We start from the raw sequence: 51,132 nt of genomic DNA, 5'->3' as shown, positions 1-51,132 counted from the left end.
CAGCCCCGTTCAGCTTTTCTCTAGCTTTAGGGCTCGTGTGCGCCCACTGTTTCAACAGCGATGCACTCTCTTTCTCTTATGACTTCGGGAAAGGGGGGTACTGTGTGTGGAGGGCTGGGTTGCAGTCGGAGGGCGCCTTTTGTTGGCAGGTGGGCTGGGGAGCAGGCTTGAGGCTGCTTGGCACCCGGTTACAGGGAGGATAGGCTTTGCGAACTCTACACCGAGTCACCTGGGAAGTCCTTCGACCTCCTAGCTTGCCTTTGCTGAGGCTTATTCCAAAGAGTATCTTTTGGGGGATGGTCTGGCACTCCGAAACGACTCCAACCGACCTGGAGACCGAGAACTTATTTCTCAGTCTCTGCTTTCTGAGGCTGCGGTGGGGGATCTTTCATGGTTTCCAGTCTCCCCTCCCCTTCTCCATGAGCTCCTTGTCTGGATTTACCAAGTTCTACCCTTAGCCTGGACCCTTCAACCCTCCCGTGAGTCCCTGGTCCCTCTTGACCTTGCTGCTTACTCTCTGTCCCAACTCTTACAGCCACACCCAAGCACCTCCACTAGCACATCCAGAGGGCCTTCTGAGTCGAGCTTGGGGTCTTCGTAGTCTTCGCTGGTAACACCCCAGGCAGTGCCCCCACCAACGTGGATGTTAACTCTCTCCCCAGCACCCAACATCCCTCTTCTCTGGCCGCCTCCATCTAACCCTCCATTCCCTACTAGGGAGAGGAGGAGCTGGTACTTTGACCCTGAGGTGGGAGGCCAAGGGTCCTGTGCCCCTTTCTAAAGCCTCTTGGGATGGCATTCCAGGCCCTAGGTTTGAAAGGCTGTGTGTGTGTGTGTGTGTGTGTGTGTCTGTGTGTGTGTCAGGCCTCTCCTCTACTTGCCTAAGGCCCCCATGAGGCAGCGGGGGCCTAGTCAGAGTACTGCTCTATCCCAGAAGTCATCGCAAAGGGGGCATCTTTAGGTCAGTTCTGTCTCTAAGAAATAGAAACGAGTGGGCTGTAGTTCCCTGAGAATCTTTTTCCCTTCCTTCCCCCCACCCTCTCCCCGCTTTTTTTGCTTTGACTTAAGGAAGAATTTCTGCAGAAGTTAACTCCATCAGCAGCTTCTGTAATTAAAAGGGACTATTCTAAAGCAGGTTACTCTTTCTAAATGTAAAAGAAGAAAAAAAGGTTAATGAAAGTAAAAGTGGATAACCAAAAACTATAATAAACTCTTGTTTTATCCTAATTAAAGGCACTCACTTGGGAGACAACTTCGGATGATTTTTTGAAGTAACTGGGAGTGAAAGAATTTGAAAGGGTTACTGTTCCTTCCTAGGAGGGGGTTTACAAGGAGCAATCCACATTCAAATTTTTTTCTAACTAGGCAACAATGTTTGAAGTTTTCTAGGTTCTAGGAACAACAACAACAAAAGACCTGAGGTTGAATTGTATATTCCAAGAACATTTTTAACATTTCCCTGAAATATCACCATTACAGAACTAACAAAAAACTTTTAAAGTGGAAATCATTTTTATCAGGAAAGAAAAACTTCAACACTACATCATAACGAATTTTTTTTCTGCATATCAGAAGAGTGAGCAATGATTTCTAAGAATCATTGTTACCACTCTGCTGAATTGCCTTTGCAGGGCATATGTGTGCATTTGTCCTGTGTTGCTGAGAGTCAGAGACTAATTCTGAGCAAAATGACTCAGGGTCGTAATGCAAGAGATTTATGAAAGAAACCCTCCAAATACCCTTCAGTGAGGTTATCTGATAACGCTTCTGGGGTCAAGTTGGCTCAATCATTGGATATGCAATAGATACCCCAAATTTTAAACATTTCATTGTAGGTTTTGTTGTTGTTGTCAAAATAGTTTAAAACGTAGAATGTTTTTAGAAGTGTGATTATAATTTCTCTTTTAGCCAAAAAAGAAAAATCCTCTGCAAGTTTTTGAGAATTAGAGGACTGTAAGTTCAAGCACGCATCTATAAACTTGGAGGGAAAACGTCTCTGCTAAAGGCAGCAGAGTGAACTGATAACTTGAAAAGCATTCCTGGAAACTGATGCAAATACCAAATGCCGCTGTGCTCCCTCCCTGCTGATGTGGCAGGGTTTGAAGCAGGCAGCCGTCAGCATTTGGTGGGAGGCCCTGGACCTAGAAAGAAACAATGAAAGTGGAGAAAACTAAACGAGAATCTGAGAATCTTTCTTTCTTAAAGTGAGAATCAAGTTCTAATTGCAGCTGTTTTTACACATAACTTGGGGGAAAATAGTTGATCCGGTGTTTGTTTTAAAGGAGGAATTTTAGTGGTCAGTTAGATCTCTGTTAAATATTTTTGTGACTCCAAATAAGGAGCAGCTTTTCCTGGGGATGGGGGTGGGACTGGTAGAGCTGCAAGAGCTGACCCAGAACCTGCACTGAGTGCCCTGGTGAGGGCCCTGATGGTTCTAGTGTGGGGAGGAGGAGAGAGGGAGGGAGGAGAAAATGAGTAGAAGGAAAAACAAGTAAGGGAGTGGGGTGGGGTCAAGACTTGAGAGTAGAGGGACAGAAGAAGGGAGGCAGAGGAGACTAAAGATTCCTACAACTTTGGTGCTAGACGGTTAATACCTGGGTCCCTATTCCCAAATTATTTTCTATGAAAAAAGATAATTTCTTTAGCTTCCTATAACCCACTGATTACAAACTGGGCCACATGTTTATATATGGCAAGAAAACGATTGAGAGTCTGGCTAATACAGAAATGCAGAACAGCCTGACGAGGCCCTGATGTCTTAATCTTATATTTCTTACTTTGATCAAAGTTAAACATCGGACTGACATCTCCTTTCAAACATTCATTGAGGATCTACTCTGTGAGAAGCAGCAATACCTTGTTATCTCATTCTAGTTCCAGTTCTAGTTGACTTGATTGTCAAACAACTGCTAAGAAGGTATTTGCTGAGAATTAATGTGGTAGCTGAAGAGTTAAGTGCTGGTTTTTTATTTTGTATTTATTTATTTATTGAAAAGGTCTCACTTTATCACCCAGGCTGGAGTGCAGTAGCACGATCTGGGTTCACTGCAGCCTCGACTTCCTGGATTCATGTGATCCTCTTGCCCCAGCCTCCCTAGTGGATGGGACTACAGGTGCATGCCACCATGCCAGGCTAATTTTTTTGTATTCTTTGTAGAGATGGGGTTTCGCCATGTTGCCCAGGCTGGTCTTAAACTCCAACTGAGCTCAAGTGATTCACCTGCCTCTGCCTCTTAAAGTGCTTGGATTACAGGCGTGAGCCACTGTGCCCAGCAAGGGCTGATTTCTTTCTGTGATATTTGTTTGAAAGGCATAGAGATTCTTGCTCTGGGTCATATCAATTAGGATATTCAGTTCCCATTGATTATTTAAATGAGTCAAGATCTATATATATAGATATATTTTTTGAGACAGTTTTTGCTCTGTTGCTCAGGCTGGAGTGCAATGACACGATCTCAGCTCACTGCAACCTCTGTCTCTTGAGTTCAAGCTATTCTCCTGCCTCAGCCTCCCAAGTAGCTGGGATTACAGGTGTCCACCACCACCCCTGGCTACGTTTTCTATTCTTCAGTAGAGAGGAGGCTTCACCATGTTTGCCAGGCTGGTCTTGAACTCTTTACCTCAGGTGATCCACCCACCTCGGCCTCCCAAAGTGCTAGGATTGCAGGCATCAGCCACCATGCCCGGCTGGTAAGATGTATGTTTACTCAAGCAATATTTAGTGTTATGCCAGGCACTTACTGGGTTGGTGGATATATAATTATGAAACAGAATGCTAAGGTCATTGCCCTCGGGGGCTTATAGTTTGTTGGAGGATAGAGAAGAGTGTGATGAATACTGTAATGGAGGAATAGAATGCTTACATGTTTATGGGAGGATTTAGGATGGACACCTCATCTAGATTCAGATAAGTGGAATCAAGGAGGGCTTCCTGGAGGATGCAACATCCTTGTTCAACCCTTAAATACAAACAGAATTTTAAAAAGATGTGTGAGAGTGGTGTGGGCACAGAGGCATTGAAAAATTTGTCAATCTGAGGAATGGAGCATTTCAGTATGATGGGATTGTGGTGGAAAAGAGGGAGGATAGAGGAAGGAGCTAGAGATGAGATTGATGGTTTTGGGAGAGACCAGATCAAAAAGGACCTTTTAGGCTGTATTCTGGTGTTTGTGTTTTCTCAAGTGTGCTATGGGAGTGTTTAGATTATTTTAAACAGAGAAGGTAGGAAACCAGAGAGTGTTTTGAATAAGATGACTGGGGCTGCTGTGTGGAGAAACGATTGGAAGGGGAGCACAGTAGAGAATGGGAGAACAGTAAGGAGACTGCAGCAGGAATTCTGAGGGGAAATGATGGTGGCCTGAACTAGGATAGAAGTGGTGGAGCTCAAGAGAAGTTGATGAGCTTTAGAAATGTTTCATAAGTAGAAGAAAAGTGCTCTGATGTTTGGTAATGGGGAGAGAGAGAGAGAGGAAGAACTCAAGGGGATGACTCTAGGAGCACTGCCAGTTTCTGGCTTTGGCAACTGGATGGCTGGAGGTGCCGTCCAGTGACTTGGGGAACGTTTGAGGAGGAGATAGCATGGGGTGGGGAGGGGAGGATAAAGAGGCCAGTTCATGTTCAATTTTGGGTGATTGTGGGCCATCTAAGAGGAGATGTCTCATAGATAATTAGATACTTAGGCCTCAAGTCCACAATTTCTATTTGGCCTTGACTTATGGATAAAGGAATCATCAGATGACTGATGTCATGGGAGTGATGAAATCCCCCAGATTATATGTGCTTGTGAAAATAGAAAATAATCAAACATAGGACAAAACTCTGAAGAGCTCCAACATTAAAGAACGAACAGAAGAGGAAAATCATCAAGGCAACTGAGAAGGAGCAGCCACTTTGGATGGGGAAAAGCCGTAATGTCCCCATCACAGAAGGAAAGAAAACAGGCTTTGCAGAGAGGAAAGAATAGTTTTTTAGGGTGCTGGAAAGTTTCATGTTTTTCTGAGAGGTCCAGAAAAGGCGAAAAAGATTACATAAATTAGCACCTCGGAGGTCACTGGTGACCTTGGTAACAGTGGTTTCAGTGGGACAAAATCCAGGTGAGCGGAAGTGGAAGAGGGAAAGGTGAGGTAATAAACACATGTGGTGTGGAATTTTAGCTGTAACAGGAGTCCAGAAGGAGCTGGATAGAGTTTAAGGATGATGTTAGGATTACTATGCAAGAGGATTATGCATGTTTAGAATAAGATCATTTGAAGCAGCTGCTTAATTTTAACACTCACCCCCATTTTAAAGCCTTCCACTAAAATATTCTTTAGGTTTTCTATGTTATGCCCCTCTTCCTTTGCTTTTTAGTATTGAAGCAAGGAACATTTAAGTGTGTATGGATTTTATTTTCCTAACTTGTTAGTGAATCATCAATTTTTCTCATGAGGTTCTTTTACAATGTGTAGACAGAGTCGATTTATCTCATATTTCATGAATCCCAGTTTAATCTCCAGTGCCCCATTTTTCAAGTTTAGAAATATGAAATAGGTAACCACCTCTTTACTTACACATGATTCTGAGTATTCTTTTATACAGATTGTATGGAGATAGTTGTTTTGTGGTATCTTGTTATTGACTATTCCAAGCCCCATAATTCAGAGGGATGTATTTGGGCACACAAATTTCAACTTTCAGTTAAGTCTGCCTTTTTCTTTGAGAAGATGCTGATTACATTTCTGCAGCCAGTTCCAAATCCATCCTTAAGCTGAAAAACACCAGAATGTTGATGCATTCCAAAAGTCCACCTGGTTTATTAGAACTTTGGTTGGCTTGGCTTCCAGACTCATATTTTTCAATTCTTTTCAAGTAGCTGAAAGAAATAAGGAGACATTTACTTCCAGTTGCAAGAAAGAGTCCGGATGTTGATAATTGATTAATTCATCCATGATCTCTCTTTGGTTCATATATTACATATAGAAAAACAATTATAAAGACTTAATTCTGTGTGATACTATATGTGCAATTAATACAGTTTATATTTTATTTTTTAAAACTGGCAAATTAAGTTATTGGTATTACCGTTAAACTTTTTTTTTTTTTTTCTCTGAGATGGAGTCCTGCTCTGTTGCCCAGGCTGTAGTGCAGTGGCATGAACTTGGCTTACTGCAACCTCTGTCCCCAGGGTCCAAGCAATTCTTGTGTCTCAGCCTACTGAGTAGCTGGGATTACAGGCACCCGCCACCATGCCCGGCTATTTTTTTTGTATTTTTAGTAGAGATGGGCTTTTGCCATGTGGGACCAGGCTGGTTTCAAACTCCTTACCTCAAGTGATCCGCCTGCCTCGACCTCCCAAAGTACTGGGATTACATGAGCCACTGTGCCTGGCCCTGATAAACTCTTTAAAATTTGATTCTGACCAGTGGAATTCTTTGTGTGAATAATCTTTCAGTTAGTTAATGTGATGTCATAACTACCTGTTATATAGTATGCTAAGTACTGTGGCGGGAATTTTAAATAAATTATCTCAAAGTGCCAACAATCATTATCTACATCTTAAGGGGTGTGTTTTATTACTTTTTTTTCAATTTTACAAGACAGTTGAGGCTCAGAAAGCTGAAGTGACTTGTCTAAGGCTTCCTAGATATTCTAGAATGGGCCAAGTCCTTTTGCTGTACATTTTCAAAATGCCTTGTACTTCTAATACCTAATATCTACCACAAGACTGGTTGGTTAATTAATCAAAAGTGCTAATTATTCATTGACTAGCTTCACTTGAATGTGAGGTCTTTTATAGCAGACACAATGCCAATTTCATTTACCCTTCTATCACTAGATCCTGGCATAGTGCCTGCTGACTTGTAGATGCTCAACAAATATCTACCCAATAAACAACTGATTTGGCATGACATAGCTGGAAAATAAGGAACATAAATATAAATACTGGTTATTTACTTCACTGATGAGTTACTATTTAACCCATACATTAAAAATTTTCTTTTATTGATATAATGGCAATCAACGCATGAAATGTACTTAACACATAAATGTATTTTAGGCAGTTCACCCAATAGTCACGCCTAATTGTTACCTAATGGCTTATAAACATTTAAGTCAAATTTATGAGGAACAAAATACCATAAGACTAGGAAAAAGCTGATTTTATTAATTATAAAGTCAGGAAATAACTGAGAGTTGGAAGACAATTCAAACATCATCCAAATCATAATCATAATTATAAATGTATGGAAGCAAGATTTGTTTTTCTACCATATTTCTATTGTCTGACAAGTGTCTGGTATACAACAAGTATTCAATAAGTGCTAGTTGCATGAAGTAATTCCTTTTACAAATGAGAAAACATGACTAGAGAGGTTATTTGACTAGTCAGCTTATGGTAGATCTGCAACTAGGGGGCTGGCCTCTTGACTGAAAGCCTCTTGCTCCTTCCTTTAAATTAAAATAAAATCTAGCATTTGTCTGGAATATTTTTTTCAATATTTAACACTCACAACAATCTGAAGAATTTTACAAGGGGAAAATTATTTTACAAGGAGAAAATTGAAGCTCAAAGTTAAAGACTTTCTCCAGATCACTGGTTCTCAAAGCGTGGTCCCTGGATAGTAACATTAGCATCACCTTAGAACTTGCAAGAAACACAAATTCTCATGTTTTATCTCAGACCCACTGAATCAGAAACTCTGGGTGTGGCTTCTCAGCAATCTGTGGGTTAACGAGCCCTCTAGGTGATTCTGATCATGCGGCAGATAGGGAACTACTAGTGTTGAGGAATGTGACTCTTATGGTTAAAGTCGGATTTAGATAAATTACTTTGATAGCCTCATGGAGAATAGATTAAGGCAAGATGGAAACCTGGAAGTCCAGTTACGAAGATAACTTCTTCTCTCTCTTCTCCTTCATTCCAAAAAGCCTCCTTCACATTTTTTTACTCTCTCTTTAATATGTCTGTTGACTTACTACGTTTATTCTATTTTATTTCTAGTTGACCAATAATAATTGTATATATTTATGGGGTACAATGTGATGTTTCAATACATGTATACATTTGGAATAACCAAATCCGACTAATTAACATATTTATCACCTCAAATATTTATTATTTCTTTCTGGTGAGAATATTAACAAATCCTCTTTTTTAAGCTCCTTTGAAGTATACAATACGTTATCATTAACTGTAGTCACCATGCTGTGCAGTAGATCACAAGGACTCATTCCTTCTGTCTAATAGGAACTTTGTACCCATTGCCAACATCTCCCCTTGATGTCTAGGCCCCTTCTTTTCTTGATTCTCCTTGGTACAAAGAGATTGGTAGCTGGACATTCTGGAAGCCTATTAATTATTCTTTATTACAGTATTTGTAGCATGAAAGGAAGAATTTTAATCCTTTTTTTTTTTGCTCATCCTAACTCTCTTTAAAATTATTTAGTTAACATATTTACAGTGAAAAAATGTGTACTGAAGGGTATACATGAACTATTCAAGAAAGCTGACTGTGATTTGAGTAATGGTTAAAACCTGGTGCTAATGAAGTGTGGGCTGTAGCCTCAGTTCCTCTATGGACCAATTAACTTCTCCCAGTTATAGTATCTTGGAATTCACCACTCTGTGGACTTGCGGTGCCATTCCCTTGGTAATTAACAGATCAGGTGAGGCAAAAAAGATGCATACTTTACTGTAAATTCATTACTCCTCCTAGAAAATGCTTCCAGAGGCCCAGGTGATGTTTTGAAACATTTTATTTACACATTGACATCAGAGACATATGCTTCTATTCCCTGTAGTTTCTGTGTCATGTTTTGATACTTGAATAAAAATGACACTTTGGAGCCTTGAAAAATGGACTTTCCTTCTGAAGTACCCAGGAGAGTAGGTAAGAGAATAGATCTTCCTATTCAGAACTTCAGAATGTGCAACATGCTGGACTAAAGCAGTCACATAAGTCATTGTTCATGTCTGTAAGTCCCTACTGGATTTTCTGACAGGGACCTCATTTTACAACTGTGGCCATTTATGCACACTGGCAGACATACTCCTGCCCAGACTTGGAACAGGACCTGTTGTATAGGATAAATTTAAGAAGCTCAGTTCTAGCCTTTTCTAAGCATTGTTTATCGTTTTTCTCTCTGGGGCTCTGTTCTTTTATCTGGGCTTCATATTTCTGAAACCAGACTAAATTGTATGTCCATTCTTATATCATCTATCTCGTTTTCTTGCACTCGAGTTCCTCTTTTGATAATGTGCCTGGTTCCTCTATTATTGGTAAAAATCAATCACTCTATTCACTCCTTGCTTCCTTCATTCATTCCACAAAACTACTACTGTCTGTGTAAGACACAATGTTAGAAATTCGGCCTGATGGGAGGATTGCTTGAGCCCGAGTTTGAGGTCAGACTGGGCAACATAGAAAGACCTTGTCTCTACAAAAAATAAAAACATAAAAATTAGGCATAGTGGTGTGTGCCTGTGGTCTGAGCTACTCAGGTGGCTGATGTGGGAGGGTCAGTTGAGACAGGAGGTCAGGCTGCAGTGAGCTGAGATTGTGCCACTGCACTCCAGCCTAGGTGACAGAGCAAGATCTTGTCTCAAGAAAAGAAAAAAGGGAGAGAGAAAATAAAGAAAGAAAAAAAATTGGGCCTGAGCTCTGATCTTGGCAACCAGCCATTTATTACCCCTTCCTTACACTCTGGAGGCTGGAGTTCTGCTCCTAAACTTCAGTGCCATGTCTGTATATTCATGTCAGTTACTGTTGCAGACCTAACTGCCCGGATCTCCAATAGTGCTTCCCCAGGACTCTACAGTCCTACACTTGTTGCAGCACCTGCATTCCTTCGTGCAGGACCGCTCTGATGGCCATTCTGGCTTATTGCCTCCATGCTGTCTCTGCTTCTGACTTCCGTCTATTGTCTGCAGCTGAGTGCATTTCTGCTCTGCCTGCTCCCAATCTTCACTTTGCTCTCAGAATCTCCATCTGAGAGAATAGGATAGGTTTTGCCAATTCCTCCTGCCACGTCTTGTTTTGAATTATATGTTCAACAAATAATGATTAAGTTCTTATTATGTGCCCAGTGTAGATGTGGGAATAGAAAAAGGAATAAGATAGAAATTCCAGTCTCAGGACACTGTTACAGATAGAGTAGATTCTCCCTAATTGTGAGGATAACAAGCTTTTGCAGTTTGAGGTACTTAAGATTTTAGGGGGACAATACAGTTATAGAAGGATTAAATGCAAACTTGCATGAATCTTCTTTGTATTATCTCTAAAATAGAACCATCAGAACAGCATGCTAAACAAAGAATATCGGTAACATTTTTTACATCTTAAATTACTAATAGTGGTTATGGTACAACTGCTTTCCATTTATCATCTTTTGCTCAGTTGAAATTTCTCAAGGCCTTTCTCCTCTGCCATTTCAATAAAATGTCCATAAATTTGCTTTGCTTTGCCAAAATAATATACATATGAAAGATCTTTCCCCCTGAATTTGGTTCTCCATCCAAATGTGCAATGCCTTTCTGATTTCATGATTTGGAATTGTTGACTTCTGCATCCTCAATCCCAGAGATAACTCCCCAAAGTACATGCCATCAGGCCCCTCTTACACAAATACTACTTCCCTTCTTCTTTGCAACTGTGGGAGTTCCATTTTAAGGTCTTGGTTGATGTCTCCTCAGATTCCCTAATTTCCTAAAGCCTCAAGGCAAAAACCTCTGTTACTGTCATGCCATCTGACTTCCTTTACTTTTTATTCCCATCACCCAATTTCCTCTTTTTCTAATTATCCCCAAAAGGAGTAACTCATAATTCTTATATACTGGAACTAAAATTCTTGTGGTTGAGAAAAAGTAAATAAAACTAAACTGCATATACTGAAATACCTTGTTTATTAAAATTTGATGTAAGGGCAATTCATGTATGGGTAGAGGTTACTATAACTTACCTGAGAAAATAATGCATTAGCTCTTTAAAACAAAGATATTTTTCTTTAATGCAGTGAACAAGGTATTAACAAGGTCTAAGGGAGTTAAAAAGTAACTTGTTCTGCTTGGGGAAGTTGAGGAGGCTTCCAGGAGAAGGGAACATTGGAAGTGAATCCTGGAGAAATTCACCAAAACAGAAAGGAAAGGAAAGCCCTTCCTAGGAAAGATGATACAATATTTGTAGTGGGAGGTGACATTTATCATAATTTGTACTTACATAATTAATGTTATCATAATCTCCCTCTAGAACAGTGATTCTCAATCCAAGGTGATTTTGTCTCCCAGGGGATGTTTGGCAGTGTCTGGAGACATTTTTGACTGTCATTAACTGGGGACAGGGGTGTATGCTACTAGCATTTAGTGGATAGAGGCCAGGGGTGCTGCTAAACATTCTATTGTACATGGGACAGAGCCATAACAAAGATTTACTCACCTCAAATGTCAATATTGCCACTGCTCTATAAGGTAAGTCCCACAAGGGCCGGAATCTTGCCTGTCTTATTCACTACTGTGTCATAAAAACTAGCATGGTTACAGTCAGTGTTGGTACTCATTCAACATTTGCTAAGTGAAGAGAGGCATGAAAGAGAAGTTGTGTTTGAGAAAGAGCAATACGTATGTTGGTACTTGGGGTATAATTAACAGTGCAGGCCAATGGATGGCGAGGGCCTAACCTAAAGCTGAAGCTGTGAAGACAGACAGAAGGAGAGAGATATTTATGACCTAGAATTCAAAGGACTCGGTGATCAATTAAATATGGAAAGTGGAGGTGAGAGCTGGCTTGGGCTACTAAGTGGGTGTTGGTATCATTATTTGGGATGAGGAAGACAGGAGGAGAAGCAAGATTTGTATATGTGCATGTATGTGTACTTGCCTTTGAATATTTATTAAAACCTTAGTTTGTATTGCTAGCAAGACTTTTTATGTAACCATTACCCAGGTATAGAAGATATCAAGATATATAATTCCAGTTTTCAAGAAGCTGACATGTGAATCATTTCTCATTCATTCAGCAACTATGTATTGAATCCTAGGCAGTGAGGATAGAAGGATGCTTTAGATGACAATTGCCTTCAAGTTGCTAATAATTTAGTGGGCAAGTGTGAGAGATAAATAATGTGAAAAAGATTAGTGATAGAAGTATTTTCATGGGAAAACAGAAGTAAGGCTTCTAGCTTTGCCTGAGAATATTAAGATGGATCACCAAGAACAGAAGATCAATCTTGATGGGTGAGAATTTGTTGGGTTGGCACTCCAGGAAGTAAAGAGGAATATGCAAAATCATGGCATCATGGTTCAATCAGATGGTTCACTCATTCATTTATTAAACATGTATTTTATGTCTACTATGTCTCAGTCACTGTGATGGGATTTGGGAACCCAAGGCAAGAGGATTCCTGCAGAAAAGACAGGCATTAAAGAAGTCTACAGACTAAACTGTGATGAAACATCTTATGGGAAATATGTAGGGTGCTATGTGAATACATAGCAGGGGTCCTGATCTAGTTATGGGACATAGAGAAGGACTCTGAGGAAATGACAAACTCAGAACTACAACGGTGTCATAGCTCGGACTGCTGTAACTAAATAGACTGGTTGGCTTAAACAACGTTTATTTCTCACAGCAATGAAGGCTAGGAAGTCCAAGATCAGGGTGCCAGCAAACTTAGTTGCCCGTGAGGACTCTCTTCCTGGCTTGCAGACACATTATGTCTTTACATGGCAGAGAAAGAGAAAGAGAAAGAGAGACACACAGAGAAAGAGAAAGAGAAAGAGAGACACACAGAGAGAGAGAGAGAGAGAAAGCACTCTGGTACTCTGGTGTCTCTTCTTACAGGGACACTAATCCCATCGTGGGGTCCCTATCTTTATGACACCATGTAAACATAATTACCTTTCAAAGGCCCCACTTCCAAATAGCATCACATTGGGAGCTTCAACAAATAAATTTTGGAGGGACACAAACATTTGAGTTCATGATAAATGGGTACAAGTTAGTGGAGGGAAGGAAGATGAGTGAGATAGGGGTTGAATTAATGCAAGTACATTCCAAGTTATTCAGAGGATAATTATGGAGGGCCTTGAAAGGCATGTTAGAGATTTATTCTAACAACAATGAGAACTCTCTGAAAGTGTTAAATCCTAACCCAAATATTAACTCTAACCTCGCTATAATTCTAATTCTGATCAGATGTGTGTTTAGAAACATAACTCCGTGGTCTGGAGAATGGATTGGAGCAGGTAAGAGGAACTTAAGAGAATCTTCATGATGATAGATGAATTGTGGTAGGATGTGGGGGTGATAACATTGAGGATGAAGAGACTTAGGTGAATTTGGCATGTGAGAATCAGGAAAAGAAAGGAATTAAATATGACTACCAGGTTTCTGCCTTGTGGTAACATTTCTGAGACAGAATCCTGGCAGAACTTGAGGGCTTTAAACTATGGTGAATTCCCTTTTAGGCATGCTGTGTTTGAAATACCTGCACATAATTCCCTATAGCTGCAACATGGACTGCCTGTGGGAAAGAATCAGAAAAGAGGAAGTAGGCACCAGCATTCAAATCATAGAGGTAGCGGTATATATTGTTAGAAATGAGGAATCATTGAGGGATTCTCTCTAGGACACTTCTTGGTGTGATTTGTGGCTTAGAACACTTATTCTGGCAGTAGGAAGGCTGGATCATGGAGAGCTAATATTGGAGACAGTCAGCTAAGGAGCAGTTACATCATGAAACATGGTGGTAGTAGGTCGAGCAGTAGAAAGAGGGTAAGAATTATATTTAAAGGATAGCTTCATAATATTTATTGATAGAGTATCAGGGTAAAAGGAAGAATTCAGAATGGTAGCTAAATTTCCTTTAAAGCATTGAATGGATGATAGTGTCATTCAAAAAGCAAGGAGGGGAAAGGCAGACTTCTGAACTTGAACTTATATTAGGACATGGAATGCTTTGCAGAACACACTCCAGGCAACAGCTGCTGGCTTCTGTGACATTGTCATGGATAGTTTTATTAATGCTGACTTATTTCAGTTTCTCTCTATAACTTCTTTCTTTCTCTTGGTTTCTAAGGATGGACTTCTTCTCTCCCTACACTACCCCTTGGAGAAAACCTTTTATCAAGAAGATACCAAATATCATCACTGATGTAAGTGCTGCAACTAAAAAAGGTTGCCTTCTGTTTTATGAACTCAATGATAGCATCATATACACAACCACCTGGATTTTTTTTTCTTTTTGAGACTGAGTCTCGCTCTGTCACCCAGGCTGGAGTGCAGTGGCATGATCTCGGTTCGCTGCAACATCAGCCTCCTGAGTAGCTGGGATTATAGGTGCCCACCACCACAAACAACTATTTTTTTTTTTTTTTTTTTTGAGACAGAGTCTCGCTCTTTCACCCAGGCTGGAGTGCAGTGGCGCGATCTCGGCTCACTGCAAGCTCCGCCTCCCAGGTTCATGCCATTCTCCTTCCTCAGCCTCCAGAGTAGCTGGGACTACAGGCACCTGCCACCACACCCAGCTAATTTTTTTTTGCATTTTTACTACAGACAGGGTTTCACCATGTTGGCTAGGCTGGTCTCCAATTTCTGACTTCAGGTGTAGCCTTCCTTGGCCATATTTTTATTTGGATGCTTTGCTGTTTTCTCAGTTCAACATATTCATATCTCAGCTTTCCAGAATTCTTCCATTACGTCCAGAATCCTTATTTCCACCAAGTCTCTTAGTGCACTAATGTTCTTGTACTTGCACACTTCTGAAACCTCAAGATCATCTCTGATCATTCCATAGTCTTCATTCTTCAAATTCAGGAAATCATGAAGTTCTATTGTTTTTCCTTTAAGATGCCTCTTATTCAGTCCTTCTTATGTTGCTACCTCTAATGTTCTAGCTAACAGATAAATAGAAAAACATTCATTAAGGCCCTACCATGTGCCAGGTAATCAAAGGTGCTCAGAGTGTAGTGCTAGTGATGGGACAAATGCATAAACCAACAATTACTGTTTAATATGATATGGAATCCTCATAGAGTAAAATGTACAGTGGAGGCACCAATGAGAGAGTGATTAATTCAAACTATGAAAATCAAGGAAAAATGTACAAGGTATGGCATTTGGAATCCACTATTCATAGTTAGTATGGCCAGAGTACAAATTGTGAATCAGAAAGTTACAAAAAATAAGGCTGTAAAGGGATCGAATAAATCATCCTAATCAAGAAATGCATCATACCACACCCAGACTGTTGTCCCAACTTTTTAGCTGCTTCTGATGCCTCTAGTTTTTCCTTCATTGGTTTAACAAGAATTTATTTTAAAGTGTATTTAGAATGAATTTTCAAAGCACTGTCGTGTATGTCACCCATTTAACCATTACAACAGTTCCTTGAGGTAGTATGCTCAAGCTAGTAACTTTCTCAATATTAGATAACTAAGTTTGAACTCTAGGTCTTCTAAATTAAATTGCCAAATTCTTGTCATTTATCTATGCATTTTGAGTATTTCTGCCAAAATGTCTATGCATTTTGTATATTTCTGCCAAACTAGAAATGTGATGGTTACCTACCGCTCAAAAACTTTCACTGGCTTCCAATTATCCTGTATCAGCAAGAAAAGCCTCTTTGCTTGGTGTTTTCAAGACTATCCACAATGTGAAACCACTATACATATTTAATATTATTTTTTACTGTTCAATAAACTGTGACTTTGTGTTTTGGTTATCTGTTGGTGCCTGAAAAACTACCTTAAAAATAAGTGGCTTTAAACAACAAGAATTTTATTATATCTCCTGGTTTATAGATAGGAATTCAAGTAGGGCTTAGCTGGGCAATTATTCTATTCTAATTTGTACTGACTGAGGTCTCTTAGGATCCTGATGGCAGCTGGTCTGGTCTGAAGGATCCGAGATGGCTTTGTTCACGTGTCTGTTGCCTTAACAGAAATGACTAGAAGGCCGAGCTCAGCTGGAACTTTTTGCTGAAATGCCTATATCAGGCACCTCTAGCATAGCAGGAAGATTTCTTATTTGGCTCTGACAGAGTGTTCTAAGACAGCAAAGAGGAAGCTGCAAGACTTTTTCTGTCTTAGCCTTGGAAGTTATGCAGTGTCACTTCCACTACATTCTGTAGAAAAAAGAGAGCCACAATGCCAACTGAAATTGAAGAGGATGGTATTGCACAAGGACATCATTACCTGGAAGCATAGTTCATTAGGGAGCAACTTTTGGAGATTGCTTTATACACACTTGGCTTTAGTCAAACAAATTATCACCGTACTAGCTCATGCCATGCTTATTCCTGCATCTGAACCTTCAACCGTGTTGATCTTCCCAAGACGTTCCTTCTCTGTCCTCCTTTGACTTTCCTAGACCCTACCTGTCCTTCCAGGCTTGTTCAGTTTCAACTTGAGCATTTACAATCTTTCTCTGAATACTCTAGTTCTTAAAAAATCTTCCCCATTTTAGAAATACAATAGCATTTATAGTCTGACATAGGAATAGAAAGGAGAAGACTGAGTTGGAGATATTTTGGTGGAAGAATTAACAGGGCACAATGCGTATTTGGATGCTGTAGGCTAGCAATAGGAGCCGGTGAGAGATGATATTGTAGCTTTGAGCCTTGATAGCTGAGAGGATTGAGCTACCATTCACAGAATCATGAAACACCTGATGGACAGTGGGTATAGGAGAAAATGTAAATTCCTTTTTGAAATATGTTACTTTGGAGGCATAGTGGAAGAGCCAGGTAAAGGAGTTGTGCAAGCAATAAATAAAGAGAAATGGCGTTTGGGAAAGAAGTGAGGATTAAAGAAGTAGATCTGAGAGCCTACAGGCAAGGAGATGCTACTTGAGTCTGCGGCGTTGAATAAGCCTGCCAGAGGAGAATTTGTGGAGATGGAACACAAAATAGCCAAAGACAGACTTGGAGCAGAAAGAATATGATAATTCAGAGGAAGAGACCTGGGGGAGTGCCAGGGAGAGCAGATCTTCATAATCCTAAAAAGAAGGGAGCTTCTAGAAGGTGAGGATGATCAAGTGTTAAATGCTGAAAATGTGTTTAAGAAGCAGAGGACTAAAGAAGATCATGATCATGAGGTCACTGACTATGGATCTAGAAATTGTTAGGAGGAAGCCTGATTGTATCCAACGTAAGTGGGCCATGGGGTTAGAAGCAGGAAAAGTGAAGCCAGACTGGCCACTTTTTCAAGAAGTTTAGCAGTAAAGGAAAAATAGGATATCTTCTACAATAGAATTACAAACAAAACTTTAAATGATGACTGTTCTTATTGGATGGTAGTCATTAAAGAAAGTAATGTATGCTTGTGTGTGTGTCTGTGTGTGTGTGTAGGTGTATACTATTCAGCAGTGTCTTCCAAGCCCAGATCTGTATTTAAACCACTGGAGGAGCCAATCACACTTTCTAAGGCCCAAATCAGACTACTGAATGAGACTTACTTATTTATTTATTTGGAGACAGGGTCTCACTCTGTTGCCTAGGCTGGAATGCAGTGGTGCAATCTTGGTTCACTGCAACTTCCACCTCCTGGGTTAAAGCAATTCTCTTGCCTCAGCCACCTGAGTAGCTGGAATTACAGGCATGTGTCACCATGCCCGGTTAATTTTTTTAATCTTTAGTAGAGATGGGGTTTTGCTATGTTGGCCAGGCTGGTCCCGAACTACTGGCCTCAAGACATCCACCTGCCTCGGCCTCCCAAAGTGCTGAGATTAGACTTGAGCCACTGTGCTGGGCCTGAATGAGAAATTTTGAGGCTGGGTCCCATGCGTTTGTAGGTTAAAAAATGCTCACAGACTGACTTAAGGGTTTTGGTATATCCAGGGACCTTGAGCTTCAGAAAATAGTTGATATCTTTATGGGGGTAGAGCTGATATGCAGTTAGGTTGTCAGAATAAAAAATTGCAGAATGAAAACTACAACAAGAATTCAAGATGTGGCTAGGTGTGGTGGTACAAATGTGTAATCCCAACACTTTGGGAGGCTGAGGCTGGAGGATTACTTGAGTTCTGGAGTTCAAGACCAGTCTGGGCAACATAGTGAGACCCCTGTCTCTACAAAAAGTGAAAAGATTAGATGGGTGTGGTGGCACATGCCTATAGACCCAGCTTCTCAAGGGGCTGAAGTGGGAGGATCACCTGAGCTCAAGGAGGTCAAGGCTGCAGCGAGCCATGATCATGCCACTGCATTCCAGCCTGGGAAATAGACCCAGGCCCTCTATCAAAAAATAAAATAAAATAAAAATTCAAGATGTAAAGAAGTAAAAATAGAAGACAAATATCTCTAATTGAAGACCAACAGCTACAAAAGTCGTAACTTTATATAGATTTTCTTTCCTTTTTTTTTTTTTTTTGCCTCAGGAAGCAACGTGGACAATTTTATGAAAATCTATCATCAGAATTCCAAGGCATGTTCCTTTCCTTTCCCCCTTTTTTTTTTTTTTTTTTTTTTTTTTTAAACTGGGCTAGGGGAGAAGGGTAAAAAGAATGTGGTTTGTGAGGCAAGCTAAACCTCAAGAATTTTTTCAAACTAAACACTTTTTCTAATCATTTGATGTCTGGAAGTCTGGACGTTGGGGGCAGGGAAATTAGCAGAGCTGTGGCTGTAGGACCATTTGTCATTTCCTGGGAGGTGCCTGTGCTTAACTCTTAAGGGAAGCACATTTGAATATGCTTCTGGGCTTTAACCAAGAGGAGGTCCAACCCTCCACTTTTTCTTTTTCAGATTGTTGTTTTCTTTCCCTACTCCTCAGTGGAAAAGACTGGCTTTCCCTGAGGGAGACGCAAATAGCAGCGCCCTTTGGATGTCAACGAGACCAACACTGTTTAATGCCTCTGTTTTCACACTTTCTTGTGAAAATCCAAAACACAGAAACAATGTCACATTTTATTAATCATATTTAGATAGGAATGCATTCATACTGTTGTGTTGTGTGTATTTTCACAAGAAAATCTTTGTCAAAACTGAGTCTGGCCTTTGTTTTGAGACTGGTATGCCAGGAAAGGGTTACAAAATCCTGTTTCTTCTTGAAGTATAACAGCTGGTAAGAAAGCACAGCATCTCCCTCCCTCCCAGCCCTGGGGTTGTACTAAGTAACTCACTGCCAATACCATCCCCCATAGCCTCTCTCCGCTTAGTAAAATCCCTTGCAAAGTTGATATCCAGCAGCAAGCAAAGGAAGCAGCCTGGGCTCCTTAGCTTTAGGAAGACTGAGGAAGAGATTGTCCTAGTTAAGGAGGTTTTAAATGCAACAACTTGTATGAGATCTCCAAGATTTGTAGTTAGAGTGTTGTTCCTGAAAAGGAACAATTCAAGATAAGGAGTGGTCTTAGCCTTATTGAGAGCCTGAGTTAGAATTTGAAGCCCCAAACCCAAAATCACGATCAAGTCTGAAAGCTCTGCCTCTTCAATTATGTGAACACCACTTGGCAGATTTTTGCTGTATGCGACTTACAGTAGATAACAGCTTCCATTGTCCCTCTAATCAGTGTCTTACAGAACTGAGCTTGCTTGCTACAAATAAACAGGGACACAAAAATGAAGTGTCCACAAAATGGCACACCCTTGGGTCAGCATAATTACCACTTAGGTTGTGGAGAAATCCACATGATTCATGAAGTCCTTAACTAAACACATTAAGAAACTATATATTACAATCTCCTCAAGTTGGAATAAGTGCTTTAAATAGCAATCAGGAAGGAGAGGTTGAAATGTTGATCTCAGAATGGCCTCTCTCTCTCTCTCTCTCTTTCTCTCTTTCACATAAAGCATCAGTGTGTAACCCTCATCTTTTGAATAAAATTAAGTCCCTGAGGAAATAAAAGCAACTCATTTAAATCCAAGGATTACCTGGGTGGACCCAATACACTTAAATGCTCATGTGAAAGCCACCAAACTGACTTAAAAGGTAGCAGTTGGGAAAAGAGAGAGAGAGAGCACAAAAAAATTATAAGTGCATCATTCTACTACAGAAAGGATGGCTGGTTTCTCTGATGAGGGCTGAGGGCAAACTCCCTCTGTGAAGGCGTCTCTCACCCTCACAGAGAGGGGTTGAGCCACGCTGGCTTCTCTCTGGAAGGGAGGGCGGTGGAGCCACCACCAGGCTAAGCTCCAGCTGGTCAGCTATGTGGCACTGCTGCTATTGTTGAACAAAATTCTTTCCTCATTACATATCTCTCTTCTCAATTTAATAGAAAGTACAGTTCTTGGGATTTTTCTCTTCATGAACTTGAAGGAAATCAGAAAGGAGAAGCTTATCTTCTCCTCATTTCACAAGGAACTAACTTGCTGAATGTATACCCTGACACTTGTTTATATAACATGAAGTCTAAGGACAGAGAAAAAAACCGAGAAACTTGATCAGTACTATAGGATGAACATTCAAGCACAATCCATAATTTACCGATGAGAAACCTGTTAAGGTTGACTTGCTGTTTTTAGTGGATTCTGACTGGGTGGTGCTTTGCTTTAAATTAGTTGTGTGAATTTAATGATCAGCCTAATATTGTTCTCATCGTATATGTTAAGGGCGACTTCCAGAGTTGGGACATTAATTTTTTGGGAAAATTGTTAAAAACTTGGCAGGAACAGAAATGAGAGAGGGGTGAAATGCCCTTTGATCATCATTTCTTTCATCTGTAAATTGGGGGTAATATTTTCAAAGCCTATTTAATAGAATGATGAACAGAACCATTATTTGTGAATTCATCAATTGCTCTTGAAAGTCAAATGGAAGGTGAGAGATGAGGATACAATTTCATTTTCCTACATGTGGCCAGCCAATTACCCCAGCAGCACTTGTTGAGAAAGGTGTCCCTCCTTCACTTTATATTTTTGTTTGCTTTGTCAAAGATCAGTTGGCTGTAAGTATTTGGGTTTATTTCTGGGTCCTCTATTCTGTTCCATTGTTCCATGTGCCTATTTTTATATCAGTACCATGCTGTTTTGGTGACTATGGCCTTATAGTATAGTTTGAAATCAGGCAGTGTGATGCCTCTTCTCACTGATATGTGGGAGCTAAGCTATGAGGACGCAAAGGCATAAGAATGATACAATGGACTTTGGGGACTTGAGGGGAAGGGTGGGAGGGGGACAAGGGATAAAAGAGTACAAATAGGGTGTAACATATACTGCTCGGGTGATGGGTGCACTAAAGTCTCACAAATCACCACTAAAGAACTTATTCATGTAACCAAATACCACTTGTACCCCAATAACTTGTGGAAAAATAAAAAATAAAAATATAAAAAATAAAATAATAAAAATGTTTTAAAAGAAAATCACATGTAAGGGTTTTGCAAATTATAAATCAGTGATTCCCAACTGGAGTGCGGAGAGTGGAGGAATAGAAATGTTAGTCACCTCTTAAGACTATAGCCAGATTTGAAGGCATCAGTTCATATTTTCCCTTAATTTTAGGAGTGGAGGCTTCTAATTCCTGGCTAATATGGTGACAAAATAAGATAGAATTTGCATAATTTGCGTGATCAATTATCATTGAGTTGGCACTGTTACGCATATAGGAATTCTGGGTCCCTACCCCAGATCTGCTGAAAGAGAATCTTCAAGGGTTGGCCCAGCAATCTGTGTTTCAGCAAACCCTCCAGCTCATTCCAATGTCCACTCAAGTTTGAGAACCACAGATCTAATCTAATCCTGTTGACTACCTGGTCATATTACCTACTTGAAAAATGACAATAATTTTTGTCTCTCAGCATCTGCTTCCTTCTCCTCATCCTCCTTTTCATGGTCACTAATCATCTCCTAAAGTACCTTTTTCATCATGCCATTCCTCTTCTCAGAATTTCTAGGAAGCCACTGATTACCTACCACACCCATTTCTACAGATATTATAGCTAAAAGGGGCCCTTATGAGGAAGTCAGGCCATAAAAAAAAATATTCTGAGGCAGGCAAGTAGGGTGGGTGAGTGTGGCAAGTCAGGTTATAAATCCTCTACATCAAATTGGCCTACTTATATCTAGTTAAAATATGTCTGTAGGCAGCTTTGGGGAGTGGGGGATACAGGAAAAAAGGGGAGATGCCACGAAAGGAAAACATGCAAACTGGGGTATGTCTTTAGAAGGGGCAGGGAGACTAGGATCCAAGCCACTGTATTTTGATATTTGTCATTGTCAGACCTCTTTTTTTCTTTCTTTCTTGGAACTAGCTCAGTGGGGTGTATTAGTTTGCTAGGGCTGCTGTAACAAAGTATCACAAAGTGGGTCGTGTAAACCAGCAGTCCTCAACCCTTTTGGCACCAGGGACAGGGGTGGGAGGGAGATGGTTTTGGGATAAAACTGTTCCACCCCAGATCATCAGCCACTAGTTAGATTCTCTTAAGGAGCATGCACCCCAGATCCCTCGCATACACAGTTCACAATAGGGTTCGCACTCCTATGAGAATCTAATGCTGTGGTAATGTTCTCACCCTCGGCTTACCTCCTGCTGTGTGGCCCTATTAAAGGCCAAGGACCTTGGCCCAGGAGTTCGCAACCACTGGCATAAACAACAGAAATGTATTGTCTCACAGTTGTAGAGGTTAGAAGCCTGAGATCAAGTTGTTGGGAGGATTGCTTCCTTCTGAGGACTGTGAAGGAGAGCGCTCTTCCAGGCATCACTCCTTGGCTTATAGATGACCATTTTCTCCCTCCGTCTTCACTTCATCTTTCCTCTGTGCCTGCCTCTGTGTCCAAATGTCCCCTTTTTATAAAGACAGCAATCATATTGGATTACAGCCCACCCTAATGACCTCATTTTAAATTGATTACCCTTTAAAAATTGTATCTCCAAATAAAGTCACTTTCTGAGGTACTAGGGGCTAAGATTTAACATAGGAATTTTGGGAGGGACACAGTCCAGCCCATAACATGGCATTTCCACCTTTTCCTGTGTGCTTGGGTGGTCCTACAAGGAGTAGTTTATAGGAGGGTAGTGAGTGGAACAGGTGCCATGCAGAAAAAAATAAAAATAAATTTTTCACCTAGGGAACAGCTCTTGGTTAACTCTAATTTTAAAAATGAAGAATGTCAACACCAAAACTTCTTTTAGAAAACTTCTAGTCTGATCTCATCATTTTGATGAAAGAACCCCCTCAGGGAAGGAGCTTGGCCACAGTTACAACTCCTGATCGGATTTAATCAGGCTTTGATTTCAACTCCATTGCTTATACAGTAAACTGTTTCCCTAAGACGTAAAGGGACAGACCCAAGGTTCCAGCGGAGCTTGGGACCACTAGACTCAGTTCTTTTTCCAGAAGTCTGTGCTCTTTCTGGTTAATGTATCCTGCAGAGGTGCCAGATATACTTCTGAGAACCATAAGGCTTTATGTTCTTATGCTTAACTTTCCTAGGTCATTTTGCCTCCTGAGACAACTATTTTACTATGCACTATTGGAGGTTGCAGCATTTTTTTTCTCATCAAAATCTACTTTCACCATATTTTTACTGTGCAGTATTTGCTTGACTTTGTATCTCTTAACTTGTTGTTGGTTTGAACTCTTATAATAATGTTACAGCAGAAATAAGGAGAAGATTTGCCATTTCTAGTCATTTCTAGTCAAAAAGTATCCATTTCTTGCAAGTTGTCAGGAAAAAAGAAACAGATTCAAATAGCTTTTAATCTTTTAAGACACACAGCTGCAGAAAAAGAAAGAGTTGCTGATCAGTTTCTGCCCTTATAAAAAGTAGAATAAAACCTCATTAATTTAATCTTAATTGTGAGTTTTTGATTATATGAAAACATTGAATAATATAAATAAGATAATAAAGGGAAAGGTTAATTAGAGGAAAATTTTTTCCAAGTATACCAGAATAAAGCAGGTAAAGAAATAATTCTCTCTTGTTAACCACTCTATCGCTAGCATCTAGCATACTGCCTGGAAAATAATACATGCTCAATAAGTTTGTGTTGAAAGAAAGAATGAATAGATGAATAAAAAGCAGATTTACAATATAAGCAGATATTGGCAATACTTGGGCTGGTGCCTGATCTGTTATTCTAATTGCAAATCTCGCTTCGTTATTTATTAAATTTGAATCTCAACGAAGCAGTTCTCAGTCTTGTTTTAATTACCGTAGGTTCTTTAAAGCAATAAGCCTGAATTTCATTAAAAGAATTACATTATCCAAACTTCATTAATTCATAGTTTTCTTTTCCTTTATTTGGTATGGCATGATGAGGTCTAATTTCATTGAAATGACCCAGAGGGAAGTAAGCGATACCAAATAGGAGGCAAGAAAACTGATTAGAGAAAAGACTCCAATGTTTACAAGAATCCCTGTCTTCCTTTATGAAAGTCAACCTCACCTAAGCGAGGAAAAAACAAAATACATTTTTAGAGAATAATGATAGATGAGTGTGGTTGTCTTTGGGGTACCTGAAAAATTGTTAGGAAGTATGGAAAATAATCACAGCTTTAAAGATAAGAATCATAAACATCTCCCCCGATACAGCAAACAGTGTCACCCATGTGGTGTGTATCAATCCAGCTGGTTGAGTAAATCCTATCGAAATTGTACAATATTTCTTCCTCAACTTTACTTGACTCCAGAAGTGAAATGAACGCCTACAATGTTGTCTTTTAAATACTGTTCAAATTCTTTATTTTAAACTTCAGTGTCTTTTATGTTTATGATTGGGCTAAATGTGTGTACATAAGTCTTCTTGCTTAATTTTACTGATCATAGGGTCAAAACAAAATCGACATTCTGAGGCAAATCCATTTGTCATGTCAAGTGGTTAACTGAGATTGGCATTGGTTTACCTAGCTGGGGCCTGGCTTTTTCCTTCAGTTAAGAGCCAATGCTGATTATAATCTAAAGAATAGAGGTGAGAGATGGAGAATAGTTTCCATTGGCTAATCTTACTGTCTATTTTATTTAGGTCTACTATCTGGTTTTCAGTAGATAACCACTGTTTTCCCTTATTCCTGGTATCAGGACTTATTTTCACATCTACTAGTGTTGCATTTTTCTCTGAAATGTTCACTATGGTATCGGCTTTTATAGGAATTTGTTTCTTTTTCTCCAAACATAAATGTGTTGTCCTCGGACCCATTTGCCTTCACTAAGCAAATAAAACTTCTCTGCCTCAGTAAGCCTTTGCATCCATTATTATTAGTGATGACATGCTATTGGGCCTAATGAAAAACCACTACATAATAATTAAATTTCATAGAGAGGATAACCAGCAAGCTTTCAAAAAAAATTGCTGAGTGTGATCAGAACGTTGCATTTTACTGCCACAAAGTATTAATAAGAGCTACTCTTCATTGATAATTCTTCCCCTTTCCCAAGCATTTAGCATGCGTTTATAGTTAATCTCCACAACAACTTAAAGATGTTGAATTTTCTTTTTCATCACCTATATACAGATGAGAAAGCCTAGGATTCAGGCCAGATCGTCAATAAGTGGCAGAGCTAGGCTCAGAATTAACTCTACCTAACTCTGAAGCACACGGTTTTGCAATAAAGAGCTGCCCCTCTATATGGTCTGTAATTCAGTGGTTAACGTAAAATTTCTAGGCATTTAGATCACTGTAAATTGCACCTTTAAAATGTCATTTTCCAGAATATTCATAAAAACCTCTATTCCATTGTGATTAATCCTGATTAAGTGAAAAATAGGAAAAAATCAAAACAGAAATATAGGTTTAATAAAAGAAAAAATATTCTCCTCAACCAAATGCCTTCGTGGCACTTGTAAACTTAGAGCTCTTTTGACTCCTGGCCAGAAATGAATAGGGTAATAGAAATGAAAGCAGAAACAGATGTGAGCAAGTCTTGGTGACCTGCCAAGGAAACAGTATGTTCTATACAGATGCAGACACAAATACAATGGATAAGAATCTCCTTAAAGCCATTGTTGTCTCCATTCACCAGGCACCAAACAAAGAGAAAAGTGCACATCGTTCATGGGTGACTTTTTAAAGCTTAGCTCTAAGGCTTGGCACACAGAATTCCATTTCCGTTCTGAATGATCTTCAGCTTCTTTTGCTAAGCATTATGGGACCAAAGTCTTAACTGATTGCAAATGTTTCTGTGGTAAACTTTTCCATAGGAGTCACCAGCTGGATTTAACAGTGCTTATTCTTTCACAGTAAAACTTGGAAAGAAGGAGTGGGTAACAAAATCTTCCTGTGGGACATAATTGTAAGAAGTTGTCAATAAATTTGTTTTCTCTGTTTTTTTTAAAGTGCAGGGTGCTCAAAAGGCACAGGTAAAAGAAAAAAAGTACTTGGACTCTAATTCCTTCTCAGCCAGACTACTTCCAGTGGTTTAGGAGTGCAACCCAGAAGAAGTGTGAGTGGTTTCCAGAAAAAACAGTATAAGTAGCCAAACCAAGCAATCTACTTAAATTTGGGCACAGCAGAGCTGGAGGCCATTAGGAGTTTGAAGCAAGAGACATTCTTTCCCTTCCTTCCCTGACTGGTGGACCTAAGTATTGAATTTTAATAGAGAATCCAAACCTGACTAGATAGCTGGGGAAGAATTGAATGCTTAACAGTTAATCAGTGCTGTCTTCTGTTGTGTATCTTCATTAAGAATTGAAATTCTTTAAAATAGCCTTTCCCATCAGGATTAAAAGACAGAAAATCTATTATCACGATTTCTGGATGTTCCTTCTTATATTTCCCAGGAGTCAAAAGCCTTCATTAAAACACACAGCCATCCTCATATTGGACTTTCCTGAGAAGAGCTTTATTATTTAAGGCATTTTTTTTTTTTTTTTGAGACGGAGTCTCACTCTGTCGCCCAGGCTGGAGTGCAGTGGCACGATCTCGGCTCACTGCAAGCTCCGCTCCCTGGGTTCACGCCATTTTCCTGCCTCAGCCTCCTGAGTAGCTGAGACTACAGGCGCCTGCCACCACGCCTGGTGAATTTTTTTTTTTTTTTTTGTATTTTTAGTAGAGACGGGGTTTCACCATGTTAGCCAGGATGGTCTCGATCTCCTGACCTCGTGATCTGCTGGCCTTGGCCTCCCAAAGTGCTGGGATTACAGGTGTGAACCACTGTGCCTGGCCTATTTAAGGCATTTTGTAAGTAGAAAGATAGCAGGATTTTCCTTTACAAAGTAAAATTATAAACATGTAGTCAAGTAGCATATCCACCTAAAATATTTATTTGTGTTTTTTTTTTCTACTTTTCAGCAAAGGTGAAGAATGAAGTTATTCCTGAGATAAATCATTTTTCTTTATTTTCCAGATAATGTGAGAGGAGGCCACTCTCTATAGCCTAACTTCCAGGATTTCAGCACTTCGTGGACATGGAGGCTGGTGTGTTTATTTTTTAAATTAAACCTTGCTATTAGGGAGGAAACCTAAATGTCTGATGGTGGCAGTGTGTTCTTACTTGCATTAAGGGAGCTCTCTCACTTTAGTGTTCAGCACATCCATCATAGCGCAGGCCAGAGATAGGCTCTGTCAAGCTGACTTGTCCTTGGTTCTTCCTGCATAATGCCACTTCTTGTTTGTGGTCTGTGGAATTCCTCTCCTATCTTGGCATTTCTCTCCAGAGGTCAAGACCTCCTGCTGGAGGCTTCTCTCTGGCAGGGACTCATGAACTGCATCTCTCTCTCCATGTATCTCTTACCTCTTAGGTAAGACTAGTAATGCTTTATGTATGAGGTCTAGGGCAAACTCAAGAAGAATACACCTTTGAATCTTTTCATATAGTACCTAGGTTGAGTTAATTTTGAGAATTAAAGAGGAACTTAAAGGGCAGAGAAGGTTTTCTTCACTGTAAAATTTTGACACCAAGTAGATACTATCTAATCTGCTCAGCTCTGAGTTTAGACCCTGTAGTGACCTATAAATTCCTGTGAGAATCAATCTCATGGAGGATTTTCTTGCAGGTACTGCGATTGTCAGGCTCAACTCAATCCATAACTGTGGACATTGCATATTTGTGGCTTGCATTATTTGTGTGATTTTGGCATATTTTTTGGATTCTAGACTGGGGGAAAGCACACTTGAAAAGATGAAAAGTTGAATAGCAGGTTTAAAGAAAGGGAAAAATTTGGAAAACTAAAACAACTTCCTGAAGTTACCACACTTTCCAACTAGTCACCATTCAGCTTTAGACCCTGTTTAAATCAAGTTTTTGAATGCTCTGTCAGCACTTTTACATTAATGAAGCGAGATCCTCACATGTACCAGTAAATGCTCAGTTTTCCTTTCATGCTGAATTCAGTTTAACCTCTCATCTCTTATCCTCAGAAAGGTATATTCTATATCATACAGCATGATCAGGTCAGCTCAGCACCCTATCTGATGTATATGATGATGATGGTACATCTCCTCAGTGCAGCAAAAATACATTTTGCACATTGAGCTGATACTCTACAATGATGAAGAGTTGACTATACACCAGTGTGCTGCAACCAGTTGAGAAACTGCCCCAGAAAGCCCTCACTTTCTGACTATTTCCAGCCTCAGGTTGAAGGTCTATTTCAGACATAGGCATCTGAGTGGTAAAAGTCTGTAACTTTGTGCATTTTTCTGTTGCTGATTCTTACGAAGAGCTATGAAGGGTTGGAGATTTTATCCTGCTTGCAAACTAACAATTAAGCCGGCCACATTAAACTTTCCACAGTTTCATGAATACTAGTAGAAAACACAAGACTCCTAGGTCAGAGACAAAAGATTGTTTATTATTTACGGTAATAGTATCGGTCAGAGTAAACATTTTTTGATACTTCTCTGAGCCCCATAGAGTGATGTAAAAACGGGCCAAATGACATTTGCATATGCAGTGGGTTGGATTCTAGGAGAGAAAAACTGAATTTAGGGAACCCAAATATTTTACACTGGGCGGTAAGTTTTCCTTTGCTTGTAGGGAGGCATCATCTCTCTTTTACTGGATGAGAAGCATGCCTGTCCTTTGTTCCAGAGGGATATACCATCTCTTTCTTCTAAGGCTTTTCACTATATTAACATTCTTGAAAATATAGCCTAGAATAAAAAAGCAATTGGTGTTTCTCTTGAAAAATGTGCAGACATGTGAGACCCACAAAGAATTGTATCGTAACAATTTTGTACCTCTAAGAGAACTAGTAATGATCATTTTTAGGGTAAAGGACAGTTGAATATTTTCCAGCAATAATCCTAATTCTATCCTAGGTCATGTTATGTTTCTGTAGGATTGTTTATACTGGTTTGGGAAATTAAGGAGGAAAAGAAAGGGATGAGAAAAGTTGTGCTTATGTGCTGAATACATTCAAGGACTAAGAACTTCTTGGTTCTTGGTAATGATAAGTAGTGGAAATAAATGATTCTAAATAGTGACCTCTCTTTTCTTTTTATTGCTCCTGAGTCCATGCCTGAATAAAGTAGCAGTGGATAGTGTTAAAAGAAAAATTTCTGCTGAATTCAATTTAAAAGAGTTTAACTGAGCAAGGAACGATTCACGAATCAGGCAGCCTCCCGAGCCAGAGTAGGCTCAGAGACTCCAGTGCAGCCATGTGGTGGAAGAAGATTTACGGACAGAAAAAGGAAAGTGAGGTGCAGAAAATGGAAGTGAGGTACAGAAACAGCTGGATTGGTTACAGCTTGGCATTTGTCTTATTTGAACGCGGTTTGAACAGTTGGCTACATTTGATTGGCCCAAATTCAGTGACAGGCACAAGAGCAGGCTATGGTCTGTTTACACCTCCACTTGTTATAGTTCACGATGTACAGAGAAACCTTCAGGGCAAACCTAAAATGTGTAAGGAGGCAGCTTTAGGCTAACCTTGATTTAACAGTAGTATATTTCGGCTGTCATCTTTCCAATGTTCAAACATTACCCAACCACTGTAAGATCATTAAAATTTTTATACCATCCTCCCCTGCAAACTGGGGCACTAACTTTACTACTATAGGTAGATTCAAACTTTAGAAATTGGTTGCGTAATTGTCATTGGAAAAACATCCATTTATAGACTGGAAAGAAATTATTGTTTTGGCAGGTCAGAACTTGTAACCTCTTTACTAATTAAAAATGATATAATGAGTTCTAAACTTCAGCAGACTAAAAATACAAAGGAAGAGAACTTTTTATAAATGGAAACATTAAAGGGGGTTCATATGGGGGGGTAAAGAAAGAATAGCAATTAAAATAGTGTCTCCATTTCAAAGGGGCTCCCAGTCAATCTCCTCTCTGAATGAAACATCTTTCAGTTAATTTTAAATAATGGTTTTGTATGTTCTGGGAAATGTAAATAGCAATATGAGAATTATCTCCTTCTCCTTTTTCATTATATTTTCCTCTCTCCAAGATGGATTATATTGCAAGGTTAGAATGCATACAGGGCTCTCTCTGCTAACCAAAAAAAGCTGCTTGATGAATGCTCTAGGAAAGCACAGCTTCAGCAGATAAAAAGAATGGCAGGGAAAAATGACTGCATTGCAGTCAGACAGATTATTTTCCCCCTGAGGTAAAGGACAGCTTCAACCTTCTTTTTTTTTGTGAGCTTTCTGCCTGCCATTACTCTTCTTCTGGGTCTCCACCATGAAGTAAATAATTTCCGGGTGGTTTCACTTTGGAAAACTAAAAACACCCTGAGAGAATTTAGAGAAAACAGACATGCTCATCAGAAATGATGGTAATAGGATAAATTTTCAGATAAACAGGATTATTTTTTAGTATAAGTATATTCCTGTTTTTTCTTAAATCTCACAAGCCTGTATGTTTATTTTTACTTCTTTTAGTGTGACTACTAGAAAATTAAAAATTATATATATGGCTCATATTATATTTCTATTAGATAGTATTTCTCTATAATAAGTATTGTTAATTATGACTTCCCTAAAACACAAACTTCATGAAGGCAAGGGAGGTTTTTTGGTTGTATTTGCCAGCAGAAGTGTAGCTAAGTTTTTGACTATAAGAAGTATAACATGCATTTTCTTGAGAACCAAATTGATTGGTTTTGTAAGAATTGTTTAATGTTGGAGGTCAAAAAGCTCAGTTACCAGGGTTCTCTCCAGGATTCCCTGCATTCTCTTAACCCGTTATTCCTTTCCTTTCTTAACTTCCCTGCTCAACCATGAGTCCACACACTATTATTTCAGGAACACCATGTCCAGTATCATTAATGCATTCTCCTTTGGCTTTTCATTGTCTTCAATGAAACATGTCACATGTCTCCTTAGGTTTCATTGGAGAAATAAGTTCAGTACCAGATTAACCCAGTGATCTGCGCTTCCTGTGGTTGCATCCAACAGTGCACGGTGACATTGGATCTACTCTAAGTGTACAGTCAACAACAGCGAATGGATCTTTTACATTGCTGCATCTTTTGTTCAACTCCCACTCCCATTTTCTGAAAAGACTTTTTCAAACTCTCTGTTCTTCATAGTCCTCCAACTTTTCTACTTTTTTCATTGCTCTCAGAGATGATATTTTCAAGAGAAAATAGAAACTATTATATAAGATTGGGATATCTCATCTTTCCTTTTCCAAATATACATATCTGCCTACATCTGTATCTAATTTATTCTCCTTTCTTCTTGTTTAATAGAAGAGCTGTTTGCATCCTCCCAACACTAATATATTCACTTGCATTTTAGATTTGTACGCCATCTCCACCTCTGTCTCCCTTCCTGCCCCACCCCCATCCCCACCATTTTATAGCAGAATTGGCTTGTACGCATCACTGAACTATAATTATTCTTGCTAGATCAACCATAGCCTCTGCGTCTCTAAATCCAGTGGGCATTTCCAGGCCTCCTCTTACTTGACCTTCCTGCAGCATTTGTCATTGTGGATCATTTCTTACTCTTCTTGACTTCCTGAACACAATCCTTTTCTGCTTTGTTCCCACCTCTCCATTGACTTATCTTTGTGGGCTTCTCCTTCTTTCTTTTGACATTAAATACCAGAATTCCTCAGTGCTTGAGGCTGTTTTTTCCTTCAGTATCATGATCGTATGCTTTCTCTTCATGTCTCTGGCTTCCATTACTGCCTATATGCAGATGACTCACAAATGTCCAACGTTAGCACACCTCAGACCTATATTTCTCTATGACAGTGCAAAACTGATGTCTAAAAAATACCTCAGGCTCATTGTATCAAAATGGAATTCTTTTTAACAATCTAATTCTCCCCAAACCTGGTTCTTTTGAAGCATAATCTGTTTCCATGAACTCTGCCCTCTCACCTTCACAAAGTTCACACTTGCATTGCAGTGGGGCATCTCTCCAAGCCTCCTCTGATGTTTCCCCCAATAAATTGATTGCACATTTAATTCCATCTTAGTATCTGTTTTTTGCACTAACATACAAGGCAAACAGAAATCTTCATTGGAGGATGAAGTAACAAAGATATAGTGAATACTATAATAGATCCCATTGATCTCAGTATCTTCATTAAAAAATATTTATTTATTTATTTTTGAGACAGTCTCACTGTATTGTTCAGGCTGGAGTGCAGTGGAACAATCTCAGCTCACTGCAACCTCTGCCTCCTGGTCTCAAGCAATTCTCCTGCCTCGGCCACCTGCGTAGCTGGGATTACAGGTGCACACCACCATCACTGGCTAATTTTTTTATTTTTAGTAGAGACGGAGTTTTGCCATGTTGGCCAGGCTAGTCTCAAACTCCTGATCTCAAGTGATCCACCTGCCTCAGCCTCTCAAAGTGCTGGGATTACAGGTGAGCCACCACACCCAGCCAGTGCCTTTATTTTTATAGGCAAGGATGTTGAGGCTTAGAAATCCTGAATTGGGATGGAAATGAACAAGACCTATCATCTTCAAAATCTGTAAGATAGGCTCTGTTACACTACCTCACCTGTTTCACAGCTGGTAAATGTAATCAGTTTGTTTTTAGAGGTATTTAGTATATCTATTTCAAATATGTTTTTAGACATTTTCAAAGATTAATTTTAATATGAACTTTAATGATATGTGACATACAAAAAGAAAACTGTATGAATCATACGTGTCCAGAACAACAAATTTTCACAAAATAAACACAACTGTATTATGATCCCTTACAACAAGATGTAAACAATCAGCACTAAAAATCACCCTTGAGCTCCCCTTCAAGTCATCACCACTCCTTCCTTTCTACTGGAAACCACCATCCTGACTTCTAACATTAAAGGCTAATTTCTAATTTACTTTCATGAAGTAGCTCAAATACATTAAAAAAATAGATTCACTGTGTCCCAGAAAAATAAATAAATGTACCTACAGCAATCCACCATGAAAACGTCAGAACCCATTTTGTTCACTATTTCGGTGCTGGAGTCAAGCAAGATCTTTTCCCTACTCTGATTTGATAATACTTTGTAAGACAGCCATGACATCTTTGCCAGAAATTGGGTGTGTTCATTCTAGTGTGTCGCCTTGGAAACGTTACTTAATATCTCTAAAATTCATCTTCCTCATCTCTAAAATGAGGACAATAATGTTACATACTAACATTTCCATCATCATGGAATAAATTAATGCGTACAAAAGCCATATCATGGTGCATAGAGCACAGTATAACTTCAATGAATGTTGGTTTTGTGGGAATTATTTTGAGAAATAGAGTCTTGCTCTGTCACCCAGGCTGTAGTGCAGTGGCACAATCATGGCTCACCTCCTGGACTCAAGCAATTCTTCCATGTCTGCCTCCTGAGTAGCTGGGACAACAGAAATGTGCTACCACATCTGGCTAATTTTTAAAGAAGTTTTTGGTAGAGATAGGGTCTCACTATGTTGTCCAGGCTGGTCTCAAACTCCTGGCCTCAAGTGATCTTCCCTCCTTGGCCTCCCCAAATGCTGGGATTACAAGTATGAGCCACTGTGCCTGGAACAGGAGTTATCACTAGTGGTACTATATGTGGAATTTCATACCAAAACCTTTCAGAGGCAATGGACTTAGTTGGTGACTTCCTATACAGCCTTTGGCAAATGACTTAACTTTTGAGTGTTTAAGTTTTGCTTCTTTTCTAAGGATACAAGAAGTAAGAAAGAATTAATGAGTTGTTTTTGAACGTATTGAGCTCTACAGATAAGAAAATGAAAGATGCTTTTTAAGTATGCAAAATAGCTTTTTGTTTGAAAGCACAGCAGTTTAAAGACTACTATCCTCACTATCCTCTTGAGAGAGTGTCTTTTTGAAAGCGTTAATGTCATATTGGCTTTTGAAATCCTTCAAGAATATTTGGATTAGATTCTAATATAAAAATTATCTTCATTCTAGAAAGAGAGATAGTTAGAAGAAATACATAGAAAAAATAATCTAAAATTAGTTTCTTCTGAAGGAATGAGGTAATGAGGTTAATAATCACCAAGGCACAAATATACATATATGGCTAGTTATAAAAGGGAGGGTTTGGGAGGCACAGAAGAGTAAGGAATCCTGGGATCCAGTTCCTTCTTTTTTGCTATCTAGTTGCATGACCTTGGGCAAGTCGTGTTACTTTTTTAGGGCTCAATTGCCTTGCCTGTAAAATGAAGTTTTTAGCTCAATAACTATGCTTCTATTGCGCATACCACTTTTTACAACACCTTCCAAAAAATTTACTTTATTTTATTTGGTAATTCTTTTATTTTAGATTCTGGGGATACACATGCAGGTTAGTTGCGTGGGTATATTGTGTGATTCTGAGATTTGGGATACAAATGATCCTGCCATCCAGGTAGTGAGCATAGTACCCAACAGTAAATTTTTCACCTCTCACCTCCACTTCCCCTTCTAGTGGTCTTCCCCTTCTAGTGGTCAGTGTCTGTTGTGGCCATCTTTATGTCCATGTTTTCTCGATGTTTAGTTCCTGTGTATAAGTGAGAACATGAGGTATTTGGTTTTTCTGTTTCTGTGTTAATTCACTTAGGGTAATGGCCTCCAGCTGTACCTCATGTTGCTGCAATAGGACATAATTTAATTCATTTTTATGATTATATAATAGTCCATGGTGTATATGTGCTACGTTTTCTTTATCTAATCCACTGTTGATAGGCACCTAGGTTGATCTTATCTTTGCCATTGTAGATAGCATTGTGACAAACATAAGAGTGTATGTGTTTTTTGGTAGAAGGATGTATTTTATTTTGGATATGTATACCCTGTAATGCGATTGACTGTTGGGTAAATTGGTAGTTCTGTTTTAAGTTCTTTGAGAAATCTCCAAACTACTTTCCAAGGCAGCTGAACTAATTTACATTCCCATGAACAGTGTAAGAGTTCCCTTTTCCCTGCACCCTCACCAGCATCTGTTTTTCTTGTTGTTGTTGACTTTTTAATAATAGCCATGTTGACTGGTGTGAGGTGGTATCTTATTGTGGTTTTGATTTGCATTCCTCTGATGATTAGTGATGTTGAGTATTTTTTCAAATGTTTGTTGGCTGCTTGTATGTGTTCTTTTGAGACGCGCCTGTTCATGTTTTTTGCCCACTTTTTAATGGGATTATTTGTTTTTTGCTTGTTGAATTGTTTAAGTTTTTATAGATGCTGGAAATTAGACCTTTGTCAGATGCATCATTTCAGAATATTTTCCTCCATTCTCTATGTTGTCAGTTTACTCTGTTGATAGTTTCTTTCACTGTGCAGAAACTCTTTAGTTTAATACTAGACTAATACTCGCACATCAATTTTTGTTTTTGTTGCAATTGCTTTTGAGGAGTTAGTCATAAATTCTTTCCCAAGGCTGAGTTTAGAATGGTATTTCTGAGGTTTTCTTCTAGGATTCTTATAGTTTGAAGTCTTACATTTCCATCTTTAATCTATCTTGAGTTAATTTTTGTACAGGTGAAAAGTAGGGGTTCAATTTCATTCTTCTGCATATGGATAGCAAGTTATCCCAGTATCATTTATTGAATAGGGAGTCCTTTCCCCATTGCTTGTTATTACTTTTAGTGGAGACAGGGTCTTGCCATGTTGCTCAGGCTGGTCTCAAACTCTGGGCTCAAGTGATCCTCTTGCCTTAGCCTCCCAAAGTGCTGGAATTACAGGTGTGAGCAACCATGCCCAGCCCTCCATTGCTTATTTTTGTTGACATTGTCAAAGATGGTGGTAGATGTGCAGCTTTATTTCCAGGCTCTCTATTCTGTTTAATTGGTCCATGTGTCTGTTTTGTACCAGTACTATGCTGTTTTGTTTCTGCAGCCCTGTATTATAGTTTGTAGTCAGGTAATATGATGCCTTTAGCTTTGTTCTTTTTGTTTAGGATTGTTTTGGCTATTTGGGTGCTTTTTTGGTTCCTTGTGAATTTTAGAACAGTTTTTTCTAATTCTGAGAAAAATGACATGGGTAGTTTGATAGGTTTAGCATTGAATCTGTAGATTGTTTTGGGCAGTATGGCCATTTTAGTGATATTGATTCTTCCAACCCATGAGCATGGAATGCTTTTCCAGTAGTTCGTGTCATCTATGATTCCAGCAAAATATTTTAAACATATGTGCTAATTATTGATGGAACAGAGATTTTTGAAGGATGCGTAATCATAATCAAAACAAAGACTAAAGACCAAATCCAAAACTGTGTGTATGTGTGTGTGTGTGTGTGTGTGTATGTGTGTTAGTGGTGGTAGTTCAGACACTGGAGAGAAAGGGGCTTAGACAAAGAGAAAGATGTTACAGTAGATGACAAGAGAATGAGTGTTTACAATGTTAATTCTAGATCTCTTGTTTCTGACTGTAGCTTCAATCTGAGAGTCTTCAATTTGGAATTAAGTCAAGCAATGTGACACAGTACAAATAGGCCTGAAATCACAGTGAGGAATCTAGTTTCCAATCACTGTTCTCAGTGATTAGTAATGCGATATTTGACATGTCATTTCACCTCCTGGGTGTTCTCAGAGGTAAAAAGAGGTGGTTGGGCATGATTACTCAGGTCCCTTCCAGTCCTTAAAGACTGAATTCTTAAGAGGAGAGTGACCAACTTTACTGTGGTATGGGTATTGGGTGGAGTGGCTTCATGGCATTTTGGGATCAATCTGAAGTTTGTAATTAAAGAAGAGTTCAGGAAGAACTATGTTACTTATTTTTAAAGGACATTTGAAATATTTCTACTGCAACTTGTGTCTTAATCAGCTATATTCACAATAATGCTATATACCAGCCACTGCAAAATTCAGTGGCTTCTAACAAAAAAGTCATTTCTTTCTCACTTGTGCTTCTGCAGGTTGACTGAAGTTTGGCTCATGTAGACTAGACTTGGTTCCAGGCTGTGGTTAGCTTTGGGTGTCTCTATGGGACCTGTGAACTATCCTGGGTATGTGGACTGACTCAGGGCTATGTAGACTTGCAGAGGGCAAGTCCAATTGCTCAAGCAAATTTCAGTTTTTCCACCTAGGTTGTTTTTACTAATGTCCAATTGACCAATGTAAATAATATGACCAACTACAAAGTTAAGGGGCTCAGTAGTACACTACACATTCATAAGACCATGGCAAGGGTACAGATGTGTAGCACTACTAGAGGAGAGTAAAGAATTTGGGCCAATAATTAAAATTTATGACAATGTGACCTATATGTATATAGATGTGTAATGGAACAAGGAAAGCAAACCAGGCTTCTGGTGGGTTAGGTGAGAGAACAGCATAGGTCTGAGTGGGAAAGGATCTAGGCTCTCTAACTCCATGTCAATAATTGACTAACTTGTACAGACCTAAGTTCTATACTCAATAGTGAAGTAGTTCCTTATAGTCTGATTCAGTGATGCTCGTAATGAATTTCTGTAGAAAAACTATTCTTTTCAAAGTCGATAATGACCTTCATTTTACCAAACCCCATAATCAATTCTCAATTCTCACCTTATTTGATCTATCCATGGCATCTGATGCCGTTGAACACTCTGTCTTCCAAGTACATTTTTTCACTTGGCTTTACTTCTGCTCAAAGACCATTGCTCAGAACTAGTGACATGGGTTCATCCAACTTCAAGGAAAGCTAGCAAATTAAGGGAACAGCAGGTATTTAGGGACCACTGACTGCTTCTAGCACATGCTCTGAAGAATTCTCTGAACCTGCTTTATTTCCCTTAGTTCCATAATTTCGGGGTGTGCCTCCTGGCATCGCATCTCTACTATATATTGATAACATTCTCTAAAGGTAAGAATTCTCTAAAGAATACGTGGATAAAATGGTCCTAAAGGGAACATAGAAGGAAAAAGAAAGAAGCAGTGAACACATATATGGTACCGGCACTATTTACTAGCTGATGACCTCAGCAGATTATTTAACCCCTTTGTGCTTCAACTACCTTATCTGTAAAGATAGGAGTGATAATAATAGCACCCACCTCATAGGATTGTTTTGAGGGCAAAATTAATGTACATGAGACACTTAGAACAGTGCCTGGAACATGGAGAGCACAATAAGTCCTAGCTATTATTATTTCATGAACAATTAAATTCTGAATAATAGAGAACTGAAAATAAAAGTGATTGTAAATTTATAAAATTTTAAATCATCTCCTGTATAAACCCCAGACTAATGAAGAAGGTTCTCATTTTAATGTTTTATTACAAGGATTATGGAAACACATAAAAAATAAACACAGAATGTGTTCCTTCCCTGCACATGTGGCACTTTGGCTGGAGGTAAACATTTTGTTTTTGGAAAAGCTGAAAAAGAGCAAGGCAAAAGAGCCAATGAGTAGAGGGCACTTAGGATGTGTTTTGGAATTGCACGCCATATTTCTTTATTGAAACTCTCGTTCAGTATCAAGGGACTGTGTGATGAGGGTCTCCAGGGCGAAGGGCCCCATCAGATGCTTTCAGAGAACTCAGGCCTGCCCCTGCTGATGTGGCTCTGTAATGATGGCTTGTCTTCTAAGTTGTCAGCAGGAAGATATTCTTGCTGCCTTCTTTCCCTCTGCATTGCCAACAACGAAGAACAGCCGGGGCAAATGAGACAGAATCTTTTTCCAATTACATAGTATGCATATTTTATTTCAGCAGCCGCCTGTGAGAAACATGATCCCGAGTGATTTAGTGGTCCTGAGGCAAAGCCAGCCTATGAAAGGTTTGGAAGTACATTGGTAAATTTCCAGAAGATTATTTGGGTGAAATGGCATGGTAGGTTAATTATCAGATTGAAAGCCTTTTAGTTGCTATAGAGGAGATACTACAGTCCCAGATACAGTCCCAAATTACTCTTAGAGCATAGAATGGTTAAAAAAAAAAAAAAGTGAGAAATCGGTGTGGATTTTTAGACTCTAATTGTTTTGAAGGGGAGAGGGCAGAGCTTTTAGAAGACAGGTGATGTATTTGGTGGCACTTAGCTGCTAACTTTCACTTTAAGTAAGGGTATCTGTGAGTTGACTCCTCATTCTCATCTTCATATAACTCTTGTTTCTTCATAAATGTTCCTCAAGGAGAAGGCCAAGTTGAAATTTTCCTTGTGCTGAACTAAGTAAAACATCAGCCAAAATTCCAGCCAACAGTTTTTGCAAAGGCATAACTTCTGAACCAGAGTCTAAACAAAGTGAGTTATGTTTTATCTTCCTATCTCTTTCTCCCTCAGGTCTTATCACCTCTGATCCTCTTTTATTTCTTTACCTTGGATAAATCATTTTTTTAAATCTTTCTTTCTCCTGTCTCCCCTTCTTGTCTCAAAAATCCTTTGATAGCTTATAATGAAGCAGAATGCCATGCTGGGGAAGAGGTGGGAGGTGGGGGGAGATGAAATGCAGAAGACCTTTTATCTCTTCCCAAGAAATATGCAGACTTCTGAGGGTGATGCATGTATAACATACCTTTACAATTTAGGGCAGCTGGATTGGGAGTTTTTGTCATGCTGAGGTCTGGAAGGTCTCTCCCAGGCCTCTCGATTAGGGTTATAGGCCAGTATAAACTCCAGCTTTGCTACTTACTAATTGGGTGACCTGGAAAAAGTTACTTGAATTCTTAGAGGCTAGTTTTTCCAATCTGTGAAATGGGTATAATACCTGGTTAGTTGAGGTGCATTAGTAAGGAGGGGATTCAAGTACACAGGAAGACGAACGAGCAGCCTACTGTAATAGTAATACTGTAGTAATGCAGGCAAAATGAGGATCTGCAGTAAAGAAGGATGGACAGTACTAATGGGAATGAAGGGGAAAGTGAAGAAATATCAGATTGATAGAAATAGAGTTCTTAGGTACCAGTTGGAGATGAGAGAGAGTGGAGGAGTCAATGGTAGGGATGATTTTGAAGTTTCTGACTTTGGTTTTTGGTGATGCCATTAACTGGGAATAAAAATTCAGTGCAGGCCAGGTATGGTAGCTCATGCCTGTAATCCCAGCACTTTGGGAAGCCGAGTCAGGTGGATCAAAAGGTCAGGAGTTCAAGACCAGCCTGGCCAAGATGGTGAAACCCTGTCTCTACTAAAAATAAAAAAAAATAGCCGGGCATGGTGGCGGGCACCTGTAATCCCAGCTACTTGGAAGGCTGAGGCAGACAATTGCTTGAACCCAGGAGGTGGAGGTTGCAGTGAGCTGAGATTGCGCCACTGCACTCCAGCCTGGGTGACAGAGCGAGACTCCATCTCCAAAAAAAAAACAAAAAAATTCAGTGCAAATATAATCTATTTTGGGTCTTTCGTTTCAAAGCTCCTGCAGAATATTCATGTGGAGATGCCCAGAAGGTAATTTGAAATATAAGTCTAGAGAAGTCATCAAATGTCAACATGTATTTACTGAGCACGTAATATGTGCTAGATAATCTGTGAAACACTGAATATAAGATAGTTATAAAAAGACTTAATTACCACTTTACTTTCTACTGGAGGAGAAAGATGTAAAATAAATACACAGTGAAGTATATAACTAAAAATATATGCTATGGAAAGGAAAATCACAGGATGCCATGAAAATATCCAGCAGGATGTGCTAATTTAGACTGGGAAGTTTGGGGAGGTCTCTGCAGAGACTTAATCTGTGACTGAGAATGAATTAGAATTAGGTGGTCGTATTTTACTCCTAGACTGTAATTTCCATGAAGGTGGAAGCTTTACTGTTCACTGTTCTATCCCTAGTGCTCAGAGCAGTGCCAGGCATGTGGCAGTCTTTTAATCTCTATTTGTTGAATAACTTAATGAAAGAACAAGTAGAATGGGTGAATTGAGATTTCCCAGGAAGAATACATAGAAGAGGGCTGAAAATTGACCTCCGAAGAATAGACAGAAAAAAAATGTGACGTTTCTGGAGGAAATAAATATTGGACAGACAAGTAAAAGGGAAACAGGGTGTGTCAATTAGAAACGTATTTGGCTGCAAGTAATAGAAAACCTGAACACAGTGGCTTAAACAAAAGGAGTTTCTTGTTTGTTTAGTTCTTTCACAAAGCAAGAAGTCTGAACATGGATAGTTACTAGGAGTGCTTAGATTACCACCATCGGCCCCAAGTTTTGCCATTTTCTTGACCTGGATGCAGGTTGTCAGCTACAGCTCTAGTAATTATGTCTATGTTTTAGCAGAAAGAATGAGGAAGTAGAAGCAGTGATGCCTATATATTTGTGGAAATATTAGGGTGGATTTCACTTTACATCTAATTGGTCAAAACAATGTTACACCGAAAGCTGGAAGGTGACGAAGGAGAAGGGGTTGGAAACGCAGGTTGGAGCACTTTGCCAGTGGTGTCCGCTATATCAGGCAAGAATAATGTCTTCAAAATCAAAAGAGAAAAAGTTTTGAGAAGGCAAATTGGCAACAAAATCAAATATCACAGAGGTTGAGAAAGATGAGCTCTGAAACAAGACTATGGATGTGATATTTAGAAGGGCAGAGACCCTGCCCATTATGCTCTTTGTTGTATTCCAGGCACCTTCTCCAGAGCCAGGGACAGAGTAGGCAATTAATCACTGACTAGGGAAATTAATCTGGTTGCGGTGTATTAGATGTATTGCATGCATAAAGGTCTATATTGATCATCCAGTATAAATTAAATTCTAATTTTCTCTAAGTAAATACTTTCTGGAAAGAGTAAGCATCTAGAGAGTTATCCTTCATATGTGCATCAGAAACCAGTTAAAAGGAATAGACCAGAACTTAAAAAATATTTCCCCAAAGCTCAATGAAACAAGAGAAGAGAACTACCTGGAAGAATTTCCTTATTTCTGTAGTTTTAGTAGCTGTTTTTGGTAGGTACAGATGGTTTGTAATCACAAGAAAGCTCTTTCTGTATCATTATGGTCATTTATTTATGCTCTCTTATTATAGGAAAGATTTAAAGCAATTTTTCATCTCATAGGATAATAGGGAAATTCCTATGAAAGGCATTTATGTTATTGAATGTGTTTAATTAGTATCTTATATTTGCATAACACTATAGAATTTACAAAGCACATTAACTACATCATCTCATTTGATTATTTCAGTTATATAGGGAGGTGATTAAGGCAAGTATCACTAACACCCATTTTATTGTTGAAAAAAATTCAAGACCTTAAGTATTTTACTCAAAATCATATATATATATATATGTAATAAGAGATTGAGCCAAGAACTGAACACAAATTTTAATTCCTAATTGAGTGTTTCACCAAATAAAGTTTGCTCCCAAATATGTAGAATTAGTTAGGTAGTATTATTGTGTAATGGAGAAAAATAATCGTGTGAAACCTCAGAATCAGTAGCTGCTTCTGCTTTCCGCCTTCTGTGGGTGGCAGTGCATACTCTATATCAGTAGGTAAGTAGAGTTTTGAAATGCTTCCTTTGCAGAGACTGCTAAGAAAGGATGAAAGGGAACAGCCATTCTGTGTCGAGGAGAATATTAATTGCAAGGCATGCCTTATCCAGGAACCCTGCGTTACTAAGTGGTGTTCTTCAAGTAGAATAACCACGACCATAACTCACCCTTTTCCACTGGAGACTCACATAGCTCAGCCTACCTTTCATTTATGGCATTCTCTGTACATAGTCGAGTCTTACCTATGCATTATTTTGCTTGAAAATAAGAACAAACTTCACCAAAGAGATAAATTATGGCTGTACAAGGTAGCTTGATTTGATTTAAAGCCTGAGCAGAATTTAGCATCTCAGGATTTAGCATTTTAACTCTTCAGGGACCATGGTTTTCCTTGTGGATTATTCTGTTTTCCTTCCGATTTTACATTTCTACTTCAATTTCAAGATTGGTTTTTACCTGATTTCCCTCCTTTCTTCTGGAATCTTCAGCTTATCACCATATGCAACTATTCCATGTACTTTGAGTCTTTTGAGGGCAAGTGTTGATATATTTATTTAAATCCTTTAAACTCCGTACCTCATCTTCCTTGTGATCAATGAAATAATAATGGACACACCTTCTTAAGAAGAAAAACTAACTATAAATCTACATGTGGAATTATAATTCCAGGGTTTTATTTTGTGAGGAAAAAAGGTGACAAAGAAGAGAAATAACTCACTATTCTATAAAAGATAGTTATATAGTAAATTATTGCCCATTTGATTTGACAAAGTCTGAGTTTGTGGGCCTTGAGACTGGGAGCAGTTCTGAGCTGCCTGAGAGATAAATGAGAGCTGCTGATCCAAGTGAGCAATGGAGCTGAGGGACTCACTTGTCACTAGGTGACTTTGGATATTATGACTCTGTGTGCTCAGAGAAGCCTTGCAGGTGGACATGTGCAATAAATCAAAAGTAAGCATATCCGAGAGAGAACAATAGCTGTGTTTACACCCTTACCAGGTTATGTTGACCCTCCCTAGTGGGCCTTCTAGAAGTGTTAGACTTGAGGACTCGCTAATAGTTTATCTGAAACAGCTTTTGAATTCATTTATAAAAGTTTTGAAGATTTATTTTATACTTTTCTTCTAGGGTTCAAGGTTCAGTGCATTCTCTCATTCACTCAACAAACCATTTTTGATGTTTTCAGTGGGCCAGATGCTGGCCAGCAGGATGCAAAAATGGACTAGGCACTGTCTTTATAACTAAGAAATTTATAATCTAATAAAGAAGGTATAAGACCCATGGACCATGAAAGAAAAAAATAGTGCAGTATAGGAATATTTATTAATAACATTTTATATATTAAATAGTTAATAGATGGCATACTGGAATAAACATGAGGAGTAGGAATTTATAAAACAAGTGGGCAAAAGAAAGGAAGGCTCAATACAGATATACTCCCATTCTGTATTATTGATTCCTTTCATTTGCATAACACTTTTTTGAAAATAAATTGATTGCTTGTGGTGACACTCTGCTGAAATTAGTCATAAGGAATCAAAAGAATAATGAATTTGTTAAAAAATCAAGTACAATTATTGGAGTCTACAAATAGGTAAAATTCAGCCACTAAAAACTGATGAATTGGTTTATTTTTAATTGTGTTTGCCCACATTAGAATGTGTACAATTTGTGGCACTAGAATTTGAGAATAATATAGAGAACTTGGAAAGATTCAGAATTAAAGCTCAAAACTATGTTAAAAATAGGTCCTTAATGCAACAGCACCAAGTGGCTTGGGAGAATTTAACTTTCCAAGCTCCCTAGATAGAGATGCAATGTAAGTAAACCAGTGCTTTACACCCACATGCAGCTTCAGGACAAAGGTTGGCATTCTTTCCAATAACCAGATTATTATCCCCAAAGCTTTTTTTTTTTTTTTTTTGGAGACAGAGTCTTGCTCTGTCGCCGAGGCTGGACTGCAGTGGTGCGATATAGGCTCACTGCAAGCTCCGCCTTCCGGGTTCATGCCATTCTCCTGCCTCAGCCTCAGGAGTAGCTGGGACTATAGGCGTGTGCCACCACGCCTGGCTAATTTTTTGTATTTTTAGTAGAGATAGGGTTTCACCGTGTTAGCCAGGATGGTCTTGATCTCTTCACCTTGTGATCCGCCCACCTCGGCCTCCCAAAGTGCTGGGATTACAGGCGTGAGCCACCGCGCCAGGGCCTAAAGCTTTTCTAGCAGAAATTCTGGAGCCTCGGAATGTCCCTAAGTGATGGAGAATAAGATTTGTATGGAAAATCTATGGGATTTTCAACATCTGATCTGCCCTAGGTACTCGAAAATATTTGTCAAAATGAATGAAGATAGGGATGAGAAGTGACTCAAAGACTAACTTAGCTATTATTTCCTATACTTCCTTGTACCTCTTTTGGATTTTAAATAGAAAATTATTATTCATTTTTAAATGTTTTTAAGAACTTCCCTCTACCCACCCTACCCCCCAAAAAAATTCAGTGTGCAATATATGCGATTTGGGGTGGATACATAGAGTATTTCCTTATTGACCTGTTGGACAAGAAGGAATAGGTTAACTTATAGAACTCTTTTTCAAAGGGTAGCTCTTCAGTAGTCTGGGATAGTTTTCAGGAGAATAACTTGAAGACCTACCAAAGTCCCTTTTTGTCTCACAAGTAAAAATATAGGACCTATCTTCATGTGGAAAACTTAATGATAGCTGAGGAAATTACAGATTCAAGGAATCATGAGGATAAAATAGCCTACTAATTAATCTCCTTGCAAACAGTCTTCATTTTCTTTTTACACATATCCCCCTGTTTTATTAACATCAGTCTCTGAAAGCTTTTCTTTATTCGCTTTAACATGCCTTCATTGAAGACCTTCCGTATATAAGATCCTATTGCTAGGGGTTGTGGGAGAAGACAAAAATTATTAAGAGATGGTTACTCTTTTAAAGAGCATACAACCCTGTTGGAAAGGAAATTATGACCTTCAAGGGTCTTGAGGCCTCAAGCTCATGATTTTTAATAAACTTCCTTATTCAAGTGTTAATATCTAATCTTTTATGATATTGTATATCCATGTTTCCATTGTTCTCTGCTCCTTTCCCCATGCAGAAAAATGGATGACTTAGGGTCACAGGCTATTTGGTCAGCACAAGTTTGGCTGTAAATATTTCCATACCAACTTACTACACTTTCTTTCTCTCTCCTCCTCTTAAAATTTTAACTATATTAAAATTTGGAGGTATTTATTTTATGGTAGCCTGATTCTGAATAGTCAGTTTCTCTTCGGAATGCAGTAGTATGTTGAAGTGAAAGCATATTTTGGCTTTCTACAAGGGTGTGGGCTTCTCCTTGGGTTTTCACATTTTCCTTTGTGCCTCTTGTGAAATGGTTTGTGGAGACTGCAAAAAGCAGAGGCAGACTCCTTGCCTCACTCTGCCGCTTTCCAGCTCATCATATTCTTATATAATCCAAGAGAAATCTGCTTTTGGTTAGAATGCAGTTGAGGGCAAAGTAAAAAAAAAATTTTGGATACGTTAAATGTTCCAAGTTTGTATGAAAGTTCTGTCAAAGCAACAGCCTAAATGGAGGCAGCTGGAAATCATTAAGGAAACTTGCAGGGGACAGTGATTAAAGCAGGATGGAATTTCCACTCTCCCCGCCCCCTCTCTATTTTTATGGTACTTTAAGCAAGTTAGTGTTCCTTTTGAAATTTGAATTAGCCCTCTGACTATGAGAGTTGGAAAATTATTTTATTCCTTTACTTCCTAGAGACCACTCCACTGATTTCCGAGGCTGTTACTGCAAATGAATAAATGAACACATTTGGAACTAACTGGTGCTCAGCAGCGGTGTGCCTCATATTTCATGATTATCCTTGCATCTTCCTGGTCTGAGTCTGATTTGAAATGATAACCACTGAGTAACATTAAGAACACTTTGTGGCTGCTTTTCTAGTCTTATATGATAACTGAAGGGTACTTTTTAAGACCCCAATTTTTCCCTTCCTCCTTTCTCCTTTAATGGTTGCACCATTTTTCATCACAAGAAATAATTGCAAATGAGTGCCTCCTAGTTCTTTTTTTCATTCCAACTTTCTATGGGTTCAACTGCAAGGCATACTGGGATCTCAGCAGCAAAGGGTGATGGGACAGGTAGAGGCTGAAGGCATAACCGGGAAGGGCTGGGATTCCTCCCTGCGGATGTGGCATGACCAGTTTTGATGTGGGCTGGTGTTGCTATGAAGAGGCCGAATCTGGTCATTGGGGCAGAGCAGAGGAAGCACAGAGCTGGACAGAACTTCATGTCAGGTGATGTGCATTTGAGAGTCTAAGAGATGAATCTGTCAGGAAAGTGACCCTGGCTCATGGTAGGGCATGTGGGCCAAAGAATCCAGGTCTCTGTGGGAAAGCAGGTTACCATTACACCATCAGAAAACAAATTGGTCAGTTAATACTGGGCATGAGAAAAAAATCATGATGGGCGGGGGTGAAGAGTGAACCCAACCCAACATCAGCTGGTACTGAACTCAGGGCAGCAAAATGAATTTACAGTATTTTTTGCCTGCCTGAATGAGTTAGTTGGGAACTGGGCTTCAGCAGGTAGGGACTGGAGAACCTGGACAGAATTTTCTTCCGCTGGACTACATGGACGTCAAACAATTAAGTGCAACCATTTCCTCATTGTTCATGGAATACCTACAGTAAGACTAGAAAATAGAACTTACTGGAGGTTTTTTTTTGATGTGGGAAAATAACCTCATTATAGTGAACAAGCAGGTCTCCTGGAATTAAATCACATGACAGCTTTAATCTTTCCCCTATTTCTTCTAGCCCACTCAGTGGGACAAATTTTTTTCTGTTCTTGAATGAATTCCAGGAATGGCACAGTGGCTTTTTCCGATCACTCCACTTTCAGAAAATGAGAGATCCTTTGTGCTCTTCTAGTCACCCAGAAAGTTTTATTTTGGCTCCTAAAATGTCTACTTCTATGTAATGCCTTAATAGTAGTCAAAGTTGAGCCTTCTCATCTCTTTTAATGTAGGTCTGCAAGAGGTGGTGGCCTGAAGTGGGAAGGGCAGACAGGATAAGCTCTGTCTCAGGCTCTCCACCTCCTGCTTCTGTGCCTCCTCCTCCTCCTCCTCCAGCTTGCTAATTGCAGTTTCCGACCCCTTTGGGATTGGAGGGGGCTGAGAGAGAGAGGGGAGGTAAGAGAAAAGCAAAGGCATTAGTTGATCACGATTGAAATTAGTCGATGTCTCTCAACTAATGATGATGTGCTCTCTGGGCTTGGCAGGTGTTTAAAGCTGACACTTTCTCCTGGCAAACTTCAGGGCATTATTTGAAAACTTTCCACCCACCAACCCTGAATCACTAGGGTACCTAGCCTGCAGTTCTTTTGATGTTCAGGGACGTTCCTCACTATAGTTGCTCACTTACACGATAGTCTCCTAGTGGTACACTCCTGTGTTGGGGCTACTCTCTGCCTCTGGGAAGTTATTTTGGGCAATATTTAGACGACCTCAAGGTTGATTCTTTTCTGTTAAATTCATATAACTACGCATATTCTTTACATCAAGAAATTCTGTTGTAACCTTTCTTCGTGTCAGCTTTTCTTTGTCTTCCATCAGATCAGAATTACTAGTCAGCTAGAGTTTTCCCATATTCTTTTGTCCTCTGTCAGTACCTGGGGCACACCTTGAGCTCTCTACATGGTCCCATTGAAGCCACATTCCCTGGGCTTGAAATGAAGGAAAACACCCCTAATCCTTCTCCCCATGGGAGTTATGTGGGACTCAACACTCATTAAGAGCTCCCTCATAAAATCCACTTTGTAAGTGTCAATTTCCCTTTCAGCCTTTATTCTTCTTCATAGGCTGGAGGTGGGTGGTCTGGTCTGGGTCAGAAAAAATTTTTTTTGCTTTGCCATCTCTTAGCAAGCCTTGTATAGATGGTATCATACTTCTAGATGGGTTGAAGGAATGCTTAACACTCATTATCTTGAAGCCACTGCACAACTAAAGAGAAATAATCAATTTTTAAAAAAATCTTGTTAAAACCTGATTCAGATATTAAGGGTTTGTTGTTTTCTTGTAGGTAGAATCACCAAGAAAGAATGAGTTTCCTTTTTCCTCCCAGCTTTATTACCTTTGAAGACTTTTTGAAAAACAATTTAACATATGTTCTTTATTTTCACAGAAGTCCAAAGTGCCAAGCTAAACCTCATATATGAATCTATTATTAAGACATAACTTTTGCTAAGACTAACAAAACAAAACACTAATTTGGCAGAGCTCTTTAAGTCTGTAGTTGAGTAGACAAACTATTAGATTGATTAAAGAGATTTTCACACAAGGACAGTCTCCTAATTTGCTGAGCATTGTATCTCAAGGTTAAAAAATTCTGGCTACATTTTAAAGCAGGGAAGATCAATTAGAACATTCATTAGATTCCTATTTACACTTTAATTGTCAACTCTGCTCATTTGTTGGAAGCCTTTTTTAGTCATTAGTGTCTGTCAGTAAGAAATATGTCTTAATTTCACTTATATTCATTTATTCATCCTTTCATTCAATCGACAAACATTAATAATGTGCCAAGCCCTTTGTCAGCTTTTAAAAATATACTAATAAAAAAGTCAAAGCTTACCCTCAAGGATGTATTCACCTCAAATTCTTATGTAACCAAAATTAGCAAAAAGGTGTTACATTTTACTAAAGTTAGAAAAATAATTGCCTTTCACAATAGAAATATATAAAGATGACCCTAATAAATGTACATACTGATTATTCTTTTCTGCTTGTGGTTTTAGCCCATGATTCAGGTTTAAAATATTTAAGGGTGCTTCATTTTGGCTGTTGTTGGCCTTGCATTCTATTGTATATTGGGTAGCTCTTGAGAGCGAGCACTGTGTGTCTTCATCTGGGCTCTGTAGGACCACTAGAGGGTTAGTATGCCCCTCATTTTCTGTTCAGGAGAAGAAGGGGCCTACCTCACCATTGGAGTGTAGAGAGTGGAGTCAGTTAAAGTTTCCAGATTCTAAACAAAGTGGTTGCTGAGTACAGCTGCTGGTGGGACTCTTATAGATGTGAATCTTCAGAGGAAGAATATAAGCTCTCCGAAATCATCTACATGCTATAGGCACACTTTAACCGTTTTCAGATGGCTGATCTTAATGTCTAACACAAAGTTTTTGGTGTTTCTGGACAAGATCTGGGCCAGGAATTAGGACCACAGGACCTAGGTCCTGCTGGGTGCATGGCCCACACATTTCTGAACATTTAGCAGTCAGACTACAGCAAGAACTTTTTTCTCGTGGGGTATAATTCCAGTGATAAAATAATTTTGCATTAAAGGTTGAACACTAATTGTTCAATTTGCTCTAGTACATCTAGTGCTTTCTTGCACCCACAATGGTACCAGTTACTGTGAAGGATACCGAAGACACATTGACCATAGTTCTGTATATTAGAAAGGCATATAACAACAGAATGTGATGGCCAGAGGGCCAGTCCAGGAGCCTACCAGCTGCTCTGCCATGAGCTAAGTATGTGAAATTGGTCATGTCATTTCATTTCTTTGGGCCTCAGTTTCTTTTCTTTCAAGACATATTTATGTTATTTTATTTGAAATATCTGGAAATATTTCAAACATAGAAAAGTACAACAAATACGATAACAAACATTCATATATCCACCAATGAAATTTAACAGTTGTTATCCTTTTTAAAAAGGGGTGAAATGTTACAGAAAAAGTTAAAATCCACCCTATCCTATTTTCTCTCCTTCCTATCCCAGAGATAACCACTCTCTTGAAGTTGATGTGTGTTCTTGCTACCCAAATTCTTGTAATTAAAAAAACTATCTGGAGTACTATTTATGTGTTTTTACATGTAAACAAATTGTGTCATATTGTTTCTGTGTTTTTGCAACATTTTTTGTTCACTTAATATTATATTGGTAAGATGCATCCAGGTTGATACTTACGGTTTTATTTATTCTTTTTATCTATCTACTGTACCACTAAGTAAATACACTGCCAAATTTTCCCTTTCTCTATGCTTGAAAATTTAGGTTGTTGCTGCTTTTCTACTATTTCAAACCATGCTGTAATGGACATTGTTGCTTACAGGTCTTCTTGTGCACATGTCTGAAAGTTCTTTAGCGTAGAGCTTCCTAGGTTCTCCAATGGTGTGCTCAGACTGGGTGTCACTTTGGGTCCTTGGAAGAGCAGATGGAAAGATGAGATTAGATGTATAAGAAATTTATTTTGGAAAGCGCTTCTGAAGGAGAAAGAAAGAAGGATGTGGTAGCGAGACTCTTGAGATGGCAACGCAATTTTGACACCTGTGAAAGAAGAGAGGAAAGGGAGTGTTGGATTGGAAAACTCAGACCCCAGCACAGTTCTGAGACGATATACCCCAGGTTGACGGGAACTCCTCCACCAAAGGTTGTTGGTTGGAGGAGTCCAGTGTCAGGTAGGAAAGGGCTAGCTCTACTACCCTGTGCTGTGCTCAGGCATGGGCTAGGGACAGCTAGGGAAAGCATGAATCCCAAAGGTG

At 39.1% G+C, this 51,132-nt stretch overlaps 1 long non-coding RNA gene across 1 annotated transcript; it reads left to right on the top strand.

Annotated features, from left to right (window-relative positions):
* Window positions 1-2,121: 2,121 nt before the first annotated feature.
* On the top strand, window positions 2,122-27,257 carry LOC115837369. Its single transcript, XR_004032421.1, has 6 exons — window positions 2,122-2,204; window positions 2,789-2,917; window positions 3,572-3,690; window positions 8,782-8,870; window positions 14,053-14,128; window positions 27,190-27,257. It is a non-coding gene; the product is annotated as an uncharacterized LOC115837369 (long non-coding RNA).
* The last annotated feature ends 23,875 nt before the right edge of the window (window positions 27,258-51,132 follow it).

Source organism: Nomascus leucogenys, chromosome 11 (assembly GCF_006542625.1).
Source record: "Nomascus leucogenys isolate Asia chromosome 11, Asia_NLE_v1, whole genome shotgun sequence".
In the NCBI taxonomy this organism is placed as follows: domain Eukaryota; kingdom Metazoa; phylum Chordata; class Mammalia; order Primates; family Hylobatidae; genus Nomascus; species Nomascus leucogenys.
The sequence above is the reverse complement of the archived record's forward strand: the minus strand, read 5'-3'. Positions and strand labels throughout refer to the sequence as shown.